A 72,089-nucleotide genomic window follows, 5' to 3' on the forward strand; every position below is an offset into this window, starting at 1 on the left:
AATTTCTTTATTTTAGCAGATAAAAATTATATTTTTCAATAAAAGAGTTGATTATTTTTGTCTTGTTTTAAAAATAACAAGTAATGAAATAAATGAGAGTATTGAAAATTTCTCTCAGTACGTCTAACGTTACTAAAATGCAGTTTTCGGTGTACACTGTGATAGACTGTATATAATTTTCAGTACATCTATGTACCGAATATTATATTCGCCCCATTCTCATTTCAAATCACTAAATTCATTTTCTCTTTTCGTTTTTATCTTCACATGTACTTATAGATGATCTCAATCTGAGACCTCCAATTACGCAAGCATCGACCTCCATAACAACTCCCAGATATCGAGATGGTCCATGTCATCAAATTCCTTCAGTCGACTGTTTTACACCTGAGCATAACCCTCACACGCATTGTTGATTCTTTTCTCTGTTATGTATGAACATTGTTTTGGTTTAATGTCATTTTTATTTTATTATTTTGACTCATTTCTCATACTTTCAACTTACACAAGTTAATCATTACTATAAAATTATATCAAATAACATAACCCCAAACCTATTATTTTAAAAGAATTTTGTGTATAATATTTGATGCATTCATTTAATTAGCAAGAACAGATTTTGAATATTTAAACGACAAAGGAATGTTCCGTTGTTCATGTCCATATTTTTTCATTAAGTTTTTTTCACCCGTACCCAATTCGCAAATTGGAACATAAATTTTCATGATCCAATTTAACTAGAAGGTTCTTATAATATCATAGCTAGAGTTGGATTTAGAACACACATTTTCTATACGATAAAAGGACGTGCCTAAAATTAATTTTGCTGGACGTGATTCTTGGAAAACAAAAAGCATTTACAAATGAATTATGTGGGATCAATTAACTCTGACGTTTTTTAGTGAAAAAGTAGCCTTTATGTGTGGTATATTAATATATTATGTCGTTCTATGCGATCTTCTAGTAAAAGGAAATTAAAAGGTTAGCCTCGTACTTGTGCTAATTTTAAGTGAATTATGTAATTTTTACATTAAAAAAATCGATCCCCTTATTTTTTTTTATCTCTATATCTGCAAATAAATATATATTGTTAATCATTTTAAACTTTCAACATTTCAGTAATAGAAATATAAAATATTTGCCCTAACTGTTCTTGCGTACTTTTGACATTTAGCAATTGTGATGATTTTAGTGCTTTATGACTTGTTTAGACTATGCTTTGTTAGCTTTGTGGAGTGCCTTATGCTGATAGCATCCTAACAACAATTTCTTTTTGTATTTAACTCTATTTCAGTAATGAAATGGGCTTTGACCTCTTTTTTTTTTTAAAAAAAGTATAAAATATTTGCGACGTGTATATAAACTTTTTTTTTATCAATGCATTTGTTGGCATTATTTATGCCAACTATAAAAGAAATTTACAAAATTCCTGTTGTAATACTGCGGTTTAGTTTTAATTGAAAGATAATTTGAAAATGTTAGCAACTTTCTGTAATTGTTTTCATAACATCAAACAAATTATCCCTGCACTTTTCTTATTATACCTTATTATAATTTCATGTGTACCATTTTGTAAATCTTATGATGATGAAACCGCATCACACCGAATTTTGTGTTTGCCAGACAATATTTTGTTTTCTTATATCTGCCACACGTGACACCTTACAGTTACAGACCATGCGAGCACATTAAATTCCCTCGTCGCAGCCCCATTGGTTGGTAGAATGTAAATTGCAAAATCAAGTAAGACAAGTGAAAGTGAAACTTGTAATTTGTGAAGGCACAATGTTGAAACGCGTAGATGTCCGCCGACCGCCGCAAAGAATCGGTCCAACCATCCAAACCGTAACTTACGGAGTACGAAAGGCAGAGATCCCAGCCGGAACGGTCCAGTCTCCAGAGTGTGCAGAAATAATAAACTAGCGTGAATATATCACACACTTTTGTTTTTTTGATTAAAATATATCACACTCTTCAAGAAAACCCCAGCCAATTTTCCATGCGAGGGCGGCGGCTCCAGCTGGTCAAACCGTCCTTTGAATGGACCCCACTCAACCCAGTCCCCATCTTACTTGTTTCTACGTGTGTCCGTTTCACATTGTTTGTCCAGAACCAAGCAAGTAAATTGAAATATTCTCCAAAAGTCCCCAAATTTTAAAAAATATCATTTCACAAAAGTTTCTGTACAATTATAAATAGGCAAAGGCTTCTATAGACATAAGGACCTATTTGTAAAATGAACATATTTTTATTTTCAAAGATCAAACAGTCGATCCGAACCGTTCATCTTGTTTTCCATATTAATATGTGCTTGGAGACCAAATTTTACATTTTTCTGAATTTTTTTACTATTGATTAAGATGGGTACAAAAAATATCAAATTCAGACCATTGAATTTTGTACCCATCTTAATAAATAGTAAAAAAATTCATAAAAATGTAAAATTTGGTCTCCAAGCACATATTAATATGGAGAACAAGATGAACGGTTCGGATCGACTATTTGAACTTTTAAAATAAAAATATGTTCATTTTACAAATAGATCCTTATTTCCATAGAAGCATCACTCTTATAAATATACCACACCCGCATCTAAGGAATGTGGACTCATTTATCGGGGACCGTATCTAGGGAATGCGACCTCAAAATGGAATCCGCATCCGCCAGATGCGGCCCATTTTGTTTTTTGTTTTTTTCAAAGTATGAGAGAATATGAGAGGATACAAATTGATTTTAATATATAATATAATATATTATTTTATTTTATAATTATTTTTTACCGAAGTCCCTAGAAATTTATTCATCAATAGTGCTAAATTATTTTTTATTACGAGAAAGTCTAAATAGATATGTATTATTTTATTTTATGATTATTTTTCACCGAAGACTCTAGAAGTTTATTCGCCGATATCTCTAAATTTATTTGTATTGCAAAAAATTCCAATAAAATAGAGCCGAATCTAGCGATCTATTATGGGGTTGCATCCTCTAGATGCAGTCTCCAGTAAATGAGTCTGCATTTTCTAGATGTTGTCGTGGTAGATTTATAATTGTACAGAAATGGTGATTTTTTTATTTAATTTTTTTTTTTTTTAAATGGTGCATTTAAAAATTCCGGCCAAAAGTCGCCAAATCAAATATTATTTAAAGCTTTTTCTGTTTTTGTGTAGAATGGATAACGAGAGGTTAATTATATTACATAACACATTTAATAGACGTTATATGCGATAATCATTATTTAAATTTCAAAGCGGAAAAAAAAACATCATCTCATATTGCTTTCACAGTATAAGTTTTAACAGTCAAATTTCTAAACGTAAACGGATATATTAACCAAGAACCATTATCTCATATCGTTTTCGCGTAAATTTGTTAACCGGTGCACTTGCAGTTGATCTCGTCAATGCCTTCCCATTAGCAACTACACCGAGTCCATTTACTCATTAACTCTGATTCGGCCCTATAAAAGGAGCGCCAACCCTCCATCTCCGTTCAGATATATCAAGCTCATCTCTCCTTTTTCTCGAGACATCTGCAAAGCCAATTCCTATATATCCCCATTTTTGACAACCAGCACAACCAATTAATCATCATCCATGGCTCCGAAAACAAAATTAGCTAACTCTCAAGCCGTCGCCGTCGGCGCCGCGGCCAATCAAGAGATCCGCTTCAGAGGCGTACGCAAGAGGCCGTGGGGCAAATATGCCGCTGAGATTCGTGACCCGTCAAAGAAAAGTCGTGTTTGGCTCGGCACCTTTAACACAGCCGAGGACGCAGCCCGTGCATATGACGCTGCCGCTGTCAAATTTCGTGGCCCCAAAGCAAAGACAAATTTTCCGGTGGTGTCCCTTCCGGGCCCACCTGGTCTGGCAGATCCCGCCACGTCTAGTAGCAGCACCGTGGAATCATCTGCCTCTCGTGCCTCACTGTTTCCTGTTGCGCTGGCTCCATCTCTTGATCTGGGACTAGGCCTCCCAGCCAAGCATGAGCCGTCGCTCCAGCTGTTTCCTATGCGTGCTTCGTTTGTCAAGAGGAGGTGCACAAAGGTCGTGAAGGAGGCGTGTAGCGATTCTGACTCTTCCTCTGTTGTTGATGCGCTGCCGCGTTTTGAATTTGATCTCAATTTCCCACCACCAGCTGAGATTGAGTGTTGATTTTTTCGGAAGACTTAATTGAATTTGAGGGAGGAGGAATTACGTGCGTTTAGTTTGTTAAGATTAAGATGTTTATTTTGGGTTTTATTTGGGGGCAATTTCAGAGGATGGAGAAAATTTGATGAATCCCTAATTCCCCACGAAGAGGTCAAGAAGGCTGAATCGTAGTGCTAGTAAATTACCAAGTATATATTAATCAGGTGTAAATTATACGATTAGATGTTTTTTTGTCACTGGGAGGATGAGCCGCTGTTAGCTGTCCTCCCTGTGCGGTGATCTAGATAAAGATACGGCCAATTAAATTCGTTTCCTATGTAAGAATCGAAGGTTTTTAATTGCAAATTAATACCATTGGTGTTGAAGGAAAAAATGTTGTTGGTCAATTAATTATCTTTGGTCTAGCTTTTATGGATTCCAGATCCGATCTTTGCATCAACTGTGCACCTTGTAATTTAAATCCGTTCTTCTACTCTTTTACTTGAAAGCAAAATTTAAATCCGTGCTTGTGTGTTTTTGAGGTTTATCCACGTGTAGCGGTGTAGGGTCTACGATTCGTACAATTGTCTTAGTGTGGGTCCACACGACAGTGACCCTCGTGAGAGAACCGCAGGAGATGTTACAAAACAACAGCACTCAAAAGTCGGGTTGAGGACTTGAGGTACAGCCGTACAGGTAGCCTACAAGCTACAACTAACGCCTTGTAGATGGAATTTCGTATATAATTATCAAACCAAGTAATGAAGCATTGAAGCATGACTTATTCCGTCTCGGTATAATCAATAATGTGTTCCCCTGCTAAACATTTATAAGTTGAAATTTAAAAAATCTTATATAACATAATAATAAAGACAGTAGCAGGTCTCTTTCGACAAAAAGGGAAAGAGAGGGTCGTGCAAATAAAAAAGGCGCATGTAAAGGTAACGGAGGCTGGACGGCAAGCGGTCGGACGCGTGATGTCTCAACGCGTTGCCTGTGGGACCCACATGGATCCCAGTAAATCTATTGCCGGATCTCACTTGCCGCTCTCCCTCTTATTTCGTGATTTGTTTTTAGACGACACCTGTTGGTTTTTTAAAAGCGCGGGAAAGTAGAAAGGGACCGGATTCGTGGAAAAGGGAGGCAACTGTATCGGCGTTCTCTTTCGGATATATATTTTTTAATTATATATCGTCCGAAATTCGAAATTGTCGACCAGGGCTGCGCAATTTTTTTTGTAAATCATAAATAATTAAATCAAATTTAGATACCAATATTATTATATATTTTTTTTAAATCATAAGGACCCAATGGCCCATTCAGTCTCCAGAATTGTCTTTTCTCAGACCGAATGGGCCATTCGGTCTCACCATTTTTTTTTTCTTCAGTTTTTTCACTTCTTCACAGTTTCGACCACAAAAGACCTAATTTTTCTCCAATCTTCCCAAGACCGAACGATGCATCCGGTCTCCGTAATTTTTTACCCCAGACCGAATGCACCATTCGGTCTCTATTTTTTTTTTCCTTTTTAGGGTTTAAGAGGACTTTACATACCAGCTGGTGCCGTGATCCTTTTTAAATTGAATGAAATTTGATAAGCAACCAATTTATAAGACTAACAAGATGTTTATATATTTTTTCTATTTTTACAAAGCATTGTCAAAATTATTATTAATAAAATAATAAATTCTAACCAAAATCAATAAAATAACAAAAAGAAAAAAAAATATACATAGACGTAAATAAGTAAATTTTTACACGGTTCAAATATTTATATAAAAAAAAATACATGGAGACCGAATGACCTATTCGGTCTCCAGAAAAGTCACCTTACACAAACAACCACACGATCTCGTGTGAAAAACTCAAAAATATGGTGAGACCGAATGGCCCATTCGGTATGGGGAAAAGGCAATTCTGAAGACCGAATGAGCCATTCGGTCCTTATGGTTTTTCAAAAAAAAAAAACAATCATATTGGTTCCGTAATTTTCCATTTATTAATTATGATTTATAAAAAAAATTCGGGGTTGCAGGCTGAAGGTTGGAGTGTCAATGGCACAGTTTCATTTGTTTATTTGATCAGTATTGTATCAACAATATGAGTATAAATAAGATTTTTTTACAAATACGGATAAGGATTTCTTTCGTTATCAAAATCTATAAGGATACGGATAAAGTTTATTTCATATCCGTTATCTAATCGGATAATTATAAAAAAAGTCTATTTCATATCCGTTATCCGATCAGATAATTATAAAAAAAATATATTATATATATTGATAGCGTTAAAAATAGTAATTTAATTAGTTTACTTGTGCTTTGCATGATCAAATTTTTTTTTTCAAATAAAGTACTGTGCATGTTTGAAATGAATGTATATGTTTTAATGTTTTATTTAATAAATAATAAATAATAAAAATATTATATTAGTAATTTAGTATTACTTGTTATTTACTTGCTACTGTTTCATTATCTGACAATCATAGCGAGTAAGAGTAGGATATGAATAAGATAATTTGCAGCGGGTAAAAGTAGAGTACGGATAAAGACAATTTGTAATGTATTCGAATATGAAAATACTTCTACTCTATGTTACTCCGATGCTTCGGTTTAGGCACTGTACCCGTATCGGATATCGTTCCACATCCAATACGGCCACGATACGTATCCGATACGCCAGGTGGCATATCGGGTGACATGGCGTATCTCTAAACTGCAGATACGGTCCGTGATACGCGTTGAATTTTGGGGATACGGCTGTTTCAGCGAGATACAGGAGGGATATGGGTGTGATATGTCTAACTAGGTTTTCATTTTTCAACTTCTAATTTTTGAACCCTTCTGCTCCACACTCCTCTCCAAACTTTGAACCAACCTAACGGCTGCTCTGCGAGCCTCTCCGCCGTATTCACTGTCTCCGCTCAGCCTCTCTCCACCGTTTCTGCCATCTCTCCACCGCTTGCCTCTTACAATAAATTTGATTACTAAAACAAATTTCGCTATTTAAACTCAAATTTGTGATTAGTTGTGGTGGGAATTTGTGATTAACTGTGCAATAAATCTGGTACTGTACAGTGCTTGTGCTTAAACTCAAATTTGTGATTTCTAATACTATAGAGTGCTTGTATTCTCTTAATTGATGACTTAGTAGCATGTTATAGCTCGATATATTTTTGTGCTGTTCAATCTGAAATATTAAGCCATTAGTTTATTATATATAAATTAATTTTTAGGATAGGATAATTGAAATTTTAATTAGTTTGTATTCTTTAATTTTATGTTGTTTGGTATTATAATGTTCACTATCAATTTTATGTTTGTAGATATAATTGTTAAATTTTAAATAGTTTTTTTGGATGAATTATAAATTTGGGTGATGTGAATACTGTATACATATATCATGTCAAAATTATCATTTTTTTTTACTTGTAAATTACAAGTAAAAAATTTGATATATATACAAGTGTTGAATTAATAGTATAAGTGTAATTTTTTTTCCTGTAATACATGAAACAATAATATAATTAAAATAATAATAAGTAATATATATAATAGCCACATCGTATCCTTTGTTTTTGAAAATTGCCGTATCGTATCCGATATGATACCCGTATCCATGTCCATGCAACCTGGCTTCTACTCGATCATTACCGTACCAGTTGACACCCTTAGCTGGAGGTTTGTAGAGTACGTATCCCCTCAGGTACCAGAGGGCCATCTATATTAACAGACGGCCTAGATTAGTCCCAACTGGATTAAACTCAATCCTGTACTGCCCGAGGGGATTCGAATTCAGGTTTGTAGAGGACACATCACGTATCTAATTCTGTTCTGTACCCCAACTATATTTTACATATCTATATGTGTTTTCAATATTTAAACAGTCAATCTGAACCATTCAACATGATATTCATATTAAAATATGCTTAAACATCAAATTTTATATTTTTTGAATTTTTTTTACTATTTTTTTGGATAGGTACAAAATCACTGCTTATAGATGGTCTGGAAGTAGAGGTGGCAACGAATTGAACTTACCCTAGGTTTGAGTTTGGTTTGAATAAGATTCGAACTGAACTTGATTTGATTTGTTTCTAATCGAACCCATTTCGAATCAAATTAATTGCGAACTGCACATTTTTTGAATCGAACCCGAATTGAATCACAAACTAAATTATTTTTTAGCAGCCCTAGTTATACCGGTAGTTTATACATTAATTTTTTCTTGCGGGACAAAATTCACATAGCTTCGTTTTACCGGTAAGAAATGAGTTATTTTAAGTTGAAAAATTGTTCATGAAAAAATACATTACAACAAATAATCGTAAAAAGAGGATTAAGTACAAGAACTGAAATATGCAGTAAAACAAGTAATCGTACCTCGAGTACTCACTCGATCAAATCCTCGATCAGACCATCTAATGAAGTGAGAATCCGAAAGGTAGAGAAGGCAGAGGAGAGACGGCCGAAGAGAGAGGAGAGAGTCGCCGAGAGCGTCGGCTAGGTTTTAGAGCGAGAGAGAGAGTGAGTTAGGGAGAGGTGGAGAGAGAACTAGATTATTGAGATTTGAGAGCGAGGGAGCGTCAGCTAAGTTAAATTATGGCTCTCTATCTTGAGTTTTAATTTCATCAGGTAAATGAACGGCCGATGTTATTATGAGATTCGAACCATAAAAGTCCGCGAACCCATTTCGATCGAACCAGGCTAGGTTTGAGTTTGGTTTGAATTAATTTCGAACCGAACCTAGTTTAGTTCGTTTCAATTTAAACCCATTTCGAATCGAATTAAACTCGAATCAAACCCGAATCGAATCACGAACTACGAATTTTTTTGCCAGCCCTATCTGGAAGTAATAATTTTGTACCTATCTATAAAATAATAATTTTTTTTAAAAAAAATATAAAATTTAACCACTAAGCATATTTTAATATGTAGATTATGTTGAGCGGTTTGAATCGATTGTTTAAATTTTGAAAATAAAAATAAAAATATAAGAATATAGTTAAAACACAAAACCAATAATACAATTGAACCCTCCTCACTCTATATATATTCAGATAAAGCTACACCGCTGATGCATCCAAACTTAATTTGCTTACACAACATTTAAACAACTACATACTTGTTTTTTCAAGAGCTTTTCGGCTGTTTAGCCTGTTTTAGATCAATTTACCCAAATGAATTAATGATGCTCCCTAAAGAACTCCCTTTCATCTATCGTTTTCTCTAACTCCAGCAACATATAGAGCCATAGACGTCGAAAATTTGTCGGTTCTTTGATAATGAATCCGACCGTAGATAGCTCTTCATAGTTCATAGCGATGTGCTCTCTGATAATTTCCTTATTGATGTGTACTTTCCATTTTCTGTAAATTATGTTTTAATTCCGTTAGAGACATTCATTTAAATATTTTGTTATTTCAAAGTCTTTTCCCAAAATAAAACCATTTTTTAATTAAGAATGAATATATTAGAGTTTGTATCAGACAATGCAGTGGGAATTTTTCAGATTTAATTTTGTATCCTTCTCTGAATGAAGGGAAAGTGTCGTTTTAGTCCAAGGTTAAAAAATTAAAGATTTCACAACAAAGGATTTGTGTCTGCTACCAGCTAAGTGACGCAATCTCGGTCTTGGATCTCGACTCCGCCAGTGACGGGTCTCGAACTCAGTTTAGTGGAATAGAAACAAGAAATGCTAAGTAGGAAAAGGGCGAGTAAAAACTCTCTCAAGAAGAAATATATTGATCAAATGTTGTTTTTTTTTCTTACAAATGGTCTCCTTTTATAGCCAATAAAGAGGGATTGATTTGGTAACTTAGAAATAAATAAAACATAAATGACAACTTAGGGAATGTAAATCAAGAAAATGTAAACAGATATTAAGAGATATCTAGAAAATGTAAACAACCATTAATATTTCTAGAAAATGTAGTTGGTCAATCCTCAAAACTTGATCCTCTTTAATAGCAGCTGCACGCTTCTTAAAGCGAGTCTGAATCCGAATCTGAGTCCAACTCGGGTTGGTCCTCATCACTAAGTTATTCAACTATTAATTGCTTCTTACTATTTTAATTTGATGCTTTGATGCAATGAATTTTTGGCATTTTATTGTTATTATTCTGGCAGATTTTCTTTTTTATTGTCATTTGTACAGTCTCGTTTTTAAATAATAAATGCTATGATGATTTTGTTAACTAAATAACATTTAGCTGAATAGATTATAGATTGAATGAGGCTAGCGAGTGCTAGGCTTACTAAAAGAACTTGTTGTGCTTAACTGCAAAATTTTAAATGACGAATTTGAAATGTTGAAATTACTTTACAAGTGAAGATTTATAAGTTATTTTAAAATATCTATTTGTCATTATTTGTTGACTACTTGATTTTATATTAAATGGATTTTAAAATTTTAAAATTTTGTATGTGCACCAATCACTTGTGGAGTAGATTAAATTTATAGTTTAAAGTCAATTGAATAGATTTTATCCCATTCATCAAGCTCACTCGAATATATTTACCTATTCTAAATTAAAATAAAATCGCACAACAAAAAAATAGACTCCAGGAATTTTAGGTGGATCTTGCAAGAATGCCAATTGCTAATGCAAACTGACGTTTATGGATTTTTTTTTTTTTAGTAAGAACAGGAGTCATGCTCCTATTTGATTAACCGCAATTGGTTACATTGTTTAGGGGTTTAAAGATTAAATCCCTTGGTGTATTTACAAAAAAAAAAAAAAAAAAAAAAAACGAGTACAAAACGTCTCTGATAAAGCAAAACAGAAAAAACCAACAAAACAGAAAGATACATGAGCATTGCTTATTAAGATATATATCTTCTATTCATCCAATCCCACTGGATCTCAATCTCCTCTAGCAGTTCTTCAATTGTCTTTGATTTCTCTCTAAAAGTCCTTGTGCATCTCTCTCCACAAGACGAATATAGCGATTAGCAGTAGCTCTCGTAGCTGTTTCGTCCTTGTTTTATCCAACAATTTTTTTTCAAAATCAATGGTTGTTGTCACCTGATACCCAAGCTGATGAAAACTTCCATTGAACATTCGAATATAGAGCTGCTTTGAAAAAGGACAGTCTCTAAAAAGATGCTTTGTTGTTTCCTCATTCAATCGACACAATTGGCAAATACTCACAAAGGAAAAACCTCTTTTGTTCAGATTTATGGATCTTGGAATCGGTCTTTGGGGTTTTTGGTGGGAATTTCACGAATCCGGGATCTTGAAAGAACGGACTCTGATGGTCCAACTTTTACTAGAAAAAAAAGGCGGAATTCTCGTACCTTGGATTTTTTTCTTGGTCCGAAGGCCAATTTCCGAGAAACTGGTCTTCTATCTTTTTATATTTACGGGTAAAGACAGCTCAAATTTTCTTGGTCCGAAGTAAGAAGCTAGCCTTTTATCTTTCTGAGAAAGCCAATTTCTGAAAACAAACTTCAAATTTCAGTTTTGCTCCCTCTTTCACAAGAAATAGGCAAATAAATCCACAACTCAAATTTTCAGCTTTTTTTTTTTTTTTTTGAAAAATTCAAAACGTCATACTTTTTCTCAACCAAGAAATTAAAAGAAAAAAAAAATATGCACGTACTGGTAAATCACAGCAATAAGAGCAGTTTTTTGTGGGTTCATCAATCATTCTTTCAAGAACCGAGCAAAATTAACTTTAGCGCGTGATTTCTGCAGATAGGGTTATTTCAAATCTCACCGAACACAAATAAGATACCAGTACCAGACTTGCATGCAAATTTATAAATTCTGTTACACAATAAAGCGTTAGCTTAAAAAAAATAGTATTGGACCATGTACATAAACTCACATCCAAAAAATTACAATAACATTTCGCAATGAACCCTAAAATTGTGCTAAAGTTACACTAGCATTTGGTGAGTATCTCAGCACCTGACTTGGTTATCAAAATAGTATGCTCAAATTGAGCAGTGAGGCTGCCATCAGCTGTCAGAGCTGTCCATCCATCATCCCACATTACATGATTTGTTCTTCCTGTTGTTAAAATAGGCTCTACAAAAAATTAAACATCCATTGTTACCAATGCAAAGAGAAATGGTTTGTTAAGGCAAAACAGGCAACCAAACCCAAGGATCATTTTTTTCAGCGATCTTCTTTGGTTTAGTTAGTGAGCTTTCTGTTTGAAATACTATACCACTCCATTAGCCCAATGAGAGTCCTTTTGAAATCTTTAGCGTTTGCCAATATTTCACTTGCAAGTGAAGATTTTCTAGTTCGTTGGAGATTCCATTTGATGTTTATTTATTTGATACAGAAATTAAGGTCGGTAGACATCCTTTGCAACTCGTATCCAACAACTGATCAGTTTTGCAAGCAACATGTCACACATCATGAGATATTATTTTTAGTACACAGGTAAAAGCAGAAAAAGCCCTGTCATTGAGACTAGAGCATTTAACAAAAAATGACTGGATTACTGCTGGCCATTTCATATTAACTCAATCATAATATCCGTTTAGCTGGTTTATTCAAACTTGAAACTAAATCAAAACTACCTTGCCCTCGTTTTGATTCAATTTGGGCCCTAGAAAATAGAGTCCACACTCATTCAGCATGACATGCCTCAGTAAAAGGAACACAATTCTTTTTTCCGCATGTTGTGACTACTGGGCACTATTTGGAAGGTAAAACATATTAGATTCTAGTTAAAAAGATGGAATTCAAATATACATACCAATAGTAAATGTTTGATTTTCGACCATACGTCCTGGTCTATCATTACCTGATTCAAGTACACATAAACCGTCAGCTCCAAAAATTTTAACCAAACCAGCAACAAGTTGGCAATTACCTCTTCAACTAAAAGTGTAAAAAGATTGAAGTTATGGTGTTAAAAACAGTATCAATACTCACGTTGATGATATATGAGTGGTTCAGAGTGGAATATCCTCCCCACACCGTGCCCCACAAATATCTCCACTACTTGAAAATCATGCTTCTCAGCATATTCACTGTGCCAAATGAAAAAAAAAAAAAAACACATTAATGAATTTAGTACTACAATAATTAAGAATAGGGCTGCAATCATAGAATAAGAGTACATTGCCCAAACAGTTCAAAGTATCATCCATTTCTTACTTGGTATACTGAATTAAAAAGTACCCATTGGTCCTTCAGGATCGCTGTTTGTAACATTTTGATCCTATTTCACACCCCATTTGGACCCCTTTGTATCATTATGGTTCCATTCTACTCTCCCCTCAAGATGAAGGCAAAATGCTAAATTAACAAATGATATATACTCGTTAACTCTTTGTCCCAATTTTCCATGTTTCCTCGGATGAAATGAATTTTTGAGCAATTTATCTGTTGAAGTCAATATGGATCAACAGGGAAACACATTCACTCCATGGACCTTATGCATATTTAACTCTATAAGGAAAGTGATAAGACTTCTTTTCTTGAAATAAACCTAATTGTTTGACCAATAGTCTTGTAACTAGCACCGGCTTTGCATATTGATATGGCCTTCATCATACATTCTTCTGTTACCTGACCTTGAAAAAGTTAAGTTAGCCTTTATGCACAGCAATAATACGTCCAACTGCTCAAGTAAATACTTGAACTTTTGTCCGTCCTTAGAAATGCCATATCCATGAGTTATATCTAAAATGTATTGCAAATTAGTACCCTAACAAGCTGCTGAGCAGATTCATCAACATCTCCACAAAAGAATGTTTTTGACGTATCTCCATGGTAGCCCTGTAGCAAATAAAATATTTGATAGCACCTTCATAATAACCAAAATAAATTTTAAAATAATAAAGGTAACAGTGCACAGCGTACATTAAGATAGACAGTCACGTCGATGTTAATAATGTCTCCATCCTGCATAAGAAAATTAAAGACCATAGTAAGAAAACCAGAGAAAGAAAGCAAATTCATCTTCTGTACTGACTAAAGATATGGACTTCCATGCAAGTAACAAGCTAACAAAAACCTGTTGAACTGTATCCTGTTAAGGCGAAGTCAAGTACACCAAAGGATAAACAAATTGCCCCGGAGTTCATTTATCAATTACAAAAACTTCATTACCGATTCATCTTATATCTAGGGGTACTACCCCATTTTCAATGTCTGCTTTATGCTTTGCATATAACACTATTAGGAATGCACAATAGAAACGCCAGAAGAAAATATATCTTCCGGACAAACCTTAAGGGGTCGAGAATCAGGTATCCCATGGCACATGCACTCATTTACTGATGTGCAAACACTTTTTGGAAAGTCTCCATACCCAAGAGGAGAAGGATATGCACCTGCATTTATTATCATCTCATGTACTGCTTTGTCAATTTCATCAGTGGTTACACCCGGCTGAACAAAATAAGCAAACAAATAAAAATAATTACAGTACAGTACATAGAAAAGATGTTTATCAAATCCTCGGTTAGCTCTTTCCCAATGCTTTAATTCATTATTAGATTTCTTATTCTAATGGTGAATGTGGCGCTTAATTACCCTAATTGGGAAAAACAAAGGCTAGTAATAAGCAGGAAATCATGGCATAAGTACTGCAGTCACCTGGCTTTAAATCAGGTCACCAAAACAAATTATTTACTAGAAGTTTAACTACACATAAGGTCCTTACATTACCCCATTTCCTGCTCTGGCGTCCAAGATTTCAAACTTCCTAGTTTCTGTTCCTCGAATTGTCATGTGTACCATTTTGTCCCTACCTTCATTATAGTTTAAAAATTGCAATCCTTGTTGGTAATAGTGCTTGACACTTGAAAAAAAACAATCCTACTCCCTGACTATTCTCCGATGTGTAAATCAAGATACTAATACTTGTCCATTTTTATTGAAAGATGAGCATGCAAAAACAATAAAAAATGGTTTCCACTGGATGTTAAGGGACATAATTCAAAAATAGTAATACTTTCTAAGGACCAAATGTGTATCTTAATTTCTGTGGATAGATATTTTATCACTGGCACTGATTTGACCAAGCTCTTGTTGGTTTGTTGTTTCTCAGCTTGTAAGGTTCCTGTAGCTTGGTTTTGACAATTCAGGGTCACCTGGCAGTCAATTTGACCACTGGGGCTAATCAGAGCTAATTGTGCATACCACTTTGGACTTGATTTTCAATTGGATTGCACGACACATCAAATTTTCAGGGAACACACATCAAGATGGCAATATGATAAATTGTTATAAATATGTAAATTAAATTCAAGATGGCAATATGGCAATATGCTACCTTAACTAATGTACCAGCATGCTCCAAAACCTGTGCAGCCAATTGGCAAGAATCCTGCATACGAGCAATCCCCTTGGAGTCGTGCACTTGTATTTCACTAGAAATCTCTGGCACATGTTTCATACCTACGTAAGGAGGCCGGGGGATGTTTTCTGGTACAATAAGGGGTGGTGATACTTGGCCCTGCCTCAGTGACAACCTTTTTCTTTTTGATTTCGCTGACCGCTTTTCTCTCGACCTAACAGCGGTACACATAAAACTAACTTAAAGGAAATAAACTAAGACCGAAAGCACATGAAAATTTCACGGTTTGAGTACTTGACGTACCTCCTAATTTGCATGGCCTCTTCAGAAGCTCGTAAATTTCTCGCTATAACAACACACTTGCTAGGAAATGATTGACCTAAAAGAAATAGAAATAGATAAAAGGAGAAGACAAATTTTAGAGACTCATAGAGCGCAGACAGATCACTTACGGTAGCTTCTAGATGGAGGCGTGGTACAGAGAGGTCGTCCCGAGAGAAAAAGCTTTTGTTGAAGAGCCATCCCGGTATAAGCTTCCATTGCCATTTCAGTTCCAGAAAGAATTTACTCTTTAGACTGTGTAGCTCTTGTGAATTCTTGTGAATTCTTGTGAATCGAAACGGAAGGAAAGTGAGATATCGCCATATCGGCAGCACGCGGATGAGGAATTCAGATACCCTGAGGTAACAGAATATTTAAGTTTAAATATAAACCGTTCGATCTTCTTTGGCACGAATATTAAAGGGATCTGTACATTTCACCTGGGCTGGAACGGTACAGATCTAAATTTAAATATTCTGTTACCTCAGAGAATATGGACTTAGCGGATGGATGTCTGGGTGAGATTATCTCGTCTATCTACATTTAAAAAGTTTACAGTAAACGAGCTAGTAGCCTAGTAGCAGTATACTGAAATACTAGATTAGTAGCTATTGGGCTGGACCCAACCGGAAGAGGCCTTTAGCGGGCTCTAGTAACCAGGCCTAGTTTAGCTAGATTTCTGGTCAGTAACCTACGTACAGACGTAAAAATATGTGTCGATTGATGTGGTTGCATTACTGCATACTGTTAAAATGCCAGACCCTTACTTGAATCAAGAAAATTACCAACTGTAACTAAAGCATCGTTAAATCAAATAATTGACTCCATGATTTCAACGTACAGTTCATCAATTGACTACTTGACCTTTGCATAATCAAACAATTAACCAATCTACCACAAACTATTGTAATTAATTTTCGGTAAACAAAGAACAAAAATGCGTTTAATACTTCTCAGTTTTGATGTTACTATCAATTCACACTTCACATTCTTCGATTATGATTGTTGTTGATTTACTTTCATCGGATTCAATTTATTTTTTGAGAAACAACAAGGCTTATGCTCTTATTTTATATTAACCTTGAATTTTGACAAAATTCAATTATGTGTTAGGAATTAGGATGGCTTTGTCAAAATTCTTAAGCACTATTTGGATTCATTTCGTATCCCGTTTTAAATAACCTGGCTGATAATCTTTTGTATGTAACCATGCAATCCCATGCTGAAAGGTAGAACAATACTATTAAGTTACAGAATTAACTTTATTCAATCTGAAAATAAATTCATGCTCAGCTGAAATTAAGAAAAGCAAATATTAAAATCCAAAGCCGAACATCACAAGTAGCACCACACACTCCCTTTCTACTCACCACCAGCCACCGTCTCTGTTATGTCGTGTGCTGCTTTCTCTGTCGCTTCCCACACATTCTGTGCTGCTTGCTCGGCCTTCTCTCCTACATTTTTTGCAGTCTCTACGACTTTCTCCCCCGCGGTTGTTGCGCCTATACAAATTCAAAATATGTTTCCATAACAAACAATGGGATCTGAATTAGAATTACTTTTTTTTTTTTGAGAAAGTATTGGTAGTCAAATTAGCATTACTATTGAGCAAATCACTTGATTAAACTTGCATCAGTACAATTTTATCCACCAAATTGTTTATAATCAACTAAATCAAGATATTTTTTTAAATAGAACTAATTTTTTGATTTTAACGAAACAAGCACAAAGCTAGTTGGATTAGAAAAACAGCTTCACAAAGCAGTTGGGTTTTAAATTTGTTTTAAATTAGCTTCATAGAGCAAGATGGGAATATGTGGCTCAGGTGCTGTTAAGTTCAGAGCTGGAATCGTTTAAGAAGTTTTATAGGCTAGTCATATTTGCAAGAAAATGAAACATGTATGCTGTACAAAACTTTGGTTAATGAAAATTTTCATCTGGCAGCATCTGCCAGGTATTAAAAAAAAAAAAAAAGCAGTTGGGTTTTTCTTTTTTTGTTTCTCCCTCCAAATCCAACTTCTTTGTGCTCGTTCCATTAGAATAATTTAAAGTAGTTTTACTTAAAAAAAAAAAAAAAATCCTAAATCGAGATAGCAAAACTTTACCTTCAACAGCATAGTCCTTCGCAGCTTCTACCTTCTCAGCAGCTGTAACAGCAGTCTCCGTGGTTTTCTCTGTGGCATCTTTTGCCATATCCTCCGTCTTCTCCATCCCTGACTTAGCCGTATCCATCACCTTGTGTGCTGCATGAGATGTCTCTTCACTTGCCTAGTTAAAAAGTCAGCAATTTCATTAGTTGCCAACTTGCCACAGAGTCCTATCCTCGGCCTAGTGCTATAGGTGATGATTTCTCGATCTCATGGTACAGATCAATACGCTTCATCCAAGTAGTCGGTTCTTACTAATCTCAACTGCCATACATAATCAGACAGGTTCCTTACCATCACCACACAACACCAAAACAGCTATGGATGTCAACACTTTATCCACTAATTAAATATTCTCTTTACATCCAAGGTAATTATTGTTGTAGGAAATTTAATTAATTTAATTAATTTTTTTCATAATCTTTAATCTAAAAATTACATTAATAAATAAGCCCTTGTAAAATGGAAATTAAGAAACCATTTTCAATAACATTGAGAAGAACTTTTACAAAATTGCTCGAATACACCAAGTCTTTGTTGGATGGTTAATGCTATATTATTAGTGTTCCTAAAATTGAATGACAAGAATTAAAAGAAATTTTCTTATTATCCATATTTGTAGTGAATATTTTCTTACCGAAAAGTAGGAAATACTCTTAAAAGCAAAATTAAAGATTGCCTACTTACTCTTATGTGATCGGACAGTAAAAAATTATTACTGATTTGTTTTTTCTCATTAAATATGTATTACTCCTCTTTGTATTCTCCAATGACGACTAACCTAGAAAGGCATACCTATCAATAGGAAGAAAATAAAATTTGAAAATAAAAAAACCTTGTCCATAGCTCCTTTTGTATTTTGCTTTGCATCCTCACTGAAACGAGCTGCACTTCCTTGCGCCTCATCGGCCTTCTCCTTTGCTATGTCCATACCTTCTTCTGTCATTTGCCCGGCCTTATCATATGCATCCTGAGCCTATAATAAAGAGTTATCAGTTTGTTATATCAGATCAGATCTGACATGATTCAGCGCCCCTTCTAAGGGCAATAAAGTCTTGCCATTTGAATCCCCATGCAGCATTCTTCCCAAACGTAGCATTTGATATTATTCTTATATTTTGGTTGCTCAAATCTCCATTCATCACCAAGCCATGAGCACAACCGTAAATAAATAAATAGATAAAATTAAAAATAATGTTAGACGATCCAGAGGTAAACAGAAATAATCCAACTTGGCAGATGGCTGGCATATCACAAATCACTTCACGATCACTAACTCTAGTAAAATTCTACTAATATAACTGAAAACGGTACGCTACGGTCATGTTTGGTTGAGGCCTAAACTATGGAATAAAGAGTTTAGGCGTCAGTTAAGCTACCAAAGGTGATTTAATTGAGCCGGACTAAGATGACATAAATTGATCTTTAGACCGGTCTAATATATAAAAAGTTAAACCATCAATCAAGGTGGTTTAACGTTTAGTCCATGCTTGTGGCTTACCCTAAGATTGATTCAAACAAAATTAATAAAAAAATGCTAAATTATCTCAAATTACCTAATTAAACAATTTAACTCATTAAATATATCTATCTTCATTCTTATATTAAGAACGTAGAGCCAACAACTATGATTAAAAGATGAAATTTTAGATTGAATATCAACTCTCCAATCAAATAATATGCCCTTTTTTTATTCCATGCATCTTTTGATGTTTTCTTTACGTGTAGAAGTCCAAATTTATTAGACATGTACTCGCCACATGCATATTGTATTATCTTTTTGATTGGTTTTGATTGCTTTTCATTTTTCAAATGTCATTTAAGAAAATTTTTAATTAATAAGTGATTGGTCATGTCTTCATTTCTTTCTATTTTTTATATCATTTAAAAAAATATTATATGTCATTTAATATGGCATTTGTATGAGAATATTTTATGAAAATATGTCAAAAAGATAAAAAAATATATATCATTTAATATGTTATTTAACAAATGTTAACATTTTATTTGTTATTTAGTCTAATTTCTTTTTATGAAAATATATTATTTTGTATGAATTTTTTTGGTTCTATTATAATATGTTCTCATTGCAACGCATTGGTATAATACTAATATGCTTATGGACATAAAATATTACAAAAATATACTTAATTTACAAAATACTAGTAAAATTATATTCTATCTTAATTAATAATTTTTTTTACTTTTTTCAATTTCTATAGCTAATGCATAACATTAATTAGGGAGAGACTAACATGTAGACAATCAAGTTTTAACTTCATTTCTTTATATATATTGAATTGATTTTTATTTATTTTAGTTTGCACCTTTGACCTGCTTCTATATATATCTTACTTTAACTATATTCTCTATGTTTAGCTACTTTGTAGAATGAAAAAATAGAACCGGAGAAGATAGTTTTACCCCTTAAATTAAATAATTATCGTATTACAAACAAGAATAAAATCTTATCGTAACAAAACATGAATTAATTACTTATGTCGGCTTAAGTCAGAATATATATGCAAGTTAAGCAAGTTGGGCCTCCAAATCTTTAGGCCTCAACCAAACACCACCCATAAAAATAGTAAACGAGGAAAAACAAAAGAAAAAAAAGAAAAACCTGTGACTTGCTAGAGGCTTTAAAACAGAGATTGCCAGGTTTAACGGTTGGCGGACGGAGAGCAAGCAGAGAAGGCTTCGTGTAGAATGCTCTAGAAGTTACACCACCATTGCTTGGCATAACGCTCCTTCCTCCAAGCATTGCAGTCATGTTCATCATTTGTGCGACTAAAACAGAGACAAATATAAAGAGAGACTGCTTCCGTTGTACGGTTTGAATTATCTGTTCTATACTTCTTTTCGAAGAGGCGACTTCCGACTTAAGTAATAGTGGGCGGATCCGTATCCTCCCAGGTACCTGATTCAGGACAATTGAAACTGACGGGTCAGATTTACTCTCAGCCGGTCGGGATTCGGAATGATAGAGGCACAGGATTCTTTGTGCTTTTGAGATGAGTGCCAATCCATTTTCGGACCGTCCGATTCAATTCTACTCAATCAGGTAACCTGAGGGATACGAATTCATAGTGGGCAGGACACGTGTCTATGTCGGCATGTCCAAACTTTTGGTTTTTTTGTTTTTTTGTTTTTTTGTTTTTTTGTTTTCGATGTCGGTATGTCCTATCTTATTTTCTATCCGCAAGAAAATCTTAACCTTCAATGATATTTTAGCTTGCCAGATAGTACTACATTCAGAAGTTTTAACTCCACTAGATTCTAACCATTCATAACAACATTTCACAGAAAAATAAACTATTGGATTCTAATTCATAGCAAGGTTTCAAATAACAACATAGAATTGTTGGACCATGCATCTCCACACAACTGTATCATTGAATTGTTCAATCAGATTTAACCATTCTACAAGATATATAAATCCCCACTAATTTCCTTTTAAACCTTAAATTAATTCTATTCTTTTTAAATACTTCGATTACTGAAATATGATATCTTAAAAAGGTTAGGAATTGGCAGAACGTTCTCCAGCCCATCTATATATCACACCAAAATTTTGTATTAATTCTTCCTATTACCAACTCAGAGAGGGAGTTAGTATGCTACAGGGTAGGGCAGATACTAAATTTTCATTTTTTTTATTAGCCTATATATAATTGAATTATTGTTCTCCTTTGAAATTAAATTCTGTCCTAACTTGAATATAGAATTTTTTTGTTAACCTATATATAATTGAACTAGTATCTGTTACAATAAAAAGAGAAAAAAAAATCTCATACAAGATGATATATTTTGATATATTTTTATAAAAAAAATTAAACTAAATAACAAATAACAATACTAAATGATATATTAAATGACATCTACACGCAAATAACATTCTTTAATGACATATTTCATTAAATGATGTACATATTTAATTTTTATTTTTTGACATAATTTTATAAAAAATCTCACACAAAATGACATATTAAATGGTAAATAACATTTTTTAAATGATAAATAACATTTTTTAAATGATAAATGACATTTTTTAAATGATATAAAAAATAAAAAGAAATAAAGACATGACCAACAAATAATCAATCTATTTTTTTTAAATAATTTAAAAAATAGAAAGAAATAAGAACCAATCGGAAAAATAATAAATTTATTTTTCTACACATAGAAAAACATCAAAAGGATAAATAAAATAAAAAAAAGACATACCATTTGATTAAATAACAAATATTCAATTTGAAATTTTATCTTTTAATCACAGCCGTTAGTTCGATGAACCAAAACATCCATACACTTAATATAAAAATGGAGATTATTGCTCCATCCTAAAGTTAAATTCTGACTCACAAGTTGAAATTCTCAACTACAGACCAATAACATCAATAACATCAATAACATGCTACAGAATAGGCATATCTTTTTTTTCTTTTTTTTTAGTGTCGCTGCATGCTTCCCATCTTACTGTACCCTTGACGACTCTACAGCAAATCAGACCGTGAAAAAACTAAAAATATTGAATCATCAAAAATATAAGAAGGGGCGACTATGAATAGCCGATTGGCAAAAGGAATACGTGGAGGACGATCTGCAGTAGAGGCAGAGACAGAAGGGATGTTAGCGGACAACGTACCAGCAATGCAGCCCGCTAACAGAACCAGAGACGGAAGATGACTCTAATTTTGACTCGTCTCTACTCTCTAGGATATCTTAAATGAAGAATTATTATGGTGTCAATAAATAATGCCACAAACGAGTAGTTCAATTGTACATGGAACCCATCAGGATTTTAACACACATTCTAATCTCACTTTTCTGTTGTCATTTCTCCATAGTCCATTGTCATCTCTCATTCCTTGTTTCTCATAAACCCAGTAATAACTGGTACAGAAAATAAATTCTCACAGTACTGATATTTAAGAAAAAAATACTAACAATACGTTCTACATAGAATCTGAACCCTGAACCTGATTTGTGCTCAGAGCACGATTCTGAGATTGTTCTTAAAATAATCTCATCAGCGCCATTCTTCGATTTATTCAAAGTCGAATCCGATTTCTGTCCACTCCTGTTTCAAATCGAATGCGTATCCTCTGCATTAACTCATAAGGAAATTTTTAAGTTCATAAATTTGAACCGTCTGTGAATCTTTTAAGTTAATAAATTTGACCCAGTAATAACTGGTACATAAAATAAATTCTCACAGTACTGATATTTAAGAAAAAAAAACTAACAATACGTTCTACATAGAATCTGAACCCTGAACCCGATTTGTGCTCAGAGCACGATTCTGAGATTGTTCTTAAAATAATCTCATCAGCACCATTCTTCGATTTATTCAAACTCGAATCCGATTTCTGTCCACTCCTGTTTCAAATCGAATGCGTATCCTCTGCATTAACTCATAAGGGAATTTTTAAGTTAATAAATTTGAACCGTCTGTGAATCTTTTAAGTTCATAAATTTGAACTGTCTGTGAATCTTTTAAGTTAATAAATTTGAGCCGTATGATTTTAAACGGAGCCAATCTAGTATCTGCTTATAATATAGGAGACCTTTCAATATTAGTGCAGATCTAATTCACACTAATTTTAAAATAGATCGGATAGTTGAGATTCATTAACTCAAAAGATCCCCTTTTGAATTAATGCAGAGGATACGAATTCCTTCAAATCCTGACTACACCTCTCTACCAACTAATATATTAATCCCCAAATCAATAATATTTTCCTTTTAGGATGTACTAACTTACAGAGGGTGTAATGTGCAGTCGGGGTGCCATCTTTGCGAAACCGATCTAATGGAAACACGAGACCATATTATGTGGGAATGTACATATGCGGAGAGATTTTGGAGAGGACTACTGACACAGTACAACATGTCTTAGGAGGAGTGGATATACAAATAGTGTAGTTTGAAACGGGAAGATAGCTTTCAGGCACACAAAAAATGCTATGGAATATTCTGTGGGCCGCGGAAGCTTGGATACTGTGAAGAGAAAGAAACAAAAAGTTATTTTCAAATAAGAGAAGAATTGTACATTGCCTCATTAATGACACAACTATAAAAATTGAGAGATGGAGAACTAGTGTGTAATTATTGTAATTATAGTATCATGTAGGGAGGCAAAGAGAAAGAGTTTCGACTATTATTTGTAATTATGAAAATGGCTGCAGTCTCTCTTATTCCAAAATTTTTTTACAAATCTTTTATCAATATATTTGTAAGAATTTTGTAAATCATCCTTTATCAATATATTTGTTAACGACAGTTGCCGTCAATCATAAAAAATATATATATATATATAGAGTTAGGCTGGGGTGCTATGGATAGCATAGTGGCCTCTATGCTACGGCTCAATATTAGAGTTTTCAAAATCCAAACGGTTGATCCGAACCGTTCATCTTATTCTCCATATTAATATCTGCTTGGAGACCAAATTTTATAATTTTGTGAATTTTTTTACTATTTATTAAGCCACTTTGAAAATCGCTAATCCAACGGTTTTACTGTTTTGTGCAGCCATCGTTGGATCAACAATTTTGTAAAATACTTAATAAATAGTAAAAAAATTCAAAAAAATGTAAAATTTGGTCTCCAAGCAGATATTAATATGGAGAATAAGATGAACGGTTCGGATCGACCGTTTGGATTTTGAAAACTCGAATATTGAGCCGTAGCATAGAGGCCTCTATGCTATCCATAGCACCCCAGCCTAACTCTATATATATATTTTCCTCTTTTTAAAACTCCCGTCTAAAAAGGATATTCCTTTGCCTTTGTCCGTGTATACCTTGAGGGCCGAAGTTGAGGAGTTCCAAATTTTCCCAAGTACCTGTGATGGAGAAATGAGAGATGACTAAACACCTTAATTTGTTCAAGTCTTTGTACCTTAATTTGGACTTGAACAAAGACTAAACACAACAAACATGAACCACTTAATCCCATACTAAAAGGCTCACCTAAATACAAGTTACAAAATTAACTTTATTTAATCTGAAAACTTCATATTCAGCTGAAATTAAGAAAAACAACAATTGAAATCCAAGCCGAACAAACTAGGCAGCACCACCGCATATTCCTACTCGATCATGCTGCAAGGTCTATTAGATCTGATCCTTGTTTCTTGCTCTCCCCTTCTCTTCATCATCAAACAGCTTCCCTCTGTCAGCCTTCACATCAGCCTCCACCCCCTTCTTTGCCTCATCTTTCTGCTCACCATCAGCCACCGCCTCTTTTATGTCGTGTGCCGCTTCCTTCGTCGCTTCCCACACATTTTGTGCTGCTTGCTTAGCCTTCTCACCTACAATTTTTGCTGTCTCTACGACTTTCTCACCCACGGTTGTTGTACCCTCTGCCACTCTCTCTCCAGCATATTTAGTACCTGTTAGACCCAAATCAAATTTGTATATTATACTCGAATTAAGGTACTTAAACCATGACCACGATCATATACTAAAACCCAATATATCCCAAAATCATATAGTAATTAAGTTTACATTATATGTCAAAACCAAATTAAACCAACGACCCAATCGATCAAACAAACACAATTCTCATCAAAAGCTTATGAAACCGTTCAAAAGAAATTGCAACTTGTCACACTTGACGTAACCACCGTACGTACACATGTCAGTAGAATAAGATAAATCAGGATAGCATCCTTGTATCATTTAATTTTTTAAATTTTCTTCCAAAGCGGGTGCCATTAAAATAATTTCACTGAAAGGCAACTAAGGTAAACATCCATTCATAGAGATCTAGGAATGCCTCTCTCAATGGTAGCTAAAGCAGGGCTGAAATATCACCACTAGGAATTTCGATGAGTTCCTTCATAACAACATTTTTTTCGTGGTATAGATACAGAAGCACTTTCATATATACAAAAGGTTATATTAAACATACATGCAGTAAAGAATAAACCAACCATATACCCTCTTCATGTTGAAGGGTTCAAAATCTGTTTCCACAACAAACAATGGGATCTGAATTAGGATTACTTCTTCTTCTTGTTTATTTTTTTGGAGAAGAGGATTGGGGGTTGAATTATATTACTATTAAGCAAATCACTTGATTAAATCTGCATCAGTACAATTTTATCCACCAAATTGTATATGATTGACTGAATTGAGATAGCAAAACTTTACCTTCAACAGTATTGTCCTTCGCAGCTTTGGCCGTCTCCTTTGCCTTCTCAGCAGCTGCATCAGCAGTTTCCTTGGTTTTCTCTGTGGCACCTTTCGCCATATCCTTTGTCTTCTCCATCCCTGACTTTGCCGTATCCTTCACCTTCTCTGCTGCATGAGATGTTTTCTCATGAGCTTCGTATGCCTCTTCCCTTGCCTAGTTGAGAGAACACATAATAAATTAGCTATCCCATTAGTTGCCACAGAGTCCCATACTCAGCCTGATGCTATAGGTGGTGATTAATCAAATATAATGTTACAGATAGACATGCTTCATACAAGGAAGCGGGCTTTTAAACCAATCTGACCTGCCATACATAATCAGACAGGTTCCATACCATGACTACACAAGTAACACAACACCATAACAGCTATGGATGTCGACACTTATCCACTAATTATTATTTTTTTTTACCTCCAAGGCAACTTTTGTTGTAGAAAATATAATTAGTTAAAAACACCTCTTTATGGAAATAAAACCCTCACGAATTGGGCAGTAATAGTAGTACTAGGATGGGTGACTTTGTGGGAAGTCCCTGTGTCCTGATTCCGGTTGGGTTTCATTTCTAGCCTACCCCAACTTGTTTGGGAATAAAGGCTTTGAAGAAGAACATAAATTTTAATCTATAAAATTATGTTAATTAATAAGCCCTCATAAAATGGATATTAAAAAATTGTTTTCAACAACATTGAGAAGAACTCTTACAAAATTGCTCAAAAAAAAACAAAAAACTTTGTTGGATGGTTTATACTATTTGATCAAATAGTTATGCTATACAATTAGTGTTCCTCAAATTGAATGACATATTTAGTTAAAAAGTAATTTCTTATTATCCATATTTAATTATTTATAGTGAATATTTTCTTACCGAAAAGCAGAAAATACTCTTAAATGCAAAATTAAAGATTGCCTACTTACTATTATGTGATCAGACAGTCAAAATTTATTACTGAATTTTTTTTCTCACAATATATGATGTACTTGAGCATTAGTCTTATTTTTTTTAATTTCCAACCGTAACTACCTAAAAAGGATAATACCTATCAAAAGGAAAAAAAATCTGAAAAAACAAACCTTGTCCATAGCTCCTTTAGCATTTTGCTTTGCATCCTCACTGAAACGAGATGCACTTTCTTGCGCATCATCGACCTTCTTCTTCGCTCTGCCCATACCTTTTTCTGTCATTTGTCCGGTCTTATCGTATGCATCCTTGGTTATTTCCTTTGTTTTTTCCGTGGCTTCCTCAGCTTTCCTCTTCCCCTCCTCAACTACATTGCTTGTGGCATCTTTAGTTTTCTCTTTCATGTCGTGAGCTTTTTCATTAGCTCTGTAGCCGGTTTCGGTAGTTGCTTCTTTGGCTTTGTTTGCAGCATCCTTGTACTTGTCCTTGATCTCCTTGTCATCATTGGCATGATTGTGAGCCTATAATAAAGAGTTCTCAGTTTCTTATATCAAATCAGATGCATTTTCTTCACTGGCATTAAAAATAAAACTCTTGAGTACTCTAAACAAGAAAGATACTAATCAAAATTAAAATTAAGCCAAACATGATTCAGCGCTCCTTCTAGGGGCACCCATCACTATTCCCAAAGTAGCATTCCCTACTAATTAATCTCTGTATCTCGGTTGCTCAAACCTCCATTAATCACCAACTAAGCCCTAAGCATAACAGTCGACGGTAAATAAATTTACTCGAAAAATTAAAAATGATGTTAGGTGTGCAGAGGTAAACAGAAATAATCCAACTTGGCATATGACTGACTTATCACAACACCTGAACACCTAGTGAGAAATACAATTAATAATTACTTCAGGATCACTAACTCTTGTAAAATTCTGCTAAAATAATTGAAAAAAGGTACACTGCATGAGAATAGTAAACGAGGAAGAACAACAGAAAAAGAGAATTAGAGACCTGTGAGGACTTGCCAGAGGCTTGTAAACAGAGTCTGCTGGGTTTAACTGTCTGCGGACGGAGAACAAGCAGAGAAGGCTTCGTGTAGAAGTAGAATGTTCTCGAAATTACACCATTGATTGTGATAACGCTCCTCCCTCCAAGCATTGCTGCCATCTTCATCATAATTTGTTAAGAGTAAAACAGACAAGTTTAAAGAAAAAGTAATTTCTTTGTACGGTTTGAATTATCTCGTTCTATTAGAAGAGACGACTCCTGAGTCCTGACTTCAGTAATAGTGGTCTGGGAGAAAGATATAACATAGACACGTGTATTGACACGTAGCATGCTCTCATTATTTACGTAACGCGTGTCTGTGAACTTTGAGGTCCGATCGATCGTCTCCGTTTACAACGTAACTGTGGCCTTCGGTGCGTCTCTTCTCTTCGTTAATTATTTTAGTTCAGATCACCTTCCGCGAGGACACGTCTGTCTTATCCTCAATCGTCTGTTGGTATGTGCAGAGGCGGAACCACCTCTCTAATGTTGCATGAATGCGGGGTCATAGCTGGTGTTCTAGACATATCGGTCTGTATCTGATACGCATCTTATACGGATACGGAGCCTTAGGAGGAGTATCAGAATGACATAGTTCATGAGTAAATTATCCTCTCTATAGGTTAACAAGGTTTGTCTATTTTTAATTTCTCATCTGTCTATATCTGTTTCGTAATCTAATTCCATAGCAGTCCGATTAAGAAAAAGATAATAATCTGAACTCGAACCTGAACCCAATTTGTACGCATAGCATGATTCAAAAAAAAAAAAAAGCTTATTAGTTGTGATTTGTCGGAAGAATAAAGAACAAAGCGAGAGAGATTTCAAAGAAGTAAAAGCGCAATTTGACAAAAAAAAAAAAAAAAAAACGAGGCGGCTCAGGCAGAAGTAGGGGTGCTCATCGGTTCGGTTCGGTTGAAACCGAACCGAACTTGGCAAACCAAAGTTATAATTCGGTTTTAAAAATAGAACCGAACCGAACCGAATTAGCATTGCAACCGAACCAAACCGAACCGAAGTTTTATTTCGGTTTGTTCGGTTTGTTCGGTTCAAACCGAAATATATTAATTTTTTTATTTGAAATAATTGATTTATAATAAATCGAAGTATATTAAGAAATAAACCGGAGTATTAAGAAATAAACTAAGATATTTAGAAATAAACCAAGTATTTAAAGCAATTGATTAAGAAATAAACCGGAGTATTAAAAAATAAACCGGGGTGGTTCCGATCAAATTCATATTATATGAAAGTTCGGTCGGTTCGGTTATTTCGGTTTTGAAATTTTTCAAACCGAATCGAACCGAAGTTATAATTCGGTTTTGAAAGCCAACCGAACCGATCCAATAAACCGAAATAACCGAACCATTTAAACCGAACTAATTCGGTTCGGTTCAAAACCGATTAAACCGAACCGTTTGAACACCCCTAGGCAGAAGCATAAAGGGAAGCGATTTGAATCCAATCCTATTTAGAAAAAAAAAATAACCTCAATATAATTTGTCCAGTGAATACAAATTAGCATTAGAGATAAAAATTCAAATCCAATTTTTGCTCATCACCAACTCAAATCACGACTACAGCACTGACTGTTGGAAAAATATGAACTAACCAACTAATTTTAAATCTGAATTTTAATCAATAAAATAAATAACAATTATATTAAAAATAGAATCAAGAATATAATTAAAACTTTATTACCCGGAGCTGCAAAATGCGGACCTAAGGCAACTTCCCGTCCTAAGCGCAGGAATAATCGGTTAAGCTTGCCCCAAGTTACGCCGATATTCCTCTACCTTTGGGCGCAACCGTGGTAGAGGTTGATGTAGCTTCTTTCAACAATGATAGCAGAATAATATGTTTTCTATAAAGAAAATATTTGTTTGTGGGAGAATAAAAATTGAATTTATGAAATATGGAGCTAACAGGAAGAAGAGAGTAGATCAATCATTAGATTATAGCTCTTCAAATGATATGTGTTATATATAGGCAAAACCATAGATATCAATCAATTTGTGCATTCATGACTATTAAAAATGATATTCAATTATATTACCGTTTGAATGATTTAAAGCAAATGAACGTTGAGATTGATGAATGAAACTCAAAACAGACAAATGATTTAATTGCTTGTGCATGTTTCAATTGAGTAATTCTTCAATTGATTAAAATAAATAGTAACCGAAGAATGGTAACATAAAGGTCATGCACAGCTCAAATACCACATATATTTGATTCGATCTTTTGTGGCAATGGAATAGAGGACTTTCGTATGGAAATTAGATCATACAACTAATTCACAAATAGCTCCATAATTCATAAAATTAAAACCATTAATATTAAAATAAATATTATTTAAAATTTTGAGTTTTAAAATAAATTTCTAACACTGACTATATGCCTACAGATCACTTTGCTAAAAAGGACTTACATATAATTAACAATGAGATTCATAATTTCTTTTAAGGTTTGAATCTAATTAGTTAATTATACATACTAATTCTGTGCATTTTAAATTTGGACTGAATTAGTTAAAATTTTAGTGGAGATGGTACGAAATTTGGAGCAGATAGAACGTTTTTAAGTTTATATAGTCTCTTTATGAACTCAATTCTAAAATCTATTGGATTGGTTTCAAATGATGAATTCAAATCGTTGAAACTCATCTATTTTATAAGTAATGTGTCTTCATGCGAAAATTTTAAATTATTAAATTAATTTTGTATAGAGTCAAGTGATAAAAAATATTTTAAAAAATAAATGCATTAAAATTAATTTATAAACTTTTTAATTTTGACCACTTAATTTTATATTAAATTAATTGAAAAATTTAAATTTGTTGCATGAAGATATATCACTCATAATGTAAATAGATTTTAATTATTTAAATTTATTATTTGAAATTAATCTGATAAACTTAAAAAAACTCACTAGTTTTACTCCGAATTCTGGTAAGACTATATTCAACTTCGAGACGGTTCGAATTCTGATCGGATACTCCGGATTCAAATTCAATCAGTGAGATAATGCATAGGATCTAGACTCTACGCTAATTTGCTAAAGAAGAATATTGACAGTTGAGTAGAACTAGGGTGTCCTTAACTCCAAAATTTATTAGATTAGCTTCAAACAATAAATTCAAAATGTTAAAATCGATTTACTTCATATATAAAATTGAATATGGCTAATAAAACATCAGTGTCATTTCAGTCTATATAACACCAACTTCAAAACCTATCAAATCGAGTTCAAATGATGAATCCAAACCGTTCAAACCAATTTACTTTATGAGTGATGCGTTTACATGCAAACTTTTTATATTTTCAAGTTATTTTAGTGTCAAATCAAGCGGCAAAAAATTTGAAAAATGAATGTATTAAAATTAACTTAAAAACTCAAACATTTGACCGCTTGACTTGATATCAAATAAACTCAAAAATTTATAAATTTTACATGTAAACGCACAACTAATGAAGTAGATTGGTTTGAACGGTTTGGATTCACCATTTGAACTCGATTTGATAGGTTTTTGGAGTTGGTGTTGTATAGACTGAAATGACACTGATGTTGTATTAGTCATACTCTATAAAATATTTAGAATTTCAAATTAATTTTATATAAAGTCAAATGGTCAAAAAGTGTTAAAAAATGAATGCACTAAAATTAATTTATAAATCTTCTAATTTTGATGGCTTGACTTTATACTAAAATAATTCGAAAACTTATATGTAAATTCATCACTTATGAAATAGATGGATTTCAACACCTTAGATTTGTCATTTGAAACTGATATAATATATTTTGGAGTTAAGCTCACCAAACACCTTCGTAAGCTTAAGAATACCCTAGCTTTACTCTTGACAGTTTATATAATCAATGGCTACAACGCAGAACAAAGTAATTTCCCTTTTGTCTGTATACATATTTTTGATAAAATTGCCTGCATGTAGAGTGAAAAAAACATGCCGTGCTGTGACCAAAATGTCAAGGGGTGGTCACGGTACGTGAGTCATACTGTGACTCGCGTGCCGTGTTCAAACATAACCAGTCACGTTTCTCACGTTTAACTATTTTTTCATAATTTTAGTTTCTTCAAGATTCACCATTTGATTAAGACCTAACGGTTCTAATTACACATGACTTGCTTGATTACGTGCCGTGTCGTGACCAGATCTTTTACGTGCTGTGCCATGACCAAAATGTCAAAGGATAATCATGGCATGCGACACACGAGTCATGACATGAAATAGTAACACGTACCGTCCTGTTCCATAACGGAGCCACGGAGGCGTGCCATTTTTCCCACTCTATCTGCATGCATATTGTGTCTTTAAAACATGCGGTCTAACATTTAGTGAAACAAGAGAGTTTATGCTCCCACTTCGAAAAATGAAAACGAAAAAAATATAAATGTTAGAAAAATTATTCTTACATTTTATATTTTACATTCTTATCTACTTTCTAAAATAATGTGTATTTAATATATAATTTTTTCATATTTACTCCTGCGCAAATATTTGTTACCTTTTATTTTCTAAATTATCAAACAAAAATTAAAGTCAAACACTTCATTAAGTAATAACACAATTTTTAGAAGGGAGATTTTTTTTTATGCCACTCCAAAACATTGAAATTAGGTTTTTGCCACCTCAAAACTTGAAATTAGTTTTTTGCCACTCCAAAAACAATCAAATTATGAAATTGCCATATTTATACAGCTGATATACATATTTGATTAAAATTATTATGAAAAGTGTTGTATAAAAAACATATTTTTGTATTTCTAATTTTACCCTTCCTTCAATTAAACAAAATAGAGAAAATTAAAATGGATTCTCCAGTCACTCTCTCCCTTTCCCTCCCGTAATCCCTAGCAACCAAGTCGGAAAAGCTTCCTCTCGCGATCTCTCTCTCTCTCACTCGCCGAGCACCTCAACCCAGCTCACATCTGTTTCTCCCTCTCCCTTCCAGTCCCCTTCCTCTCGCGATTTCATTTCCACCAGCTTTTCGCAATGAATCGCCATCGGCCACTAGTGGAGACTCACACGACGTCCTCCTCAGAGATCTCCATAACTTCGGCTCAGCCAAGCCACTCTTCTGGAGCTTTGCCAATGGTGCCGTGTCCCAACTGTGGCCACAAAGTGATCAAGCTCGTGAGCCAAACTCTGTTGAATCGAAACAAAGTGTTTTACAAGTGTCATAAAAATACAAAGGGTATGTAATTTCAGCAATTTAAATTTAGATTAAGTACTGAAATTTGATTCCATATACAACGGTACTTTAGCTGATTTGGGGGTCTGTTGTACTGGAACCTATTATACTGTTGACAAAACCTGTTACTGGCACCTGTTACTGGCTAGTATAGAAAAAGTATTTGGCTGATTGGAATACTGGCACCTGTTATACTGACAAAACCTGTTACTGGCACCTGTTACTTTAGCTTTTCATAGTGTGCTTGTCTTGATTGGAATTATTATGTACTGGTTATCCTTTCATCTAATAAAGTATTTGGCTGAGGGCTTCTCCTCAGAAGAAAAAAAAGAAGGTTGAAGCCATTTCTTTAGGCATGTCAAACTAGCTAGAGTTCATAATTTCGAACTGTTTTGCATGGACCCCTTTATATTTATTTTTAGTAATGGAGAGTGGACCTACAATTTAGTTATTTACTACATGATATATTTTAGCGAAAATACGAATGTAATACCAACTGATGGACATAGCACACATATCCATTTCATTTGACCAAACTATTTCATAGTCACGATTAATTCAATAATCAAGAGCAATTTGTATGCATAGTAATTGAAAAAATAATGTCTCAAATTCCACCATCTTTTTTTTTTTTAAATTCTCAATACAACTAAATAAGATAACAAAAGAATATAAGCATTACATATAGTTCAGTGAATACGACTTTATCATTTCTATGAGAAATTACAAGCATAAAGTCCAGTATTAATACTGGATGCAAGGGGAAAACTTATTATGAACTTTCAGATAAGTTAATAGGGTTAATTTAGATTATAGATAATGAACTTTTTATTTTTTTTGTAATTGCAGTGGAATTATAGTTGCAATTTCTTCATGTGGGAGGAGGAGTACGAGGAATTTCTTTGCGAATTAGGGATTGTGAAACAACGGAGTGATGTCGAGCATGTGGTATCAGACGTTCGTAGAAATGAAGCTCGATATGATGTTGAGATGGGAGAATGGAAGGAACACAACTCTTGCCTTGTTGAATATATTTCATTTGGCATATGGTTTATCATATATGGTGTATAGATTTTTCTTTTTAAAATCTCGGGTTTTATATTCATATATTTCCGTAAGATTCCAGTGGGCATATATAAGGATCATATATAGCTTAAAACTTGTTCATTGTGTTTTTTGTTTTTTGCACTAGAGAAAAATATCATTTGTAATTCTTGTTCCGTAAGCTTTTTTTTTATGGGGGGAGGGTTTTGAGATTGGAACTGCACAAATTATGGTGGTTCAAAAACAAGGAAAAGCGAGCCTAAATGTCTAATGAGTTTGTTTATTTATTTTATATTTATTACGTTGTCTTGCGCGTTTTAATTTGCAAACTGAAAATAATTCAGAAATTTATAGTTCTCATGTTCAACGCTTACTAATAGATAAACCAGCATTTAGTGTTGCTATCACTTATTTTCATGTTACAATTTCATAACTGAATATTTGTTTCATCAACTAATATTAATTGGAACTGAATGGAAATTAGATAGGAAATTGGAGCCATTAATTGAGACATCAGACAAGAGCCTCAAAATGCAATTGAAGTTAACTTAAATTTTAGTATAGTTTGAGTGGATAATGACAGACAATTGAAGTCACGCATGCATGCACTTGCACTTGCACTTGCACTACATCCTATTCCTATCTATCTTCTTTATTTATTTCTTCAAGTGAAAACCAATTACCCTCTGCTTGATATCTCATCTTTGAAGGCACGATTTTCTTTATCCAAAAACTAAAATCAACAGATAAAAAAGCAAAAAAAAAAAAAACTATCTCTTGCTTCTCCTTTTTCTACTGTTTGATTAAAAATATATGTATATAGTGGCTACGACTAGGAGTGATCAAATTACTGATCCCTCTATTCAGAACCCGATCAATTTTCATCAGTGTATTATAGTGGCTTCTTCAAACAAGAAGGAGCCTTCAATCTTTCAATGTAACATGATAATTGATCAATGTAACTTACCCAAACATATGCTACATTCTACATAGATAAGACTGATACATATCTAGAATTATATTAATTAAACCACAACAAATTAAGGCAGAGACTAGAACATGATAGTTAGTTCACTAAAAAAAACAACAAATTCCAGCTCCAAGAACTGAACCAATCCGGATAGACTAATTCTCTTCTTTGTTCTCTTCCTGCACACAAAAATTGAGATATACTAAAATTGAGATACACTAAAAATTGAGATATACCAAGAAAGCTAAGAAGGTAGCTAGATTTATTACACACAATAATTATAACTTATTCTAGAAGGATAGAGTTCAATTCAGCTGACCTTGATACCAGATTGAAAACTTACTCAAGTTTTTTTTTTATTGTTTTTTTTTTTTTAGAAAAGGCATAAATTAACATGCCCGTTTCATTGAAAATATTGAAACTGTAACTGACAAGGTTTATACCAGATTCCTAAATGATTTATTCATTGCCAAGACTTATCTAACAAGCCCACAGAAACTGTTGAATCAAAATTTTGTATCAAAGATATTAACTAGATATATATTAAATCCCGTGATTTTTATTTTTACCCAAAAAAAAAAGATTTTAATAAAAATAACCACCGAAACGCTGGATTTTTAAAAATACCCAGCCCGTGGATAAATTCCACGGGTGGGATTTTTAAATCTGGCCCGTGGATAAATTCCACGGGTGGGATTTTTAATTCTGGGCCGTGAATATTTTCCACGGGCGGGATTAAAGATTGGGCCCGTGGAAAATATCCACGGCTCGGACCCTTTTTTTTTTTTTTGCGCTTTTTTCACTATATATGCTGAGAGAGAGAGAGAAACAGATTCTGAAAGAGAGAAAGAGAGAGAGGGAACGAGGGAAGGAGGAAGAGGAAGGAATTACTGTGCAGCTGGTAAATCAGGTATTTTTATTCATTTACATATTTACTATTTATATTCGTATGTACTGTTCATTTACGTATTGTTGTTTACTATTCATTTTACTGTGGATGTACATATTCACTGTGTCCTGTACTGTTCGTGTACGTATGTACTGTTCATATATGTATTTACTGTTCATGTACTGTGTATGTATGTATTTACTGTTCACGCACTGTTTATATACGTATTTACTGTTCATGACTATTCATTTAAGGTGTATGTATGTATTTACTGTTCATGTACTGTGCATATACGCATTTACTGTTCATATATGTATTTACTGTTCATCACTTCTCGTGTACTGTGCATATACGTTTTTACTGTTCATATACTGTGCATATACGTCGTCACTGTTCATTTACTATGCATATATGTCTGTATTGTTCATATGCTGTACATATACGTCATTACTGTTCACAATTGAAATCAGTCAACTTACAAAATATTTATCATTTATGAATGTAGTTTATTTGCCATGCCTATTGGAATTTCAATACATTTTGGAGGGAAATTCATTTTTGACCAGAATGGGGCACGTTACTCCAAACCTCCAGTAAATACGTATTGGGTCGATGAAAATTTCTCATTTGAGCAGTTGCAATCGCTTATTTATGAAGTGAGCGGCTACAATAGGAATCGTTGGGAATTACAGATTCAAGCCCGAATGGTCCATGCAGGAAGGTATGTCAGAATCGCGCAGGTTGTGCGGTCCGGTGAATCATTATTGGAAGTTTTTGCATGCAGAATTCGCGGAGAGTCAGTGGCTGGGAGTTCAGGCCAAAATTCAGTTGTAGAAAATTATCAACCAAATTATGAACCACACACTCCTTTTATCCCAATGCCAGTAGCAGAACCAGAACCAGAAATATATAGTAATTCACCTCAATCTCCACCTTTTATCCCACCACGAGTACAATCTCCACCTTTTATCCCACCCAAATCTGTGCATGGAGGTCCTTCATCCTTACCTGGGCCTGAACCAAGTCCTCACCCCAGACCAGCACTAGTACATGAAGATCCAAATGAGTCAGAGTTTGAATTTATGAACGAGGTACCGGAGGAAAATCTGCAAACTGGGGATGAATGGGGGGAAGGAGACTGGGACATTAATGACGAAGGAGATGAAGAAGATGAAGAAGATGAAGAAGAATACACACAGCCCACTGTGAGGCAAAATAGAGAGAATATGCCATTAAGTGGCCGTTCTGAGACTCACCCATTTGTAAACTTCAATGACACATCTGCTTTTCGAGAACCAGATGTTTCTTACTACGGTCGTCGGTTGAATACAGGAGTGAGCTCGCAAAAGGCCAATACTTTCCTAACAAAAAATAACTGACCAAAAAGATCAGAGAGTACCATGTTGACAAGAACAAGGAGACATATACAAAGAGAAGTGACACATCCCGGCTGGAGATTAGATGCAGCACTTCGAGATTAGATGCAGCACTTCGGCCATCCTATGTGTAAAAAAAAAATAAACGTGCTACAATTGGCTTAAATGAGGCTAATATGAAAAAAAATATACTCAAAAAACATACTATCAATTTATCATTTAAATATATAGGCTATATATAACAAATTTCTGCAACATGCTATCATTATACTGATACTAAAAAAATTATACTCGTCCGTGAAGTCTTTCGGTTCAATTTGGATAACTTGGTATGCCGACATTTTTATTTTAACACCATTAAAACATTATTTTAATACTAGTAACCAAAGTTTAGTAATAATTTTAAAAATACCCCACCCGTGGAGTTTTTTCACGGGTTGGAATTTTAATTCCAATTTTTTTTGTTTTATAATTTAGAAATTTATTCATATTTTTTATTTTTTGTATCGAAATATTGGAAATGTTGGATATATTTCTTTGAAAATAGATGGAATACAATATAATTTGTTACAATCTTTCTAATAAATCAAATTATATTGTATTTCATCTATTTTCAAAGAAATATATACAATATTTCCAATATTTCAATACAAAAATAAAAAATATAAATAAATTTCTAAATTATAAAACAAAAAAAATTGGAATTAAAATTCCAACCCGTGAAAAAATTCCACGGGTGAGGTATTTTTAAAATTATTACTAAACTTTGGTTACTAGTATTAAAATAATTTTTTAATGGGGTTAAAATAAAAATGTCGGCTTGGTATGTCTCATATTTATATAACACAACAACAATATTGAATTTCTTTTCTCGTATTGTATCAAAACAAGTGATATAAATTGATATTGATTAATACATGTCAATTGATCTTTTACTAAATTTTATTATAAGAGTACCAATGCAACATCGTATATTTATATTGGTACTGATTTTTATTAAACTGGTGCTAGGCTGGAATTGAATGCAATATCATATATTTATGCTGGTTCTAGGTCTGGTACTGATTTAATCTCACCGGTACAAGGTTGGTATTAACAACTGAAATTTATTCGTCAAATCAATTATTTATAGTAAATTCCCAAGTGAAGATTTTCACTTCGATAGGCCGACTTACACAAAAGATCATCAACAACACAATTTATCACTTCGATATCAAAGCCCCTGACCAATTATAAAAAAAACATCAAATTTAGACAAGCAACGTAGTTAACACAGGTCCAGCCGGGAAAATCAACAACCCGCGCTAGACAAATTATAAATCCCCAAATCACCCCATAAAACCCGATAACAATGCAATCCAAGATGCGGTCAACGCGATACAACTAATCAAATGAATCAATTAATTTCTAAGGTGCTTACTTACCCGATTAACAACGGAATCCAAGAGGCGGCTTTGATAGAACGACCGGTACCGAGTCTCTATACCTCGCCGCTCGGAGTAGGGCCGGAGTAGTACGAGGAGTGGCGCAGGGAGGCGGGCGGCGCTGTTGCAGTGAACTGCGCGGGGGTGGAGAGCCGGAAATGACGGGTGTCGCTGCTTCTGTGTTGGCGCCGCTGCTTCACCCAGACAAAACGGAGGTGAGTTCGGACAGACAGAACAGAGAGAGAGATCGGGGAGAAGGGTTTTGGAATTTAAGGGCTCGGCCCGTGGATAAATTCCACAGGGGGAAACTTTATTTCGGACCGTGGAAAAATTCCACGGGGGAGCTGGTAATTCGGTCCGTGAAAAATTTCCACGGACTGGGTATTTTTATAAATTTTCCACAATAGTGGTCATAATTATTAAAAATAATTAATTTTGGGGTAAAAATAAAAATCATGGTATTAAATCTGTTTGCTCTGGTGTTTTGCGTAAAATTAAGATATATACTAAAATTAGGGAATAATAGGGAATAACAATAAAAGATCAAAAATATCTCTTGTTGGTGCTTGGTCCAGAAATTGTGGCATCTTCTGTATCACCAGGAAGAAGTCAGATAAAATCCTTTAATTCAAAAGAGATTTGGGCTTTTATTTAAGTACTTATTAATCAATGAATGGAATGCTATCCGGTCGTATTTCCAAAAAAAAATATTGATGCTTGGCTTCTAACGGAAAATCCACTCAAAAGGTATTAATTACACGGAAGATCCACACGTAAATTTGAATTACCTTTTGGTGTCTATGGGCAATCTATCTCAACCTGCACTGATGCTTGGCTTGATGGCTTCTTACTACTGGAGCACCCTGCTGCATCAATTTCGCTCCTCTATGCCGAAGTCACCAGCTTTTCAGGTTTTCCTAATTTTCGATCGAAAAAGAAGAGAAGGGAACCATGAATTAATGAGAGGCGAAGGGAAGGGAAGGATGAAAGAGAGGCGAAGGGATTCTCAGGTAAGGAATTTCCGACTTGGTTGAGGTGCTCGGCGAGATCATGAGAGGAAGGAATTAGGGATTACGGGAGGGAGAGCGAGAGAGTGACTGGAGAATCCATTTTAATTTTCTCTAATTTGTTTAATTGAAGAAAGGGTAACATTGAAAATACAAAAATATGTTTTTTATACAACACTTTTCAAAATAATTTTAATCAAATATGTAATCAACTGTATAAATATGGCAATTTCATAATTTGATTGTTTTGGAGTGGCAAAAAACTAATTTCAAGTTTTGAGGTGGCAAAAATCTAATTTCAATGTTTTGGAGTGGCATAAAAAAGATTTTCCCTCTTTAGAATTATTACTTTTAACAACATAAAAGTATAAACAATTGTATCATCGATTGTATACTTCAATGCATCCGAGTGCATATATGAAGATACGCTCACGGCTTATCACTATTAATGCAAAAATTTCTATATCAACGTGCGCACACACACACACACAACAACAACAACAACAACAACAAATAACATAATTGACAAGATACCACCTTTTCATTCACCAAAACTATCCAAGAATGTAGTTCCACTATTTACAACAGTTAATCAGATGTTGTAAGAAAGTATCTCAAAAGAAAGAAAAAGATAAAAGAGAAACTCAAAAACTGTGTAGTGTATGCTATTATCCGATAATATATTCCCCTTTCTAGCTTTTTCTTTTTTGTGAGTCATAAAAAAGGAAAGAAAAAATAATATTACAAACCCACTTTTTTAAATTGAAATCGTTCACTACCTACAGTTGGTTACACCATGTAAGTTGTGCGTACTTGTAGCAAATTCCCGTGGGGTATACTAACGGTAGTTATCCCTCTTCCGCAATTGTTTCTCAAAAATGTATAAAAGTAATTCAAAATTAATTTTCTAAAAAACCACGATTCCTTTGTAGCCCTAATTCGACCGTTTGACAGCAAATACACAGCTCCCAACTCCTTTGCTTTCTTAATGAATGAGCGCTCCAATTCCAAATTCTTTGCATAATCAGGGGTTTTATCCTGCGAGGAAGAGATGCTGCTGCTAGGCTTGGAATTATAATTTAAATTTGTAGGGACTTGGTAATCAGATAAGAGAGGCACGTCTAGAGAATAGAAGCTTCCGTTTGTTGCTGTGACAACTGTTGAACGGGAGGTTTCCTGTATTTCATCTGAATCAAAATCATCATCGCTTTGCAGAAATAGCTCTTGCACTTCTCTCTCAATAAATTTTTCCAAACCTTCTATCAGTAATCGTTCAAATACTTTGTGGTGTTCTTTTCTCACGTCTTTATAACCATACCTGTTATGGCAAAAAAAATCGGGTTACTTGTGCGCAAAACTTCGTTTTTGATGTCTTGGCAAGTCTTATCATTTTGGGTTCCACTTACTTTAGCTATACTATGTTACTACTTGTCCAGCACCATACCAGTACAGTACCAGTCTATTACTCCGTTTTCAATGTTTTAGTAAGTTTTATCATTTTGGCTTTCTATGTTTTAGTAATTCTTATCATTTGGCTTCCACTTTCTGTAGGTTCTATTTTTCTATTTGCCTGATACTGTTCCACTAAAGTACCAGTATGCCAGCATGACCCTCTGATACCAATAGGGGTGTTGATTGATAGGATCAGGTAAATAATATCTTATTATTTCCCAATACAGGTTTCACAGGTCAAACAGCTCGGACCATGACCCTGGTTGTGTCTGGTAGAACATTATTTTAATATTAGAGTAATCACCTTTACATGAAAATAAAACAAGTTTGATCTAACCGTCTAAGGCATTTTTTTATCCTAAAATTAAAAAACCATTGGTTAAGGTCCCATCTTAAGCAGGAATTTTTATGTTTTCTTCACAATCCAACTCCCATTCTACCTAGCAGAAAAATAGTCATTCTGTAGTAATACCAGCAAAACTAGATTGGTTCAGTCATGACCCATTAAGGACTAACAGCCCTAAGTACCGCTTGGAACCAAGAACAGACAGAACAATTACTTTGAATTTTAAATTACCTGGCTATGCAACGAAACAAGTGGTAGTTTCTTGGGCAAACTCTCTGAAACAAAAATCTCTCTGTTTGCGGCACCATTGGTACTGGAATATACTTGATGGACACAAAAACAACAATAGAATGTATGGCAGGGAGAGTTGTCAAAAATTGTCCAAAAACTGCTGGAATTCCCTTAACCAATTCGCTACATAGAAGGCCAACACCTGGAGCTCTAATTGTCCCCAAATTGCCCCCCAGTTTCTTTATCAGCTCCATTGAGAGCATCTGCTTGATTTCACTGTCATACTTTAGTTTTGTACCATAGTTCCATACTACCATTACTAGGAGGAGGAGCATGGAGAAGAGAAGCATAACCCAGCTCCCACTTCCAATACTGGTGAGGAGAGAGGAGAAGAAAATGAGCTCCAAGCCGATGAATAGACAGAAGAAGATGAGGATCATATAGAGATTGATTTGCCATATTAGAACCATTATGATGGTTACTAGTATGGTTGTCATCATCATTACCCCGACCTCTGTGATACCTGTCAGTAAAATTTAAATGTGATGTCTTAATACTTAGTGGATTACAAATGGTGAAAAACAGATGTAAGCACTTATCCTATCTTAATGCTTAGTGGATTCAGATGGTAAAAAAAAAACAGATTTAAGCACTTAACCCTTGACATAAGGGAAGTGTCTTCTTGTACTTTTGGAATTCAAGAAAAAATGTCCAAGTTGCCCTTCCTCTTTTTTGTCAAGGGAAATTTAAAACAACACCTTCCTCCTCTCTTTCTAATTTGTTTTTTCTCCTTTTCCATTGTGTTGAAGTTACATAACTTTTTTGGGGGTTGAAGGTGCGTGGGGTAGGGGGATTAAACAATTTGCATAAACCTCAGTTCCCAACATAGTACTAGTCATGTAACAAATATCAACTCCACAAATTCCATATTGTTTGGCGATCAGTTAAGAGTTGTTACCATATGCAATACCAATATCGTCAACGCTTCTGAAAGAAACCAAAAATAGCGCACAAAAGACCATTAGAAACCAGTTTATGAAGGGGATGTATATCTGGCCCATGAACTTGCGAGAAGTGTGTATAATCTTCAGGCGTGGGAAGCAACCAAGTGCTATCGACTTATTTATGCATGCAAAGGTGGCAGTGGTCATGGTACGACTGGCAATTAAGGCAGCTATGTTGGCTATGATCAGCACGGGCCAGAATGTGCCCCCTGTGTAAAAGGAGGATTAATATATTTTTCAAGTAGAAAAGGAGGGTAATAATGAATTGCAGACTGGCACAAGGGTCACAATTCCCATGCTGGCTGGTACCAAGATATAGCCAATAGTGATACTCGGCTATTTTAAGCTGATGCCTTGCAGATATTTTAATGTGGCGTATTTTTTCAGCCATCTTTTGGTTCACACATGATGTTGCCTCATCAACACTACATATAAGGAAATAACCTTATTGTACAGAACTAAGAATCAAGCTTACCCAATACACAGATACAAATAAAAATAAAGAAGTAAAGGGGGATGGGGCTATAAGCTCCAAGTGGTGCCTGCAGGCCCAAAATTTGAGGTAAGAGCAACTGCTATTATCAGAATGTTATGTAAATAAATCAGTTAATTTTATCTTTTCTAAAATCAATATCAAGCAATTCTAAATTGCACATCGAATGGGCAACATACACTGTGGGGTCTTTAAAACTTAGCTTCAGATCTACCAAACTTAGCTTGCTTACCTGGAATTGATGAGAAGAAGATATGCTCATAAGAGGTCTGATTTGCAAGAAGAAAAGCAGCTTGGCCTAGGTACCCCAAAAGCAAGCAAGGCAGGACAAACAGTACAAATGTATACTGCAATACAACACCAAAACTCATTAACACTCAAGTACATCAAATTATTTCTTATGACATTCCCCAAGGGAAAAAGGATTAAAAAAAAAAAAAAACCAAAAGATCTTTGTAAATCACCTGAATTGATCTTACAGAGAAATGGCAAAGATCAGCAAAAATTGCTTCAGATCCTGGTATTTAGAAATAGAATCATGAAATTCAGAAAATTTAATGGGATCTCCATAAACCCAAGTTAATTAAGAATCCCAGTTTTGGGACAATAAATAGTGAACAAGAAAAGGGGTGAAAAAGCGAAAGTATAGAACAATGAAACAAAGTGGAAATGAAGAACTGTTAAACTACCTGTAGCACATAGAAGACAACCACCTAGAGCAAGCCAAGAATGGAAGGAGTTCCTCTTGAAATAAACAATGATATAAACAGGATTAAATGCCTTGAAAACTGTGACACCATACTTAGCCAGGTTATAAATTCCAATCCCACCGAGGCAGCAAAACCAGAGGAACAAAGCCGGGCCAATTGCAAACCCCATTTTGCTAGTTGCATATTTCTGGATGCTAAACAATATTACAAGAAATGCAACTGAGATCATCACCACTGTATCTGCAAGATTATTTTGTAGTGTTGTGTTAAAGTAAAACCGGCTAGCCAAGTGAAAAATAATGCTTTAATTAATAGAATAATGTATAATATTAACTATATTAGTGTAAGGATTACCTTGCTTCAAATCGGGGATTCCTACCTTCAAGCCACTCACGGCTGACACAACTGCGGTTTAAGCAAAAATAAATAAATAATACAAATCTAGTAAAATTGCCAATAAACCAAATCTCAGAAATAAATAAATACACAAGTAAAACTAAAAAAAATATTTCTTCTTTTTACAGTTGTGCTTGCTTGAGTTTTTAGGAAGGCACTTTTACAAACATGAAAAAAATTTAATAAAAAATGAACTTGGTACTTTATGTACCCTGCAGTGTGTTTGTAAATGAAACTGTCATGTCAAAAAGCAAAAAATAAGCAAATGAAGGAACCTGACATAGCTGGCGTGATAACTCCATCCGACAACACCATAGCAGTACCAAAGAGCACTATGACTAAAACCGCTTTCTTTAAACGGGGCGAGGATTCAAGGCATTGCTTGACTTGAATGGATCTCTCCAGCTCCTTTGATGGTACTTTCAGTTGGAAGCTGGACATGTGCGTGTCAGGTGGAAATTGGATTGGAATAAGACTTATATTAGCATTTCTAGAGATCAAGGAATATAGGGCAAATATGCCTCCTGCAAAAAATTTAAGATAATGTTAACTACCTTATTATATTAACAATTCAGATCCCTTATGGTTGCTTGATAAACTCATTCAAATATGGATAATATGTAGATCAGCTAGAGACAATACAAGAAAAAAAACACATGTTTGAAATCAACATTTTCCTTACTTGGTATAGGAATCCCTTACTGTCTTACTGAGTTGTTCATCCTGGTTTTGGGATATAAGCAAGACTTAGTTTCCAATTATCTCAGAATTGATAAAGCAAATGCTACAAATACACGGATAATAACGGCACTAAAAAGGCTTACTACTGGACATGATATATGTGCAGTGGTGGGATGTAAAACTTAGTACCCACAGCAAAAAATAATTCTAAAATTAACAAGCACATCAGTAGAACTTAGGCTTACCTTCGAAGTCATCATTTGCCCAGAGTACAATGGAGACATACTTTACAAGTGGGATCAGTAATAAAGTGTAAAGAACCAGAGACAGTGCCCCAATTACATCCTCGTCCCCACGAATGGGGCTTTTGGTGAAAATGACATCAAATGTGTAAAGTGGGCCCAGCCCAATATCCCCAAAAACAACTGCAAAGGTTTGCAGAGTGAGAAAGGCCATCCTCCCTAGATCAAACTCCTGAAGTTAAGGTAGAAGGTCATCATGTAATGAGTCCAAAAGAAACCGAGAATGCAATATTTCACGACTTAATGATTTGTATGGAATAAAACCTCGAGTTAAATCCTGAACAATATATTTGATATAGCTCGTGCCAACTGAGTTTGCCAGTAGCAACAGCTGCTTATCATAAAGCAAAACATATAACAGACTAGCAAATAAAAAATAATAAATAAATTGAAACCGTCTGGATCAACTGATGTATGGGCAATTTATATCAGGCTAAAGAATCTGATATCCTCATCATTGTTCATTTATCATAACTGGTCATTATCCACACTACCATCATCTGTCGCGGTCTGAACTGGTATGTCCCCCCCAAAATAACATGTTTCTCATACTTTTTCTTTGAACTTCTTCATTCAGTTTGAATTAATTTGAGATATCCATATGAACTCCAAACAAAATGAAACAGCACCATTGTATGGATGCTATTAAAAGACTAATTAGCAGTCTGGCACCGAGCACTAAGGTCAAATAATACAATATAAAGTGATCATGACAGTGTCAGTCATCATGAACTATTGCTTTGGCACATTAACAACCTAGCTTTTCTAATAACTATCCTCTTATTAGAGCACAGAAATCATAGCGAAAGGGCCCCCCTTCTCATCGAGATTTACTAGTCCTGACCTTTCTTCAATGGCCAATGTGATGGACTGCAACCTTGGGCTGTACTGAGAAAAACTAGGTGGTACAGACCAGAACCAGATCCAAATAGTCTGGCAAGGGTCATGTAACATTACAGTTACTATTGGGATTATCATCTTTAGGTTTCTGATTTAACTAGGTCTGATCAAGCTATACAACTCCAAAGGAACCAAAAGCTCAAAGAAGTGAAAAGAATAAAAACCTCATCTTCAATTTTAGCATCCATCCCAGTCACCTCGAGCGCTTCGACATCGAACCAATCAATAAGTGGACCTGTCCGTACAAGCCTATGCACCTCTGCATCCTGTCCTTCATCATCATCATCATCATCATCATCATCATCCTCTTCGCCTCTGTTTGCACCAACATTTTCTTTTTCTTCCCCGTCGCTCAGTTCCTCCTTCGAAATCCATCGGCCCTCGCTCGAATCCAGCTTCACTACACTAGTAGAACTACTAGTACTGCCCCTCTCCGACATGTGAAAATTGGAGAGACCAACGTTTTGTATCAGATTGGATCGAGGTGCAGGGAGTCAGGGAGAGAGATGGACTTTCCAAATTAGAGAATCAATTAGGGAACCCGGAACCGGGGACGGAGAGAGTCCAGCTTGATTGGGTGGACATGTTTTATATAGCCCATGCAACTTATAAAAAGGCGGGACCAAGATTCAGCGAGATAAACTATATGACAAGAGAAATACCTCGTCCAAACTCCAAAGTAGTCAGGATAGAATTGTCAAAATACGACACTAGAAGTAAGACAGACATAAATCGGAAAGAACCGCGAGTAATTAGCAGAGATTAACTCCGTAGACCATGTCTGATAGCCAAATTGTCTCTGAGATCCAGATGCACTTCTATGTTAATTGGCGTGCTGGCTCCATCAATCTCTATTGTTTATGAACCTTTTTTTTATTTCAGATGCAGTAATTAAATGAAAATTTTATATCTCAATCTAATCCCCCACGAAAGAGAAATGAAAATTTTGTATGAAACATCCTAATTATATGCTCGTATTTAGGTTCATATACATTGTCGATTTTGCTTTTACTTCATAGTTCATACGCGATGTTTAAAATCATATTTAACGACTAATAGTAATATGTAATTTTTTTACATAAAAAACAAATAATTACAAAAAAATTGGCAAACATAGAAACGCATACAGAAGTTGCATTTTTGGTGTCATATACTTAATACTTGCTTATTAACATAGATGATCAAATTCTATTGAACCGTACAATCTGCATATTCTTGTGCCGAATTCGCATCCCCTGTTTTCCTGGGATATCTCAAAGTTGAGTAGAACTAAGGTTGTTCTTAAGCTCACGAAGGTGTTTGATAAGCTTAACTCCAAAATTTATTAAATTAGTTTTAAACAATAAATTCAAACCGTTAAAACCGATTTACTTCACGAGTGATAAATTTACATATAAAGTTTTTAAAATTTCGAATTAATTTTATATAAAGTCAAGTGGTTAAAAGGTGTTAAAAATATAAATGCACTACAATTAATTTATAAACTTTTTAATTTTGACCGCTTGACTTCATACTAAAATAATTCAAAAACTTAAAATCATTGCATGTAAATTCATCACTTGTGAAGTAGATGAATTTTAACGACTTAGATTTATCGTTTGAAACCGATATAATATATTTTGAAGTTAAGCTCACCAAACACCTCAGTGAAATTAAGAACACCCTCCTCAAAGTTTAAGTTAATCAGTGGAGAATCTAGGCCGTTCAAAACTTTTTACACGAATTTCAAAGCACAATAATAGTGGCTCCCTGCATCCGCATCCTCATTCCTCAACTAAAGTGTTATTTTTTTCACAAAATAAAGGTTGAAAGAGCGCATGAAAGTTGAAACCGTGAATGGACCCCGCAGTATTGGTTGACCAAAGATAATCTGCGACCGCAAAACAGTGGTTAATTAAGCCTTTGTTTTCCGGCTCTTGGCTCTTGGCTCTTGCCCACCGTTTAATTTTAATTATCCAACACAAGACCGAGACGTGGTGTGTACTTTATTTAATCTAATTTGTAAGCACTTAATTTAATTGAGCAGAGAACAATTTAAATTATGCGAGGAATTCATATCCTCTCCGCCCTCCGGCACCGAACAAGGGAATATTTTAGAATTCGGATGGGACGGATTGTTTGTGCATCCCTACCTATATGTAAGTGGCCACTGACAACTGACAAGTGACAACAAATAAATCAGATGGCATACAGTAAAAATAATATAATCTTACAATCGGTTTCGTATCATACAAGCTATCTTTGCATTTAACTAATAAAACAAATGACAATTCATACTGCATCTATAATAATTTAATCATCATTAGTTTACTTGATAAATACACACAGTATCTTCTAAGACGATCAACTTGAGACGTGTATTTGATTTTTTTTTATTTAGAATTACGTTAAAATAATTCATTCAAACAAGCCTTCCAAGACTTGATTTTCTGTAACTAGCCTAGGATCGGTGGAGCAAAAAAAATCAAAACTACACTGGTCCTAGGGACCGGTGGAGCCTATTCTGTGTCTGCCACACCGACTACACGCAGGACTACATCAAAACAAACCTGCACCGATCCTGTGGATCGGTGTAGCTTAAAAATTAGTCCACCGGTCCTATGGATCGGTGTAGGTTCACACTATACCATTTACCCAGCCGCACCCTTCTTCTTCTCTTCCCGATCTCCATTTTTCTTTCTTCTTCCTTCTATTTTTTCTTATTTTGTTTTTTTCAGATTCAGTAGAGGAGTTGTCATATGAACAGATCGCCACCACCATTGTACTCAGCATCGTCTTCTGATTATTATTGTGAGTTTTTTTTACTCATATGCTTATATTTAGTGTTATAAAATTGAAAAATATTTAGAGTTTGATTTAGTGTTTATTTTTTACTCATATGTTTATATTTTAGTTTTTTTTACTCATATGTTTATATTTTGAGTTTTTTTACTCATATATTTATATTTAGTTTATTTTTTACTCATATGTTTATATTTATTGTTTTTCTGTACTCATATATTATGTAGTGTTTTTTTATATGTTTATATATTTAGTGTGTTTTTTTTACTCATATGTTTATTTAGTATTTTTTTTTACTCATATGTTTATTAATTTAGTGTTTGATTTTTGTTCAGCAAAATGTCACTGCTATTGATCAATGTGTATTATGGTGGTAACCTCCAAAGCACTTCAACAGGTGTTGGTTATGACATAGGGGCTGCATTTACCTTTACTGTATCTGATTCTACCAGTTTTGCTATTATAAGACGGCAAATATACGTTGGACTTGAATTGCTTCCGAGTCGAGTCAAATTGACAATCAGGGTACGTATGAACACAGCACCGCCCGGATCGTACCATTTCTCACTATTTCGGATAGAAAATGAGGAAACTTGGGATGTCATTAAACAAACTGCAGCTCAAGTGGCTGGATTTAAGGTTATAGAATTGGTAGCTGAGGCGCACCAGGCTAGAAACCAAACCAGTTATGATCCGTGTCCAGATAGTTTGCCTGGAGGTAGTAACACACCGTCGGTTCAGACCGGCTTTGATCCTAACTCGGACAGTGTACCTGTACCCACCTACACACCTCCGGTTCAGGCCGGTGACGGCCTTTGTGAGCAATTAGATGAAGACACAGAATCTGATAGAAGTTATTTTGATGATGATGATTCGGATGAAGAATGGAATGCAGATATGGATGAAGCGGAGGCTGAAATGAACGACCGAGAAATATTGAAGGATTGGCACAACTCAATCCCATTCCTCAATCGAGGACCTAAGCATCCATGTTCCTCATTCCACGATGAATTGCCAATGCCATACGCAGATCGTGCATTTTTTGCAAACCCCCCCAGGTTAGATGAAAAATTTGCTGAAGGTCAAATGTTTGAATCCAAAGCCAAACTAATATCAGAACTTGCTAAATTTCACCTAAACAAAAACACAGAGTTAGATGTGCTAAACAGCAACAGAACAAAGTATAGAGTTAAATGTAAATCTTCTAAATGCAAATGGAAGCTGTATGCAATTGTAGTACCAACAGGTGCATGGACAATTTCCACCAACCCGTTTATCCACACATGTTTTGGCAGTGCTGAAAGGTTGGATAGTCATCAAATGACTTCTAGAGTAATTGCTGATATTATTAAACCGGCTTTGAAAGATGATATGGAGTTAAGCATTAAAATGGTCAAGCATCTGGTTAAAGTTAAATTTGGGACAGTAGTGCCCTCGTATAAACTGGCGCATGACCCTATCCGCATGCTGATACTCTACCATCCAGAAATGGATCACGTAACCGCAACTCATCCAATACCTCTTTTGTCCTCGAACATATCTAGGTAATTGATCATAGTAATCAACGTATGGTCGCCAGTTAACTGTCTCATCAGCTAGTCTGTCGAAGCTATCTCTATATGTGGCTGCACCACCTGTCAAAAAAAATATAAATTTTAAAAAACAATTATAAATCTATCGAATTCATCTCGAATTATAAATCTTTATACCTAAGTGAGGGTTGTGTTTCCACAAATGTCGAGTGGTCCACTTCACACCGAAAGCATTTCTCGTATCCTCATCTGCACCATCGAAGGGAGGTGGCTCTTCCCGGGGATTAGGCCGACCAATAGTAAATCGAGTCCATGACCAAATCTGTAACAACAACATCGGACCCTCTATCGTGTCTACTCCTGCAAGGCAAGCACGCGACAACTCTCGATAGAGATGTGCGAGTACGGCACCTCCCCAATTGTATTCTTGTGGAGTCTCTAGATCATTAATGAATTGCAAGTACATCGCAGGGACTCCATCCGTATTAGAATCCGGAAACATAACTGACCCGAATAAATCCATACAAAAACCTCGGGTGTACTGTGCAGCTCTCTCATTACTGTCCCACTCTTGTAAGGGTTCACTAAATTTGGCCCGCACCCATTTCAGTCTAATCGAATAAGCAGAGACGGACAATCGTTCTTTCTATGTGTTAGGATTATAAATCCTATATTTATATGGCATTGTCTCAATGAGGTCATCGTAAAAAAGAGCCGGATCAGCCCCTAGATCATACTCTAAGTATGGGTTCCAATCAGTATCGCTGGTGCCAGTAATCGGGTCACCTGCAAATTAAAAGAATTATACAATCAACAATTCACCTTAAAAAAATAGTTATTTAAATTAACCGATAAACAACTTTAATTAGTTAATTACCCTTAATCGGTAAGCCCCATAGACATGCAACATCTTCCAACGTCACTGTCATCTCACCGACAGGTAGATGAAATGTATTGGTCTCCGGCCTCCACCTCTCAACCAGAGCACTAATCAAATGCGGATCAATCTTGCAATCATTAAGGCGAGCAATTTGATACAACCCTAATCTCTTCAGAGCATCTTCCATCTGACTGTTGTAAGTAATACGAGTCTTATGTGAATTTATCTGGTTCAATGAAGAGGAAGGCTGCCAAAAAGAAATAAAACATTATAAACCCTTCAAATACTTCATATAATATTTATTTGCAACAAATAATTAATAGATATAATCAAAATTACCATATCACGAACTTTCCATGCTCTGTGGTTCTGTGGTGCTAATTTCAACAGCTCCGGATAATTCACATTATCCATTGACTCTGTTAGAAAATTTGATAAACAATATTTTTGCAACTAATGAGTCATCACACATAATTATATAAACAAACATTTTTTTCAAGCATATGGCTACAATAATCAAAATTTATGTAAACAACATATCATCTAATTTTGATTTTAATAATAAACTTCATAAATATTACTAATTTTATACATTATAATTTTATCTAATTTTAAACTTCATGAATATTACTAATTTTACACATTTATAATTTTATACAAATTATAATACATATTACTAAAAAGTTACATTATACTACATGAATACTTAATTACACAAATTTATTCTACATAAATACTAAATTACACTAAATTAACATCAAATGAACTATAAATTAACACTACATTAGCACTACATTACACTAAATTACAATCAAATAAACGCTAAATTAATACTACATTAGCTTAAATTACACTAAATTAAAATTAACACTAAATATACTCCAAATTAACACTAAATTACACCAAATACTAATTTCACACTACATTTCACAAAAACAATCTAAAAATACTAAACAAACTAAATTAAATTAGTTATTTATTTTAATTCGGCTAAAATAAAAAAATTAAAAAAAGAGGAATTTTTACCTTATCAAAATCGTAGATCTGAAGAGTTTCTAATTCTCTTCGACGATCTGAATATTTTGAAACAATTGGATGGAGAAATGGTTGAGTATATTGAAAGAATAAAAAAAAATAGAAAAACTCACCGTTTTTTTGGAGAAGAAGGGCTCGGATGGGGGAGAAGAAGGAGAAATGGGCGAGTCTGCGGGTTGGATTTTGAGAACAAAGCTCCACCGATCCTAGGGATCGGTGTAGGGCTTGCTGGGATCTTCTGTGGCCGAGTGTTTGCGCTGAGGAAAAGTGAGCTACACCGGTCCCTAGGACCGGTGTAGTTTTGATTTTTTTTGCTTCACCGATCTTAGGGATCGGTGGAGGCTAGTTACAGAAAATCAAGCCTTGAAAGGCTTGTTTGAATGAATTATTTTAACGTAATTCTAAATAAAATAAAAAATCCGTGTATTTACATCGTTTCTGCCGCGTAATTGAAATCGTCATGTATGCTGTCTTGTTCTCGAGTTAGCCAGCATGTACCACATGAATTCCAATCCCCCGATATATCTCAAACTTTGACTGTTTTTATAGAAAATTTTAACCGTTCAATTATGTTATGTACGAATCTCAAAGTACAAAATACTGCCCCTACGTCAGGGGCGAATCTCAGTGCATTGGAAAGGTGACTAAGTCACCCTATGATTTTGAAATTTTAATTATATTTATTAAAATTTTATTTTATTTTATATTTTTAAAACTTTCTATATAGTTCAGTCCTCCTCAATAACAATCAAATATTTACTTATAGTCTGATGGTTAGAGTTTTATCTTGTAGATGAGAGGTCTTGGATTTAAATCCCACTTTCCACATTTATGCATTTTAATTTTCAGCCCCCTCTATTAAAGTTTTCTAGTTCCGTCCATGCCTAACGCTATCCCCAAATAGGCACCGTACATGTCAGTCACGCAAAAGTTGAGATATCTCAGAGGATACGCATTCGTACCACATTGGCAATTATATCTGTGACGCCGATTATTATCGCCTTTTGGGCCCTCGCAACTAGTATGTATAGTCAAACTCTTTTCTTGGAACTGGGCCTCCTATTGGCCATGGCGGAATTAGAGAATTTTGTTGGGGATTTTTTGGAGATCCTTTCGGATATGGAAAATGGAGGCAATATACACTGTCTAATGTATGGAGACAGGTCCCACCTAGAGAGGAAGAGTCTGATTCTGACTGAATTTGGTTACTAGTTTTAAAGAACTTGCCGAATTGTGTTTTTGTTATGTCTGATAGTATAGGTGACTGTGGTGCAATGGCTCTATTACTTTGTTGTATAGTTTTACTTTGGATTTTAAGTGTTGTTATAACTATGTTTGTTTTTTTACATATAGCAATATAATGATATTCTGATAGTATCTTGATTGATTAGTTGATGCTTGTAGTTTTATACTTTTAGTTGGTTCTGTAAGGATACTTGGTATGTACTACACATGTTGTATGTAGGTACCTTTTTCAGGTCGTGCAATATGATATTACTTTAATAAAAATCAGTGAATTTATCCACTTTTATGCAAAAAAAAAATTTAGTTTTTTTATATTTTATAATTCATATAAGCACTTAAACATATTAGCTTTCTTTATAGAGCAAAGCTCCAATCTAAATTTTATAATTTCGCCTATGTATATAGTTATCTAAAGATGGATTTTATTGTAGGTTTGGTTCTTAATCTGCAACACAGAATATTATTCTTATTTTAATCAGTTTTTGACAAAAAGTATATTGTAATTAAATGATTCTAAATATTGTTTAATATATTTTTGTTTACAAAAAATAATTTGTAATATCTTGTATTTAATGGAACTAGGTTTTTAATCCCAAAAGCTCGTTTTGTGATAATATGAATCCAAATGGATCACTTAGCAATCCTTGATGGATTATTACCTGATCGAAGAAGATTGTGCATGTGTGGAGGTGGAAGTGAGAGAAGGCGGCTACATTTTTATATTTCTTTTTTTTTTGCGTGAGAATGAAAACAATTGAAAAGTGGGATTGAAATGGTGCCTAATGAGGAGAAAGAGGTGAAATTTGCAAAACTCAATAAGAATGGATCCCCACTCAACAAGGTGGTGTTTGGATGTGTCACACCCTGAAACATGGGGTCGTGCAGTCTCGCCATGAATATATAGTCTCCTATATACTCACAAGGCAAGTACGATGTAAACCTAACATAATAACGGTTTACAACCAATCTAACTTACCATTTAATTAGTCAAAAATCATATTTATACCAATATGATTTATATAATTTCGACGTATATTCACAAACATATTTAAATCATACAATTACTATTTAATTTAGATTTAAAACAAATCCGATTCGATCCCAATTCAATTAGACTTTATTACCATCAAATAAACATTTCTGCATGACCTATTGCGGCCCGTAATGAGGCTTATTGCGGCCCGCAATCGGCACTCAAATCAGCCAAATAAAAACTGCAATTTCTCCTTCTTCTTGCGGCCCGTAAAGGTCCATATTGCGGCCCGCAAGAGCTGGTTACGGCCCGGAATGGGTTGGGCTACGACCCGCAATCTGACCATCTTTCTTTCAGCATTTTACAAAGTCTCTGACTTGAATCTTGCGGCCCGCAATAAGATGGTTGCGGCCCGCAAGGCTCATTCAGATTTTCATTTTTCGCAGTACTTTGATTTTTATTCATTGATTGCGGCCCGCAACCGATTCTCTGCGGCCCGCAATGTAGCCCCAGTTTTCAGTACTTAGCTCCATAATGTATGATACCATTCCCATTTTTCGAATCAATCAATTCCCGCATAATTAAACATATAATACCCCTTTCCAATACCATTTCAAACACATTTAAAACATAATAATCTATATTAACATAAAGTATGTATATTTAGGTCGTAATTGTTGGGGTTTCGCAGTGCTAACCAAAACACGTTTAGGCTTAAGGTGCGGAATGACCGTAGAACAAAAATTTCTACGGCCAACTTAAGCTCAGGATTAAATGGGGTATGTCAGGAAACTTTCCAAGGCGGTCCACCTTCAGTATTCCTTTGGCATCAAAACCCAATTTAATCCTTTTACAGATCTACTCCATGATTGATTTCTAAAACTTTAATCTACTTACAAATTAAATAGATTAATATAACATATTTATACCTTGTTTCCAAATCACAGTTGGAATGCAGACCGAGCGAGTAGAGACTCACCAGGGAAGGAATCGACTCGGAGTATCACACGTGTGATACCTCTATCGGTTATCCACCAGGACTAACCGGAGAGCGGTTTATTTCTTCTGCCAGAAATACCGTAAACCGCGGTATTCTGCAAAAACACTATTCACGGGGAAAAGACGAAAACCCGTAAACACGAATTTTCGGTTGCTCAGTTTCATCAATATGCAAAACTGACATACCGCTAAATTCGATAAAACACTATTCATCGATCCCGTAAATATACTCCACAACAACCCGCAAGATTATACGTCAAGTACGTATAACTTTCTTTTCTCAACCGAAATACTATTTGGGAGAGAAACCGAGAAAGAGAGAAAATACCGATTCGTTTCGACACGAAACCGGTACGAATGAATTAGTTATTTAATCCTTTCATGCACCCCTCTATTTATAGCCTCTAAAATGGTGTGAAAAGACCAAAATACCCCTATGACAAGGCATGCCACCTAGGGGGTGAGGTGTCATGTGGATAAGATCGATGACGTGTCATCTGGATAGGATCGATGACATGTCATGCGGATAAGCACGAATCTGAAAAGACCTGAATGCCCTCGGCCCGAATACAAATAATATTCGTATAATTATTCTGAACAATTATATATATTTTTCTTCGGTTGTTTGTTTCGGTATCGATGACGTGTCATCTGGATAGGATCGATGACATGTCATGCGGATAAGGACGAATCTGAAAAGACCCGAATGCCCTCGGCCCGAACACAAATAATATTCGTATAATTATTCTGAACAATTATATATATTTTTCTTGCGGTTGTTGTTTCGATAATTTATACAATGTGTCCTGCACATTTATAAATTAACCGGTTAACTTTTATACAACGTGTCACACACGTTTATAAATTAACCAATATTTTTGCTTGTTATTTTTACATAACATTTATAATTTAATTATAACACGTATAATTAATTATAACCATCTTACTATTGATCATAACCAATTTATAATCAATAACAATAAGATTCTCCGATTAACTCCTATATGGTGTGACCCAATAGGATCTGTGTTATGTTGGTAAATAGAGTTAAAACTGTTTTAACTTCTATAATCATGGGTGGTATCTGGCAACACATCATGACCATCCAATTACACAGATGATGCTGTACTGTACAATATCACGATCCAGTAAACAATTTACTTGTGTCTGTTCTTCTGTCTCATAGCTATCAGATCAGTTTCAAGGTAGATGTGTGTCATCCTTGCTAACTGAATCTTTTCTTGATCTTGAGCAGATTATCAAATATAATTACTCTTGTAATTATACCGCTAGCAGATAATCTAACTCTATCAAGGGGCCCAGTGATGCTATAGCTCGTATCGAGATACGAGGGACAAATAGTATTCTTGGTAAACTATCACTTCCTCAGCTAAGCTATACATATGGAAAAGCTACCGTTATGACTGCTTTTTACGGACAGCGGTGGATAACAATCACACATACATATTTCTCAGTGGGAACGATAAATACCTCATACTGTAGAACGTGACACTGAATGAAAACATAAATGACACGAACACAATTCTATTTAATGTTTCATTCGGGGTCTGTCAAATACCATGTTCCTAGAACATGTATCTATGTGATTAAAATGACATCTCGTGTCAGGTGGTTTGTAAAACTTAACCATCTTTTAATCCACATCCTAACCTTATCGCGGTAATTAGTGTTCCTGCTAATTACCTTGGTCAGTGACTTTTTAAGAGTATATATCATCTATATTATGGAGTTTCACAATTTCAGTCATGAACTCGAAATGATCCATAAATTCAATAATACTCAAGGCAACAAAATGATATATAAATAAACATTCAATTCATGAACAAAGTTTTATGATAATTTATCGTATTATTGACTTCTAGATTATTACAAACTAACAGTAATTAGGGTTACAATCAACATGACATGGTCCGATGAGAGGCTATACAACAAAATACCATGCGATGGTTTAATCAAAACACCAAAATGGACACATTGACTTGGCATACCCTAAATCTATCCGGATTATGCCTCACTTGTCGAGCTCGAGTCCCTTTTACTCGCGTTTACCTGAAACACATTCAATCAAATAAAATTCCCCGAGGGGGATGGGGGGGTGAGAAAACTTGTCATCCGTTTCCTCAGTGCGGAATTTAATTAGGGCTACTGGATTTGTAAGAAATCCATTACCAGAACTAAACACACACCGCATTTGAGTATCAATTCAATTATGCAATAATAATGAATGCACATGCACCAAGAATAGAATCAAATGAAATCCAACTCATATCACATTCAAAAGCAATCGAGAAATTCTCAGAATTTTCTGGGCTTAACTGATAAACTTACCAAGTTCGGTTATAAATGATAGATATCAACTATCTATCGTGTCGGGCTTAACCATTCTACTCTCTGGTTTATAGTCGTACATTCATATCAATTCATCAATTCCGATTTATGGTCGCATATCTCGTGATTATGCAACAGATCATCACTCTTATCAAAGAGTGACCAATAAACATTCAAATTTACCACAGTTTCACTACTCCTACAGTCACAATTCAATTTCCCTCACCCAACCGGTACTGGGTCAATTAGGGTCATTCTCCGTATGCGCATATGAGTCCTGAATCAAAGTCTAGCGTCGACTCTAGACTTTGCAATTACAATTCATTCATTCAATTCAATTCAATTCAGTACTGTGGTTCCATTCAATTATCATAAACGATAGAACAGAAATCGATAAAACCATACCAACATGCTAGATCATCACAATCATATCAATCCAATTATACTATTATTTTTCCTCATGCAATGCGGTGAATAATGCTTTCAAGCAGAGATTCAACATGTTAGTATGCACAATGGTTCAATTAGAAATCCAATAGATATATATATATATATATATATATATATATATATATATATATATATATATATATATATATATATATGCACAGTTATTTAGTTCAAAGAAATACAAATCAAAACAGATCTCGTGAACCCCCGCACCTGATCACGTAGGGTGCGCAGAGCGGATCCGCTTTCGCTAGATTTGGTAATTCCGTCTATCCAGCTAAGCCGTGCTCGATAGGATCTATTCCTAGATTATAGGGCATAATAAGTCATTTGCAATAAAAGTCATAGTTTCCTATATCCAATCGCATTTTAATACCCCGTAAATGGTCAATTCACTAAATTCGGAAATCTTGCAAGTTTACCCTTTTAACCTTGTAAAATACCATTTTAGGGTTTAAGGCATACTTTCTCGCAATTAGGGTTTTATACCAAATAGGAACAATACGAAAGTCTCAGTTTACCCAAACTCACTGTCAAGGTTAAATTCGAGTCAATTTGCAAGAAAGGTATTCTAACCCTAATCAACTTTTGGAAAAATCCACGAATCGGGAGTTGGTTGCAATTGAAACAAGAAATCAACAATTTAACACTCGAGAAGCAAAATAGCAAGGAATTACTCGAGATTTGTTCAAATCTTTCGGGTTTCACCGAAACCCTAGAAAATCAAGAGAAGGAAATGTAGAGAAAATGAGAAGAGGGAAGTACCAATGGAGCCGATGAGGGGGCGAGAATCAACCTCCTCTTTGATTTTCTCAATTTTTCGGGTGGTTTTCAAGGAGGAAGCTCTCTCTCTCTCACTCTCTCTTTTTCTTTCTTCTTTGGGGCGGCTCACAAACGAAAGGGAGGGGAGATGGCGCAGGGAGAAGGGAAAAGAGAAGGAAGGAGAGGAAAAGAAAAGGAAATTGAATGTTTGTTCATGAATTGAATGTTTGTAATAATCTAGAAGTCAATAATACGATAAGTTAATCATAAATCTTTGTTCATGAATTGAATGTTTATTTATATATATCATTTTGTTGCCTTGAGTATTATTGCATTTGTGGATCATTTCGAGTTCATGACTGAAATTGTGAAACTCCATAATATAGATAATATATACTCTTAAAAGGTCACTGACCAAGGTAATTAGCAGGAACACTAATTACCGCTATAAGGTTAGTATGTGGATTAAAAGATTGTTAAGTTTTACAAACCACCTGACACGAGATGTCATTTTAATCACATAGATACATGTTCTAGGAACATGGTATTTGACAGACCCCGAATGAAACATTAAATAGAATTGTGTTCGTGTCATTTATGTTTTCATTCAGTGTCAAAGTTCTACAGTATGAGGTATTTATCGTTCCCACTAAGAAATATATATGAGTGAGTGTTATCTAACGCTGTCCGTAAAAAGAAGCCATAACGGTAGCATTTCCATATGTATAACTTAGCTGAGGAAGTGATAGTCTACCAAGAATACTACTTGTCCCTCGTATCTCTATACGAGCTATAGCATCACTGGGCCCCTTGGTAGAGTTAGATTATCTGCATGCAGTATAATTACAAGAGTAATTATATTTGATAATCTACTCAAGATCAAGAAAAGATACAGTTAACAAGGATGACACATATCTACCTTAAAACTGATCTGATAGCTATGAGACAGAAGAACTGACACAAGTAAATTGTTTACTGGATCGTGATATTGTACAGTACAGCATCATCTGTGTAATTGGATGGTCATGATGTGTTGCCAGATGCCACCCATGACTAACAGAAGTTAAAACAGTTTTAACTCTGTTTACCAACATAACACAGATCCTATTGGGTCACACCATATAGGAGCTACTCGGAGAATCTTACTGATTAATTATAAATTGATTATAATTAATATTAAGATGGTTATAATTAATTATACGTGATATAATTAAATTATAAATGTCATTTAGAATGACAAGCAGAAACAACGGTTAATTTATAAACGTACACGTTACGTTGTATAAAAGTTACCGAACAATAATCGAAAAGAAATATAATTGTACATGGCAATTATATATATATGATTTGGAATTTTAATTGTTAATTATGGGTTTGAATTATGGATTTAAAAGCCCAAAATAATCAAAGCCTTAATTAAAATTAAAGGCCCAAAGTCAAAGCCCAAAATCAAAGCCCAACACTATTCATGCCTTAATGGGCCAAGGGCAAAATGGTCTTTTTCCCTTGGTGCCGACTTCCCATGTGTTGACATGTGTCATGTGAGGTGGCAAGGGTATTTTGGTCATTTCACATGATAAAAGGATGAGGTGTCAAGGGCTTTTGGTAAATAGATTTGTTTTGAGGGGTATTTTGGTCTTTTGCAAACCTCCTCAAAAGTCTATAAATAGAGGGGTAGGGGTAGAGAGAAAGACTCACTAATTCACGTGTTAATCTGATTACTTCGTTAATCGGTTTTTCTCTCTTCCTTGATTTCGGTTATTTCGAGATTAGGAAATAATATATTTTGTGTAATCCTGCGGTTTAGCTTTTAAGCAAAACCGAGTTACTTCGGGACACAAATATATTTATTTCATCATTTTCTCGGTGAATAGTGTTTCTGCAGAATTCTGCGGTTTACGGTATTTCTGGCAGAAGAAATAAATCGCTCTCCGGTTAGTCCTGGTGGATAATCAATAGAGGTATCACACGTGTGATACTGCGAGTCGATTCCATCCCTGGTGAGGCTCTACTCGCTCGGTCTGCATTCCAACTGAGATTTGGAATCAAAGTATAAATTGTTATATTAATCTATTTAGTTTGTAAATAGATTTAATGCTTTAGAAAATCAATTATGGAGTAGATCTGTAAATGAATTAAATGAGGTTTTGATGCCGAAGGAATACTGAAGGTGGACCGCCTTGGAAGGTTTCCTGACATACCTCGTTTAATTTTTAGCTTAACTTAACCGTAAAATTTTTGTTTTACACACTTCCGCTGTAAAGCTAAACTAATGGGTTTGAACCGTTCCATAAGACCCAACAGTGGTATCAGAGCACAAGGCTCTCCCGCTGATTGATTTTCTAAAGTTATAACTTATGCAAATAAGGTGCATGTACCGTGTATCGGTTTAAATTCTTATATTTGCAGCACAAGTCCAAAACCGATTAGAAATGAGATTTTCTTGGTTCGATTTTTCCGACTAAGAAAGATAAATTAGATTTACGCTTTCTTTATGCTTTCTTTATATTTTCGTTTTCAAAAACTTTTGATCGCGTTAAAGTTCATCGAAGAATGTGATGAAGCAATAAAGTACCTTAGTAAGAGCTGTCATTTCCACACCGTAAAAGAGATGGTTCTGTCTAGGAAAGATTGAGTCTAAGTGGTCCTTGTGACCCCGATCTTTCCTGGGAGCCCCTTTTACACGTCCTAATGGTTGGCCGAAAAGGAACTTTGTCACGTTACCAAATTGCTTTAACGCTTTTGAAATGACAAAATTTAGTGTAAATCTTTCGCCTTTTCGAAAACCTTCGGAAAATAAAGTTCATCGAAGAATGTGATGAAGCAATAAAGTACCTTAGTAAGAACTGTCATTTTCACACCGTAAAGGAGATGGTTCTGTCTAGGAAAGATTGAGTCTAAGCGGTCCTCGTGACCCCAATCTTTCTTGGGAGCCCCTTTTACATGTCCTAATGGCTGGCCGAAAAGGAACTTTGTCACGTTACCAAATTGCTTTATGGAACAAAAAGAATATCTATTTTAAAAACATGTAAACTGTTTATATGCTTTAAACGGTATAGAATAAAGAACTGAGCATAGCTGCAAAATAAAGAATTAGGAACTGATAAATAAATATACCTGACTTGGTCCCGTATATAAGTAAATTAGATTTACTGCTTTGATATGAACTGAATAAATTAGATTTATCGCTTTCATGGAACCGTGAAAGAACGAGATGTCAAAGAAAGATTTGTGAAGGAACTCACCGTTGTCTTTCTGGCAGACGACTTTCACGTGTCCGCTAGAATGTCTAATGTCAGTTGCAAGAACTGACTGCTTAACAAAAGCTAAGTATATGAAAGAGATACTGCTAAAAGAAAAGAAAGTAATGGGGATCATATTCGGTATTCTTTCTAGACTTCCTTTCCACGACTGCTTAATGAAGCATATGAAAGAGGTTTCTTTAGATACGAATAAAATCACATTAGTCGTTCTTTCTGGCACGTTAAGGATAGAAAATAATGCGATCACATTTCGTACTCTAGACTTCCTTTCCACGACTGCTTAATGAAGCATATGAAAGAGGTCGCTTAAAGATACGAATAGAATCACATTAATTATTCTTCCTGACATATCCCTTTTAGAGACTGCTGGCACTGTTAAGCATAAACACCAACCCATTAAATATTAAGTAGTATGCCCTTCCCACTCTATCCTCCTCAAACCATTGTTCATTGGTTGATGATTAAACTACTCAGTAGACATCGCCTTTTACCTTTGGTGGTCGAGGGTTATGTCCGACATATCAAACCAAATAGAGTGAGGTTACTTACCAATGATTTCCAAAACAGTTTTGGACTTGGGGCAAAGTCTTCGTTAAATACACGTGATGTTTTAACGAAACCAAGAATCACAAAGAGGTGTGATTAGCAAGTTTGCTTACCTAAGATAACTGATAGCCATGATATGCATACACTGCCTTGGTTATTGGTGAAAATAGGGATCTTGGTCCTACTGCAAAACGGGAATAGAACAAATTTGCAGTGGGAGTTTTATCATTAGAATAAAACATTACATGAACAAAGCTAAAATCTTTACATTTTAAACATTGTAGTAATATGGCTAAAGAAATATCCTTCTCTCTACGCTCCTTGCTCGAGAAACAAACACTGAAAGAGGACGGATCCAATTTCACTGATTGGTTCCGTGCTCTCACCATTGTACTAAGACGTGAAAAGAAAGAATATGTCTTAAACTCACCTGTCCCTGCTGAGCCAGGAACAAATGGCAAACCAGAGGATGTCACTAAGTACAACAAACACAAAGAGGATGAGCTTGATGTACAAGGTCCCGTAGTAAGTATTATGGGTCCTGAATTGCAACGCCGATTCATGGATACCAAAACTTATATCATATGCGATCAGCTCAAGAACATGTTTCAAGAGCAAGCGCGTATCGAGAGATTTAAAGTGACAAAATCTCTACTTGGTCACAGGTTGACCGAGGGAGGCTCTATGGGAACTCACATGCTCCGTATGACGAGCGATGTTGAGCAGCTCGAGAAGCTGAATGCTCCGATAAGTAAGGAATTTGCTACGGACATTATCATGCACTCACTCCCTCCAAGCTTTTCGGGGTTCATCATGAACTTCCATATGCTAGGAATGGATAAGAGTCTACAAGAGCTCCAAGGGATGCTTCGGATCGCTGATGGGGACATGAAGAAAAAGTCTTATGTTCTCATGATCCAAGCTGGTGGGAAAAAGATAAAGAAAGCCCCAAAGAAGGTGGCTCCCAAGTATCAAGGCAAAGGGAAAAAAATTCTTAAACCGAATCCTCCCAAGATAAAGGTTGCTGCTTCCTCTGAATGCTATTACTGCAATAGCAAGGGTCATTGGAAGAGGAACTGCCTGAAGTACCTAGCGGATCTGAAGTCTGGAAAGGTTTCCAAGGCTTCAACCTCAGGTATTTTTGTTATTGAAGTTAACGTTGCTACCTCTATAAATGATTGGGTATTGGATACTGGATCATGTGCTCATATTTGTTCAAATATGCAAGTACTAAAGAATAGAAGGAAGCTACATAACAAGGAGATACAACTCCAAGTTGGAAACGGAGCACGAGTTGCAGCCGTAACAGCTAGAAGTATAGAGTTGTATTTTCCCAGCGGGCTTGTAATGGAATTAGAAAATGTATATTTTGTTCCTAGCATTTCCAGAAACATCATTTCAATCTCATGTTTAGAGATGAATGGTTTCTCTTTTGTGATAAAGGACAATAGATGTTCTATATACAAAGATGAATTATATTATGGATCTTCTTATATGATGAATGGTCTTTATATACTGGAAATGAATAAACCCGTGTTTAACATAAATAACAAACGATTCAAAGCATCACATGAAAGCACGACTTACATGTGGCATTGTCGCATTGGTCATATAAATGAGAAACGCATCAAGAAGTTACATAAAAATGGACTTCTTGGTAAATTTGATCTGGAATCAATTGACACATGCGAATCTTGTATACGAGGTAAAATGACCAAAGCGCCTTTCTCCAAAAAGGGCGAAAGGGCAAGTGACTTGTTAAGTCTTATACACACGGATGTATGTGGACCTATGAGTACTTGCACAAGAAATGGTTTTTCTTACTTTATCACGTTTACTGATGATTACAGTAGATACGGTTATGTCTACTTGATGAGACATAAGTCTGAATCCTTTGACAAGTTCAAAGAATTCAAGACTGAAGTAGAAAATCAATTGAACAAAAGTATTAAGGCTCTACGTTCTGACCGTGGAGGCGAATACTTGAGTTTTGAGTTTAAAGAATACTTAAAGGAATGTGGGATAGTCTCACAGCTCACACCTCCAGGGACACCACAATGGAATGGTGTTTCTGAGAGACGGAATCGAACTCTACTGGATATGGTTCGATCCATGATGAGTGAAGCCACTCTGCCGAAATCCTTCTGGGGGCACGCACTAGAAACTGCTGCACGAACAATAAACATGGTTCCATCCAAGTCAGTAGAAAAGACTCCATACGAGTTATGGTTTGGGAAAATCCCAAATATGTCTTATCTTAAAATATGGGGTTGCGAAGTATTTGTCAAACGTCCGACGTCTGGCAAACTTGATCCCAAAGCTGACAAATGCTTTTTCGTAGGGTATCCTAAGGAAACGAAAGGATATTACTTCTATTACCAATCCGAGAACAAAATAGTTGTTGCTCGTCATGGTATATTTTTGGAGAACGAGTTTCTCGCAAAAGGAAATAGTGGGAGTAATGTAATACTTGAAGAAATTCAAGATACATCACATAATACAATATCTGAACAAGATCAGATTAACCCACCTCTTGATACTTCGGCTGATGAGCATCTGGAAGTTCCAAATCCACAAGTAGCTGTGGATGAGGTTCTAGTCCCGAGCTCAAGTACTTCAACGCAAGTTGAAGTAGAACTGGATCCGCAGACAGTTGTGGATCAAGTTCAACAGCCCGAAGAACGAGTACTACGTAGGTCAACAAGAGTAGTCCATGCACCTGAAAGGTACTTAGGACTGCACGAGATCTCAGCCTATGACACTGAAGATCCTTTGACCTATGCGGAAGCAATGGATAGGCCCGACTCTGATAAATGGCTGGAGGCCATGAGATCCGAAATACAGTCCATGTATGACAACACGGTCTGGAACCTAGTTGTACCACCTGATGGGATAAAACCCATAGCTAACAAGTGGGTTTTCAAAATGAAAACAGACATGGATGGTAAGATGACTGTATACAAAGCACGGCTAGTAGCGAAAGGTTTCAAACAGATTCTCGGTGTAGATTATGATGAAACTTTTTCGCCCGTGGCTATGTTTAAGTCAATTCGGATACTCCTAGCAATTGCCGCATTTCATGATTATGAAATATGACAAATGGATGTCAAAATCGCCTTCTTAAATGGAAATTTAGAAGAGGATGTGTACATGACACAGCCTGAGGGTTTTGAGGATTCAAAGAATGCTGGGAAGGTGTGCAAGCTTCTTAAATCCATTTATGGACTGAAGCAAGCATCACGGAGTTGGAATCTTCGATTTGACGAAGAAGTCAAAAAGCTTGACTTCGTCAGATGCGAAGAAGAACCATGTGTATACAGAAAGACTAGTGGGAGTGCCATTGCTTTTCTTATCCTATATGTAGATGACATACTACTAATGGGAAATGATATTCTTCTTTTGCAACAAGCCAAGTCTTCGTTGAAGAAAGTCTTTTCAATGAAAGACTTGGGCGAGGCTGTCTATATACTAGGCATAAAGATCTATCGAGATAGATCAAATAGACTTATAGGTTTAAGTCAAAGCACATACATTGACAAAGTGCTGAATCGGTTCAGCATGCAGGATTCTAAGAGAGGATTCCTGCCAATGTCTCATAGTGTTCAGCTAAGCAAGACTTAGTGTCCTTCGACAACTGATGAGCGAAGCATTATGAGTAGAGTACCATACGCTTCGGCTATTGGCTCTATCATGTACGCCATGTTGTGCACTCGCCCTGATGTCTCGTACGCTTTGAGTGTGACGAGTAGATATCAGGCTAATACAGGCAAAGAGCACTGGATTGCTGCAAAGAATATCCTTAAGTACTTGAGAAGAACTAAGGATATGTTTCTCGTCTACGGTGGTGATTCTGAGCTTGTGATTAATGGTTACACTGACGCCAGTTTCCAAACTGACCATGATGACTCGAGATCACAGTCTGGGTATGTGTTCATACTCAACGGTGGTGCTGTGAGCTGGAAGAGTTCAAAACAAGAGACTACAGCAGACTCAACCACCGAAGCAGAGTACATAGCTGCATCCGAGGCAGCTAAAGAAGGTTTCTGGATCAAGAAGTTCCTTAGCGAACTTGGAGTGGTTCCCAGTGTTCAAGGCCCTGTGGACCTCTACTGTGACAACAATGGAGCTATAGCTCAGGCCAAAGAACCGAGATCGCACTCAAAATTCAAGCATGTTCTACGGCGTTTTCACCTGATACGAGAGATCGTAAATAGAGGTGATGTAAAGATATGTAGAGTTGACACAGTCAGCAACACAGCTGATCCACTCACGAAACCTCTTCCTCAAGCCAAGCACCAGATGCATATTGCCTCTATGGGTCTGAGACACATAGGAGACTGGCTATGAGTTTTTTCTTTAGATCTACGAGATTTTTAGAAATACTAGAGATTTGTATAAGTAGAGCCTACGATGATTGGCTCCTAGCTTAAGTGGGAGATTGTTAGTTTGTAATAATCTAGAAGTCAATAATACGATAAGTTAATCATAAAGCTTTGTTCATGAATTGAATGTTTATTTATATATATCATTTTGTTGCCTTGAGTATTATTGCATTTGTGGATCATTTCGAGTTCATGACTGAAATTGTGAAACTCCATAATATAGATAATATATACTCTTAAAAGGTCACTGACCAAGGTAATTAGCAGGAACACTAATTACCGCTATAAGGTTAGTATGTGGATTAAAAGATTGTTAAGTTTTACAAACCACCTGACACGAGATGTCATTTTAATCACATAGATACATGTTCTAGGAACATGGTATTTGACAGACCCCGAATGAAACATTAAATAGAATTGTGTTCGTGTCATTTATGTTTTCATTCAGTGTCAAAGTTCTACAGTATGAGGTATTTATCGTTCCCACTAAGAAATATATATGAGTGAGTGTTATCTAACGCTGTCCGTAAAAAGAAGCCATAACGGTAGCATTTCCATATGTATAACTTAGCTGAGGAAGTGATAGTCTACCAAGAATACTACTTGTCCCTCGTATCTCTATACGAGCTATAGCATCACTGGGCCCCTTGGTAGAGTTAGATTATCTGCATGCAGTATAATTACAAGAGTAATTATATTTGATAATCTACTCAAGATCAAGAAAAGATACAGTTAACAAGGATGACACATATCTACCTTAAAACTGATCTGATAGCTATGAGACAGAAGAACTGACACAAGTAAATTGTTTACTGGATCGTGATATTGTACAGTACAGCATCATCTGTGTAATTGGATGGTCATGATGTGTTGCCAGATGCCACCCATGACTAACAGAAGTTAAAACAGTTTTAACTCTGTTTACCAACATAACACAGATCCTATTGGGTCACACCATATAGGAGCTACTCGGAGAATCTTACTGATTAATTATAAATTGATTATAATTAATATTAAGATGGTTATAATTAATTATACGTGATATAATTAAATTATAAATGTCATTTAGAATGACAAGCAGAAACAACGGTTAATTTATAAACGTACACGTTACGTTGTATAAAAGTTACCGAACAATAACCGAAAAGAAATATAATTGTACATGACAATTATATATATATGATTTGGAATTTTAATTGTTAATTATGGGTTTGAATTATGGATTTAAAAGCCCAAAATAATCAAAGCCTTAATTAAAATTAAAGGCCCAAAGTCAAAGCCCAAAATCAAAGCCCAACACTATTCATGCCTTAATGGGCCAAGGGCAAAATGGTCTTTTTCCCTTGGTGCCGACTTCCCATGTGTTGACATGTGTCATGTGAGGTGGCAAGGGTATTTTGGTCATTTCACATGATAAAAGGATGAGGTGTCAAGGGCTTTTGGTAAATAGATTTGTTTTGAGGGGTATTTTGGTCTTTTGCAAACCTCCTCAAAAGTCTATAAATAGAGGGGTAGGGGTAGAGAGAAAGACTCACTAATTCACGTGTTAATCTGATTACTTCGTTAATCGGTTTTTCTCTCTTCCTTGATTTCGGTTATTTCGAGATTAGGAAATAATATATTTTGTGTAATCCTGCGGTTTAGCTTTTAAGCAAAACCGAGTTACTTCGGGACACAAATATATTTATTTCATCATTTTCTCGGTGAATAGTGTTTCTGCAGAATTCTGCGGTTTACGGTATTTCTGGCAGAAGAAATAAATCGCTCTCCGGTTAGTCCTGGTGGATAATCAATAGAGGTATCACATGTGTGATACTGCGAGTCGATTCCATCCCTGGTGAGGCTCTACTCGCTCGGTCTGCATTCCAACTGAGATTTGGAATCAAAGTATAAATTGTTATATTAATCTATTTAGTTTGTAAATAGATTTAATGCTTTAGAAAATCAATTATGGAGTAGATCTGTAAATGAATTAAATGAGGTTTTGATGCCGAAGGAATACTGAAGGTGGACCGCCTTGGAAGGTTTCCTGACATACCTCGTTTAATTTTTAGCTTAACTTAACCGTAAAATTTTTGTTTTACACACTTCCGCTGTTAAGCTAAACTAATGGGTTTGAACCGTTCCATAAGACCCAACAGCATTTGCAATTGTGCACAAGGAGAATGAAGAGAATTGGGGTTTTTTCTTACAATGGCTTAGAATGAATGTGATTGGTGTTAATAGATTCGTATGTGTTATATCAGACCAACACAAGGGTATCAAAGCTGCATTGAAACCTGAATACGGATGGGACCGGGATAATTTTGTGCACAGATATTGTATCCAGCATGTTGCTGACAATCTGGTTCAGGCTTGTGGGAAAGACAAATGGTACGGAACTAGGTTCAAACAAGGAGCCAAGAAGAAGAAGCCAAGAAGGCTGAAAGAGATGTTCGAAGATTTCGCCATGATATGTCTAATATTGTCTAATTATGTTGTTCATTTTCTTTTCTTTTAGATGCATTTTGTCTAATTTTACTTTGTTCTATTGCAGCAAAATCCTAGGTGTAATGCTTTTTTGAGGAGAGTGGGCAAAGTACGTCCTAATGATGTCATGGAGCAATCAAATTTTGATAAAATCTTCCAGACATGTGATGGAGGATACCGATTTGGTATCATGACAACAAACGGCTCCGAGTCCCTGAACGCTGTCTTCAAGGATAGCCGAATGTTGCCCGTGGCTGCAATTGTGGAGGAGACATTCTACAAGTGCAATAGCTGGTTTGCTCAGCGGCGACAGGGAGCGACGGAGCAAAACAATGCAGGAAAGACTTTTTCCGAACGGGTCCATGTTAAGCTCGCCAAACGGTGGGATAAAGCTACAGAAATGGATGTCGTCGCATACTCGCACGGCGAAGGTAAGTACGAAGTCACGGGCCCAAATGAATATGTTCCAGTAGTCCAAACACAGGATGGAACTATGTTTATTATTCATAGAAGGTTCCAGTATATTGTGACATTCGGGCCAGAGAGAAAAGTGGAATGTACATGCAGATGTATCCAATTAACTGGAATTCCGTGCGCTCATGCGTTAGCGGTTTGTCGCCATAATAGCTGGTCACCCGACCTATTTGTTGCCAACTGGTATAGGGTGGACTACCTTCTGAGTACTTGGAATGCACTGTTTGTTCCTTATGGCAATCCTGAAGATTGGCCTACGACCACTACCCCTAAAATTGAGCCAAACAAAGATTGGATATGGCGTGGTAGGAGAAAACACATTCGTTGTGTAATGACCATGGACGAAATGCAAGGTAGGCGAATGGGGCACCGACCTCGCCGTTCCACTTCTGACAGGCAAAGCCGAGGTATGTAGCACTCAACCCTGATTATATTTCATTTCAATCTTGAATAGCTTAGTAGCTAACATTTTTGTGCTGCAGACGCGCATAATGTAGCAAATGCAGCAGAAAATGAGCGAGTTATGACCGAGGCAAGTAGATCGCAAGGGTCTCGGCAAAGCACAGCTAGAAGCCGTACAGTAGACCGTGAAAATGCAAATATGATGTTCAGGGAGGCAATGGGAGAAGTACTGGCAGGAGGAGATGCAGTTGGGATGCAAGGGCCTTCAGGTACTACCCATCGAAGAAGGAGCACATCTGGCGCTGGGACATCTGGTACAGCACACTTGAGGGATGAAGCAGTGCAAACCGCTAGGAGGAGCACATCTGGCGCTGGGACATCTGGTACATCACACTTGAGGGATGAAGCAGTGCAACCCGCTAGGAGGAGCACATCATCATGGAGATCATTGGGATTGCATTTTAGGCTCCGTAGAAATTAACTAGAGATCTATTTCAATGTGTTGAGACCTTATGTGATTAGATGAACTTTATTTTCTGAACATTTATCATTTTGTAGTATGTATGCACTTTATTTGTATGTTACAGCTTATTATGTTGCAGTTTTTTTAATTATTATTTTTAAACAAATTGTAGACGAGAATGATGGACAGTAACAATCGAGGAAAGAGAGAGGAAAATAAAACCTCAAATGCGACATTTGCGGAAAGTTTAGAAATGACTGCCAGAGATGTGTGAAGATAGATGAATTTTTCAACCGGAATGACATATCTGATGATGACTTTGTAGAAAACCGCTACGGCTATGGATTGAGAAAAAAAAAGGTTGATGTAGAGACGTCTATGGCCAAGACTAAGGCCAAGACTAAGGCTAGCACGTCGTCTGTTGTTACTAACCCGAATTTGTCAACCTCCGACGATGACTTTGTTCCATGTATGTTCAAGCCAGATTATAAGAAATAGTATGTTGTTAAGTTTGTTTGGAATTGAGATTAGTTTGAATTGTTGAGTTTGAGGTTTGTATGAACTTTATTTTATTTTGTGAACTTAACAAATGATATTTGTGTTTTTGTTTTTTTGTTTTTTTTTGGT

The 72,089-nt window shown here is 35.3% G+C and overlaps 3 protein-coding genes and 1 pseudogene across 8 annotated transcripts; 1 reads left to right on the forward strand and 3 right to left on the reverse strand.

Annotated features, from left to right (window-relative positions):
- The first annotated feature begins 3,486 nt into the window (after positions 1 to 3,486).
- On the forward strand, positions 3,487 to 4,372 carry LOC144569432 (ethylene-responsive transcription factor 11 pseudogene; annotated as a pseudogene). Its single transcript, XR_013516059.1, has one exon. The product of XR_013516059.1 is annotated as an ethylene-responsive transcription factor 11 pseudogene (transcript).
- Positions 4,373 to 11,866: 7,494 nt separating this feature from the next.
- Positions 11,867 to 16,036, reverse strand: LOC144569524 (methionine aminopeptidase 1B, chloroplastic-like). The gene is made up of 10 exons (XM_078319907.1): positions 15,853 to 16,036; positions 15,704 to 15,779; positions 15,377 to 15,614; positions 14,329 to 14,490; positions 13,960 to 14,001; positions 13,804 to 13,875; positions 13,586 to 13,665; positions 13,027 to 13,124; positions 12,848 to 12,895; positions 11,867 to 12,165 (listed from the first exon to the last, which is right to left on the reverse strand). Exons 1-10 carry the CDS (start codon positions 15,944 to 15,946, stop codon positions 12,020 to 12,022), a joined length of 1,056 nt encoding a protein of 351 aa, XP_078176033.1. The 5' UTR covers positions 15,947 to 16,036; the 3' UTR covers positions 11,867 to 12,019.
- An 867-nt stretch (positions 16,037 to 16,903) lies between these two features.
- On the reverse strand, positions 16,904 to 28,221 carry LOC144569463 (uncharacterized). Of its 5 annotated transcripts, none has more exons than XM_078319826.1 (5): positions 27,986 to 28,221; positions 27,145 to 27,492; positions 26,031 to 26,226; positions 25,074 to 25,267; positions 16,904 to 17,075 (listed from the first exon to the last, which is right to left on the reverse strand). In XM_078319826.1, the coding sequence occupies exons 1-5, from the start codon at positions 28,148 to 28,150 to the stop codon at positions 17,037 to 17,039; spliced, it is 942 nt and encodes a 313-aa protein (XP_078175952.1). In that variant the 5' UTR covers positions 28,151 to 28,221; the 3' UTR covers positions 16,904 to 17,036. The 5 variants fall into 5 exon arrangements, with proteins under 5 accessions (XP_078175952.1, XP_078175951.1, XP_078175954.1 ...); XM_078319825.1 differs by lacking the exons at positions 25,074 to 25,267; positions 26,031 to 26,226 and adding exons at positions 17,827 to 17,989; positions 18,704 to 18,844 and having other exon boundaries at positions 16,904 to 17,223; positions 27,986 to 28,218; XM_078319828.1 differs by having other exon boundaries at positions 26,031 to 26,204; positions 27,243 to 27,492; positions 27,986 to 28,217.
- A 12,243-nt stretch (positions 28,222 to 40,464) lies between these two features.
- Positions 40,465 to 47,005, reverse strand: LOC144569433 (potassium transporter 7-like). Its single transcript, XM_078319781.1, has 10 exons — positions 46,622 to 47,005; positions 45,501 to 45,729; positions 44,850 to 45,098; positions 44,533 to 44,583; positions 44,158 to 44,418; positions 43,933 to 43,985; positions 43,701 to 43,815; positions 42,930 to 43,184; positions 41,972 to 42,494; positions 40,465 to 41,260 (listed from the first exon to the last, which is right to left on the reverse strand). The coding sequence occupies exons 1-10, from the start codon at positions 46,895 to 46,897 to the stop codon at positions 40,732 to 40,734; spliced, it is 2,541 nt and encodes an 846-aa protein (XP_078175907.1). The 5' UTR covers positions 46,898 to 47,005; the 3' UTR covers positions 40,465 to 40,731.
- Between the last annotated feature and the right edge of the window lie 25,084 nt (positions 47,006 to 72,089).

The sequence above is a fragment of the Carex rostrata genome, chromosome 18 (assembly GCF_964058835.1).
Source record: "Carex rostrata chromosome 18, lpCarRost1.2, whole genome shotgun sequence".
NCBI lineage: Eukaryota > Viridiplantae > Streptophyta > Magnoliopsida > Poales > Cyperaceae > Carex > Carex rostrata.

Bases quoted from the DNA above. Each gene is read 5' to 3' on its own strand.
- LOC144569463 (XM_078319825.1), bottom strand. From the start codon at position 28,150: ATGATGAAGATGGCAGCAATGCTTGGAGGGAGGAGCGTTATCACAATC. The intron at 18,845-27,144 runs GTTTGTTTTTTC...TCTTTATTATAG, and splicing joins CTAAAGGAGCTATGGACAAG to GCTCAGGATGCATATGATAA. The intron at 17,990-18,703 runs GTTTTTTTATTT...CTTTTTAACTAG, and splicing joins CAAAAGGAGCTATGGACAAG to GCAAGTGAAGAGACATCTCA.
- LOC144569524 (XM_078319907.1), bottom strand. From the start codon at position 15,946: ATGGCAATGGAAGCTTATACCGGGATGGCTCTTCAACAAAAGCTTTTT. The intron at 13,666-13,803 runs GTACTAATTTGC...TTTCAAGGTCAG, and splicing joins CTGCTCAGCAGCTTGTTAGG to GTAACAGAAGAATGTATGAT. The intron at 12,166-12,847 runs GTATGTATATTT...AATTTTTTGTAG, and splicing joins AAATCAAACATTTACTATTG to AGCCTATTTTAACAACAGGA.
- LOC144569433 (XM_078319781.1), bottom strand. From the start codon at position 46,897: ATGTCGGAGAGGGGCAGTACTAGTAGTTCTACTAGTGTAGTGAAGCTG. The intron at 45,099-45,500 runs GTAAGCCTAAGT...AATTTTTTGCAG, and splicing joins GGCAAATGATGACTTCGAAG to GAGGCATATTTGCCCTATAT. The intron at 44,584-44,849 runs GTTCCTTCATTT...CTTAAACCGCAG, and splicing joins TATCACGCCAGCTATGTCAG to TTGTGTCAGCCGTGAGTGGC.